At 36.8% G+C, this 71420-nt stretch overlaps 3 protein-coding genes across 5 annotated transcripts; all 3 read left to right on the forward strand.

Moving 5' to 3' along the window:
• Positions 1-4026: 4026 nt before the first annotated feature.
• On the forward strand, positions 4027-30906 carry PGAP1 (post-GPI attachment to proteins inositol deacylase 1). 3 transcript variants are annotated; one of them, XM_029083710.1, is made up of 26 exons: positions 4027-4174; positions 7354-7529; positions 8152-8323; positions 9340-9500; positions 11083-11135; positions 11312-11378; positions 12824-12929; positions 14182-14237; positions 14321-14404; positions 16272-16321; positions 17720-17771; positions 17997-18074; positions 19555-19630; positions 19919-19992; positions 20082-20133; positions 20844-20910; positions 21740-21848; positions 22225-22263; positions 23375-23468; positions 24091-24181; positions 24395-24592; positions 26457-26602; positions 26929-26952; positions 29405-29621; positions 29871-29975; positions 30768-30906. In XM_029083710.1, the coding sequence occupies exons 3-26, from the start codon at positions 8197-8199 to the stop codon at positions 30904-30906; spliced, it is 2265 nt and encodes a 754-aa protein (XP_028939543.1). In that variant the 5' UTR covers positions 4027-4174; positions 7354-7529; positions 8152-8196. The 3 variants fall into 3 exon arrangements, with proteins under 3 accessions (XP_028939543.1, XP_028939547.1, XP_028939539.1); XM_029083714.1 differs by lacking the exon at positions 26929-26952 and adding an exon at positions 28333-28358 and having other exon boundaries at positions 29428-29621; XM_029083706.1 differs by lacking the exon at positions 26929-26952 and adding an exon at positions 27772-27822 and having other exon boundaries at positions 26457-26592; positions 29398-29621.
• An 11019-nt stretch (positions 30907-41925) lies between these two features.
• Positions 41926-43574, forward strand: CUNH2orf66 (chromosome unknown C2orf66 homolog). Its single transcript, XM_010162911.1, has 2 exons — positions 41926-42048; positions 43392-43574. Exons 1-2 carry the CDS (start codon positions 41926-41928, stop codon positions 43572-43574), a joined length of 306 nt encoding a protein of 101 aa, XP_010161213.1.
• A 2135-nt stretch (positions 43575-45709) lies between these two features.
• GTF3C3 (general transcription factor IIIC subunit 3) lies at positions 45710-66030 on the forward strand. The gene is made up of 18 exons (XM_010162922.1): positions 45710-45821; positions 46827-46925; positions 49414-49616; positions 50026-50149; positions 50662-50853; positions 51117-51282; positions 52291-52438; positions 54156-54228; positions 56375-56478; positions 57083-57254; positions 57707-57909; positions 58507-58608; positions 59523-59658; positions 60306-60543; positions 60893-61083; positions 61766-61890; positions 64604-64756; positions 65706-66030. Exons 1-18 carry the CDS (start codon positions 45710-45712, stop codon positions 65826-65828), a joined length of 2664 nt encoding a protein of 887 aa, XP_010161224.1. The 3' UTR covers positions 65829-66030.
• Positions 66031-71420: the final 5390 nt, after the last annotated feature.

Genomic DNA, 71420 nt, shown 5'->3' on the forward strand with positions numbered 1-71420 from the left:
AAACGGCAAACTGGGAATGAGGCAAAAATAGTTTTGGCTTGTTTCAGGGGTCCGTGTGTTTGACAAAACGCGCTGCTTTGGCTGCGTCGTATAACGAGTGGTGCAGCTTGGATAGCTAGGGAGGGGAAAAGCTGTCCCCTGTAAAGTAACGAGGGGTGTCGTGCTGCCCCCCGAACAAAGGAGCACGAGTAGAAGAGCTTCCCGTTTCCTCACCTGTAAATGCCGGTTGTTACCTGCAGTCCTGGTCAAACTGGTCAGCAGCGCACTCGGGCTGTTGGGAAGGAAGAAGCTGGGCCAGGCCCTCTGACAGCACTCAGCACCATCAGTGCCCAGGAGGTTGTCTCTTGCACTTCTTGCCCCTTTATAGAGCATGAAGCAACTAAATTTAGTGTCGAAAAAGTGAGTAACCGAAGTTTAAGTATGAGTGCACTTTTCTAGCTGGGGAACAGTAGTGCAAAGTCTTCTCGGTGGGCACTTTGTAGATGGCACAGCCCCTCAGTCTATGGGAGAACCTGTAAACCTACCTGAAGTCCCTCTCGCTTTGCTAACAAGGCCTTTTAGAAACCTCTTTGAAAACCTTGGATCAGTTTGAGAGAGGACTGCTGATGGAACTGTTGTTTTCCAGACATGTTGTTATGGCTTAATAGCAGGAGGATATAAATATGTGAGTATATGTAGGTTCACTGCTAATATTGCATGTAGTTGTTAGAAAACAATTTCTGGTTTTGATAGTAGTTCTTCCTACAGGATTTTCTGTCCTATTAAAAGCATCCCAAAGCATAATTTGTTGGCTCCTAAACATTCATTTAGCGTTGTCTAGGACATAATCTATGTTGGAAAAAATATGAAGTATTTTAAATAATACTCTGTTTGGAAGTAGGTTGCAAGCTGGCTTGCATAGTAAGGAAGATCTTCAAGCAAAACCTTAGTATCTAAATTGGTAATGAAGCAGCAAGTTAATTTTTGGATCTATTAACCTTCATTTGCTAACCTTGATGTAATTGTATTAACCTACAAAAGAGAACCTTGGTATAGCTATAAGGGTTGTATTGTCAGTGCTGTGGGACAAAATTGTTTAAGCACCTATAAATACTACACAGTAATTTTTCAGATCTTCTAGCAGCCAAAACCTACTTCAGCTCCAATCTGAAACTAACCAACTGAAAGTTACTAGCAAAATCTGTGTGATATTATTGGTGGTTGCCTGAATTTCTCATCTGCCACCAAGCATCTTTTGTATTATGAATAAGTTTGGGTTTGCTAAGGTATTGTACTTTTCAAGTACCTCTTTATTGTTGGGGGGGTTGTTTGTTTAATTTTTAATGTCTTTATAATGCTGGCATTAGTAAGAAACCACAAGGTAGGAATTTCAGGTGCAAGGTACCTGTCCTCCCTTCCAGATTGGGTATCGCATTACAAAACAAATAACTATTTGAGCAGTTAAACATAGTAAGGTTCATTTCTTCTGTGTCTATCAGTGTGGGTTAGCTCACAGTCAAGCTAATAATAAGTAATGGAATATGTTTGGATTTTTTTTTTCTGTTTTGTATTTAATCATTGTTTTTTGCATGAGTTGTAGAATTGCAGTCTTTGAATTTAATCGACCCTTGTCCTGTTACCTAAGTTTGGTAAGAGATTTGAACATTAGGAATGAGGGCTTTTTCACATATGCCTAAATTTTTGGGTGAAAACCAAAAAACCATGGTGAAAAATGTAGCCTACATTGACATTGTAAAAAGTTACTGTAGCTCATTGCAACCAATTATATAACCAGTGTCTTGGGAATTCAGAATTTGAAACCACTGTCATGGAACATGAATGTCTGTTTTCCTTTGGAGTTGTGCATTGCCATTTTGTTGTAATATTTGAGCATTGTGATTTGCTGAAAAACCCCAATATTTTAGTAGTAAAATTCTCACAGATTGTGTAGTTTTGTGTTTTTCACATTGACTCAAAGAAAGGCAGCTTGTTAGCTTTATATTCTGTAAAAGTTTTCAAAAAGATAATGAGCCAGGAAGATGCTGTGAAAGAACAGTTCCATAGGATTATTTGATCTGTCAGGAAGTCATGTAAACATATCTTGATGGCACTTAGTTTAGTAATGGAAACATAATTTAACGTTTTTTCAAGGAATTTTGAAAACCTTTGAAAAAGGAGCAGTAGGAAGGAATGAGAAAGGGTCAGTGAGGTCAGTGAAGATGGCAAGGCAAGATGATGGAGAAAAAGGAAAGAACATTGAAAGGTTGATGTGGAGACATGAGCCCTGAACAAAGCTTAACCTTTTGTGTTCATAGAGAAGGAACTAAACACACTCTGTCTTTCTGGGTATTTTGTTATAATACAATATTATAAAAGTATAATACATATATATTATATATATTATAGTATAATACATATATTTATATATTATAGAATATACATTTATAAAATATATGTAAAACATCATAAGAAGAAGTTGGAAATAACCAATGTGGAAAACAATTTGAAAGCTGAAGGAGGAAGGAAATAGTCTTTAGCTGGGAAGGGACAGAGAAGAAAAGGGGAAGGGAAAGAATATGTGTGGGCAGGGAATTAAAGCTAAATCTCCTTTACTGTAGATGCAGTTAAGAGAACAACTGAAATATCTGAAATAGAGATGCTTTTATTTGAAGAAAGCAGTTAAGACTTTAGAGAAGATTTCTGATACAAAACTTAGTTCAGTTTTGATTTTATTCTGAAATAAAATGTTTCCTTAAAATACAAATTACAGTTTAATAAATTTATTTTTTAATTACCTTATTTGTCTCTGAGTTGTAACATAAGTAATAAAAAGATAGAACTAGGGTATTCACATTCAGAGATGTAAAAAAATCTGTATCTTAGAAATTCAAAATTATACACCAGTCAGTCTTCATACAGGAGTTAATTAAATGTTTCCTTGCTTACTGATTTGGTTTAAAGCAGTGTCATATGGCTCTAAGAGGCATAATTTACTGGTGTAAGACTTAATCATCATCTAGCCCTCAGGTTCAAAGACATTTTGTTCTTTTCTCGTTGGGAATTCGTAATCCCGTGAATAAGTTATGTGGTAGGCTACGTGGTTGGTTGTTTGCTTCTTTGTCATAATACAAGAAATATGGCATTTTTAAGGTGACAATTGACTGTATTAAATTGGATACAGAGTTGTAACAAAGCCAAGTTGTTTGTCACTAGGCCACATAACTGACATAAAGAGCAACCAAAAAAGCGCCCCCAAAGTGTAATGGGTTTATTTTTACTGATGAGGCATATTCAGGTGGTTTCTGCTATTATTTAAATTCCTGTTGCAGGTTACATCTCTGTAAAAATGACCTAAGAGAATTTACACTGCATCTGTAATTTACCCTGACATAACAGTTGTCATCTGACAGCCACCTACATAACCCTGTTCCCCAGATTTAGCTTTGGTATCAGGTGCAGTGGCACATCCTTGTTCTGAGCTGTGTGGTATTGGTGCGGATTCCAAAACCATTCAGGTGCATTAGGAGTCGTTAGGATCTCTCACATGCCTCGCTTTCTGGTCCTGAGTTCTCATGTCCTGGGAGAAGAGGTTGGATTTTGAAGTGCCTTTTCCGCCCCACCCACCCCAGTGGTGTAAAGCTCGGCTTACTTTATAAATGTGCAGTTTTAAAAGAAAGCAACAGTGTAGACAAGGTATTTGGTTTCTTTTAGCCTTAAATTCTACATTCAGAAACAAATGTTACTTAGTTTCCCAGGGCACTGGAATACTTCCAGGCTATGTCTTCTTCATGTTCACAATGAGAACAGTATGCTGTGGCTCCATCTGTAATAGATTTTAAGGAAGATGTACTGATATTCAGAACTACATGAAGTACCTTTCACTTCAGCCTCTAGTAAGGATAGATCCTCCTGCTTTGTTCGGCAAACCCAAGCTGCTTTCTTTGTAGTTGCCTCTTTGCACTTTAAGTCTTGCACCTTGAGTTCTTGGGCCCGAGGGAATGTTATTTTGATTCTGTGCTGCATTTTTAACTTTTGCAACAGAAAATAAAGTTACCCAAGAAAACAGCCAGACGATACCCAGCATATGAGCTCTATCTCTATGGGGAAGGGAACTACGCTGAAGAAAACAAAAATCTCCTATTGACAGGAATTCCAGTTCTCTTTCTTCCTGGGAATGCTGGCAGTTACAAACAAGGTAAGCATTTAGCTAAGTTATAGGTAAGTTACAAAGAGCTCTCATATTTATGCATTAGTTAATGGCAAGAATTTTTCTGTTTGAAATAATATCAACAAGGCCATAATGGTTGATCATATTATGGTGTAGATACCCTTATTAGTTCATGATTAATTTCAGGTGGTCAAAAGACTTCATTTTTTTTTTTTTAATCAGTTGAAAAGTTGAACTATAGCATTTTTCTGGAGTGAGACTTTAACTTTTGAAAGCCAGAAACAGTGCAGTTGATGCTGTACTATGTCATCCTGGCACCCTTGCCATATTTTTGATTGCAAGCATCTAGTTGTTTTTTATTTGAACAGTGTTTGGTGCAGTTATGCCAAATAACACAAGACCTGAGTTTGATTAGAAGAAACCAAACAAGCAACCATCTGTGATGTGAAGTAATTACATGCTATAGAAATAAACATCTTGTGGCTTTCCCTGTAACTTCATTATTACAGCCATCTGTGATGTGAAGTAATTACGTGCTATAGAAATAAACATCATCTTGTGGCTTTCCCTGTAACTTCATTATTTCCTACCTGTTTATGTAGTGGTGTTTTTTCCTTCGTATCATCTTCCCACTTTACACATAGCCTGCTTTTGTTTTCCAGGCTATTCCCTCTTACACTTCTAGGCTCCAAGTGGAAAGAATAGTTTTAAAGCATTTTTGCTTTTCATTGTAAATACCAACCTTAGCAGTCTGATGAACATGAGGAATTCTGTTTAAATGCTTATTCTGGTACCTGGTATTCCTTCTAGGCTGGGTTTGTCAGACTGTTGTTTTTGTTCTCTCAAATGTGCTTTGAAACACTTAGTAACACTCTTGCCATGTCAGCAATACTGATGTGTATGTATGGGGAAAAACACCACAATCTGTGATAATTTTTCCTTATGTTTGCACTGAACTTGATGATTAAATTATCTGATTTCAGAGAACCTTTTCGAAGTTATTTTCTTTGAGAACATACTCACTTAGCTTACAACAAAGTAAAATATTTTACCAGCTAGTAATTTCAGAAAACCCATATAGACTTGCAGGCACAATAGCATCCAAAGCAGATTATGAACATAATGATTGTGAGAGATACCATGTGGACTTTTGTAATTGTGCATAAAGTATTGCAAATCTGAGAATTAATGCTGTCTGTGAAAACACGGCAGTACAGCACTATGCAGGAAAAAAAGAAATATCTGAAGAAAAACTTAAACTAGGTGAGTAGGAGTCTACATGCTGGGGATATAATGTGCTATTTAAGATCAGTAAATATTTAAATACTTATTCTTTGTTTTGAGAAATTGATTTAGGGAGACTGGCAATAAGTCATGTGCATTTTTCAAAATCTTCGTTAAAATAAATTGTTCTGCTTAAATCAGTGGCTCAGAATAGTTTTTGGTTTATTATGGAATTTATGAAAATTCTTATTTCATTCAGAATTGATTGTGGGATAACACACTTTCATTCTCATACTCTGCTCATCTGAGAAGAGAAGGTGTTGCTATTGTTATTTTCATATTTGTTTAAAGTATATTTGCTGAGCAGTGAAGACATAAGTGCTGCTGCTGCTGCCGCCTTTGCTGGACTTGTTATTTTGATATGTTACAGGCACTTTTGAAACGTGTTATTTCACCATCTTTCATGGGCACTAAAATGAACCTTTTAAGATGCACAAAATTCGGACTGAGTGAAAGATGGTGGTCTGGTTTATGGGAATGTTGGGAATGAGTTGGGAACGAACCTGAGACTGGGAGAATTGAGATCCTGAGTTTTATTTAGGAATCTGTCACACGCTTGCTTTGTGATCTTTGGCAGTATTCTTATTTCTTTTGCCCTCACCTCCAAGATATAAAGTTGTGATAAGATACTTGATCTTTTAAATACTTTTTAGGTCTTTTCAAACCATTTTAAAGGTGTTCTTACTGCTTATTAGCTTTAGATAGAATTAGTGAAATGATTGACTACAAATTAGAGTTATGGTTTTCATCGTGCTGATAGTATCTGAGTGTTTGAACATATAAAGTATTCCATAAATATTATTCTCCCATTTCATGAGTTTTGCTGAAATTTGTTTGATATGTTAATTTCTGTGGCACACTTCTCCTAGAAGGAGGATTCTGCAGGCTGCAGATCTCTGTGTAACTGTTGCATTCTAGAAGAATCTTGCTTCTGTGTGTTGGATTTGTGCAGACCTTTCTGGCAGTGATTAGTAGTGGGACTTTCTCTTTTGTTTTCTTCATTCCCTACCATGATTTTTTCTTTGCAGCTGTTACTGTTCCCATCCTGCCATGTCTCCATGGAAACTCAGGGACAATTTGCTCTCAGAAGGCTGCATTAAATAGCAGCCAGGGTTAGATGGAGAAGACAGGTCAGAAGCAAGACCTTGTAAACAGAACATTTTCTCCCTCAAGTTTTTAGGTGGAAAAGTGTCCTTTGGGGTTCGGTTTTCCGATTGCCCATACATAGCTTGGTGGTATTTGGGAATATTGTCCTAGAGCTGATGGTCTTCAAAGGAATTTTAGGAAAGTCTAGCAGTAGCAGCGCCTCTAGAGTTGAAGTCAAGACTGCTTGTTTTGCCTTCTTGTCCTGGCGGCTGTCAGAAGGTGCAAATGAGATAAGAAAAGCAGCCCTAAGGTGGAGGAACATAATTCTTAAACTTGTATAAATTTGTTTTTGACATAAAATATCTCTGTAGTCAGTGGTAAGCTAGGTCGCATGGTTAACTGACATAAGCATAGTATCCAGCTCTTGGTAAATCATTACAAATTTCCTTTTCATCTCATCAGGTTTGTTCTTTTCCACATTCTTCTGTAAGCTCTTGTTATGGTATTTTTACTATTATTTTTTTACCAGTGGGATTCTTACAAAAATAGGTAATAATTATTTATTTTATCTTTTTACAATTTGGTTCCGACAGTGACTGGCTGATACTTGCGCTCTGATTATCTTTTTGTAAAATAAGTGTGATTGCATGTTAGAAAATATATTATCTGCTTTTGGATGTCTTTTTCATCCTTTTTTTTACTTTTATAAATGACTTGAGATGGACTTAAGATAATATTGGTTTCTTAATAGATTATATATTATGTGTTTGTCTGCTAATGACGGTGCTAGGCAGTGACCATTAGACTGTTCTAATTGATGTGATTTCTTTTCCTAGTACGTTCTCTTGGCTCCATTGCACTTAGAAAAGCAGAAGACATTGACTTCAAGTATCACTTTAATTTCTTCAGTGTCAACTTTAATGAGGAGTTGGTTGCATTGTACGGTGGGAGTCTGCAACGACAGACCAAGTTTGTGCATGAATGCATAAAAGTCATTCTTAAGTTGTACAGGGTAAGTAGTGACATATGCTGGGTAATGTACTTGCATTTTGGAATGGCATTCAGGGCTGCCTTTTCTGCCAGAAAACTGAAGAATGATGAATAAGGTATAATGTGTGTAGACAATTGAATGTGATAACAGTGCAATAGAGATGTGCTGCTCTTTAATAGATTTTTAATGCTTGTGACAATCCTAGAGCCTTGGTTAGGTTCTATATTGTGTTTCTAAATAAATACTTCCATGCATAATGTGTGGGGTTTTTTGTAGTAGAGAGATAAACTTTCCCTAGCTTATTAAAATATTAATATAGCATCACCTGACATCCAGTTTTCTCTAGGAAAGTTATTTAAGAGCCTGTGTCCCCAGGGTTCTTAGAAGCTAAAATAAGGTGAAGTTTCTTATGCTTACCCAGGCTATATAGTATTTGTTTTTGAGCTGCAAACTTCACATTAAGCACATTTTTTGAGATAGCAACTGAATTTGTATTCATTTCGTAAACTTGTCAAGTTGATACTAGTTAATACTATCCTTGAGAGGATGCAAGTTAATTTTCGGGGAAAAAAAAATGTACAACTGATAACCATAGTTCCATGTCAAATCTATTTTTGATGTGTTTAATTGCTCTTTGCTTAAGGATCGAGAATTTGCACCGACCAGTGTAGCCATCGTAGGTCATTCCATGGGTGGTCTTGTTGCAAGAGCATTGCTTACTCTGAAGAATTTTAAGCCTGAACTTATAAACCTCCTCATTACTCAAGCCACACCTCATGTTGCACCTGTAATGCCTTTAGACAAATACCTTACCGGTAAGTATTGCAGGTTATCTAATGACATTGTATTTCTTTTGTTGATCCTCTCAAACATTGATAGAAATGAACAGCAAAATGTGCTATTTTGTTTACTGCAGTTAATTCCTTTGCTACTCAGATGGTTATGTGAGAGCACTAGGGTACTGAGAGGATGTGAGATGTCATATAAAATGGGTTATGTGGACTTGAGCTTCTGTCAAGGCCAGGAGCTCTCAATAATTTGTAATTTTAGTAAGTTGCAGAGCGTGTTGCTAAATTTGTAAGCTCTCCAGTGAATGAGTTTTTCTTTTTTGTAAAACTTAACCTCTGTAATGGCTTTCTTTATCAAATGAATTGCCTAAATAGAGTTGCTAAATTTAGTGGTTGTCATGTCCAAACGTTGAGGGGGTGGCAATATTGAATATATATATAATTATATATTTTATATATATTTACATAAAAGATCAGGTTTTCTGCTGACTTAAATAACTGACATTAAAAAATGAAGTATAATCATTATGCATGTACTATACACTTCTTGAAAAGCTAGATTTACCTAAACTATACTGATGAAATACTCAGTGATAATTGTGCTGCTGCATGTAGATATTGACAAAATTGGTGAAGGAAAGGGAATAGACATATATTTTCATTCTGTGGCACCCAAGAGGAATGGATTATCTTTAGCTGATGAAATTGATTTGTTGTGCTTGTATTAATTCTCCCTCCTACAACTGATTGCAATGCAATGTTTCTTCCTTGCTGGCTGGTTCTGGACTCTCGCTGTCCTTAAAATAAATCTGTGGTTTGCTACTTATGTGCTCAGCTGGTATAGAAAGTGTAAGTGTATCTGTCTTTCCCAACTGCTACCTCCTTGAGGTTAAAACAAGAATTTTCCTTCCTTATATGAATCAAAAGTGATAATGAGAGCTTGGAGGGGGCTTACAGAAACTTAGTCAAATGTTTCTATAGCTTTTTTTGTATATCAAATAGACTTGTGGGGAAATTGTGATTGATTTTAATATATTTTATAGATTTTTATACAGCTATAAACAATCATTGGATTCTAAAGGCCCAAGATTTAAGAAATTTAACTACCCTTTCTGTGGCGGGAGGATTCAGAGATTACCAAGTTCGTTCAGGACTGGCTTTTCTACCAAGATTGAGACAACATGACAGTGCCTTATCTGTTGTGGTAAAAAAGCAAACTATTTTTTTGGCTTTGCATGGAGCTATGTTAGATAGCTATCTATATAGTGCATGTATTGCTGTCTATTATAGTCTATATGTGCCACATAGTATAACTAAATATGAAAATACTACATGTGAAAACACAAAGTAGATAGCGTATGGTTATAAAACCATAAGTAGTCAATGTAGTATAAATGAGTGTCCACTGGAAGAGGATGTATTAGGGTGGATTGAATCATCTGCCACTTGGTACTGTTTCTTCTCACCACCTTCTTGCACCTTTTTAGTTTCAGAACTCAGGTTTTACTTTCCTGTGTTTTTACAAGAGGTGTGTATGTGGAGACCGACAGATCTGCATTATAGGAGGAGACTGCTGGTTTGATTATAAAGAGAGCTTTGGCTTTGAGCCTTCTTTTTGTATTTATGGTTTTTCAAAGAACTTAAGAATAGGAAAGACCTACAGGATCATCATGTCCAGTCTTCTGCTTTTGCAGGCATCTATCTCCTTCCAAAACTTATCAAGCAACATCATAGAACCAGTTAGGTTTGTCGTTCCATCCCCCTGAAATCAACCTGTTCACAACATGGAAGGAGCTGGAAAACACTCCTCAGTAGGAACAAAATTTGTAATTTCCAGCTTCCATTTACTGTGTAAGCCAACTTTTAAATGTGTTTGTTTTGACATCAACTTGAAATGTTATCTGAAGTAGTTGTCATTCTGTTGGTGTTTACCTGCCCGTCCATTGTACAGAAAGCTGTCTATAAATAGGCTCAGCTCTGATTCTGCTGGGCTAAGAAGATTAACTCTGCGTTCCTTTTGTCCTAGTAACCGTTCTCTGCATCTGCTCTACTTTCATTTTTCTTGAGTGTTGGTGACCAGAATTTTGCATTAAATCCCATGTGTACAAGTTCTTTCTCAGGTTTTTTTGGTTTGTGGGTTTGGGGTTTGTTTTGGTTTGGTTTTGGGGGTGCTTGTGTTGTTGTTATTTGGTTTGGTTTTTCTTCCCAGCTGTAATGTATTGGCTCATAGGTTATTCTATCAAGTTGTACAACTAGGTGATGAGCTCTGTTTTGATGCTATTAGTCCCTAAAACGCAATACATGCAATATTTACACAAATTAATAACTTCAGACTGTCTGGTTCTTTCTGCATATTCTGATGCTCCTTTCTGTTGAGGATGCCCTTGTTTTTTCAGCAGCAGCTTTCATTGGCATGCTTGTATTCTTGTGTGCCAGGATCACTTGTTAAAATAGTAAGATTAGTCATAGAAGCAGTCTTTGAAGAAATTTTTGGTAAGTTTCCTTCATACCATTATTTACCCTTTCACCACTAGTCTCTGCTGCCTAGCATGTATAACTTAGTAATTTTGTTTTACAAGTCCTGTTTTACAAGTGCTTTAGCACTTGTAAGATTTTTTGATTGAAGAGGTCATTCTGTTGTACCCAAGTCCCTGAAACTCTTAAGATAAACACTATTATTTTTAAGATTTGTGGAAATATGTTTAGATAAGTAGAGGAAAGGCTTGCTTAGAATTTTAAAATGTTGAATACTAACAAAATCTTATTTTTTTTCCTTCCCCAAACAGAGTTCAGCTGTGCCTAGAGCTTGGGCCTCAACAGACCATCTCTCCATAGTGTGGTAAGCTAATTGAACAATGGTTAATTAACTGACCATACATCCCTCTGTTCTCTCTGCATAATATCACATTATGCAATAATATAACTTCAGCATAATATTATGATGTCTCTTCTGACCACATTTATTTTTCTGGATATTGGCTTTATAGATTTAATTTTACTTATTCTGTCTTCTAGGTGCAAAGAATTGATCCTGGCTACTATTAGAGCTTTATTTGATCTCATAGATGAAAATACAAGGCAGGTTTGTATATGTGATCTCCTGTGCATTTTCCTATCACACTTCCTTATTCCATCTCAGAGTGCTTTATTAGGACAAGTATCACCCTATTATACAGAAAACTCCTTTTTTGATTATTCTAAGTGCCGCTAAGAAAATTCTTGCTGTTTTGTACCAGTCACTGAAAAATCCCATGGCTTTGTATTGTTTAACCAATGTGTCAGAAATAATTGTTAACTCAGTTTTATTATTGATTGCTCGATGCTTTATAGCTGGGGTGTTAACTGAACTCTTCTTCCATAATGCAGCAGGTTCAGTTGACCTTGCACCAGGATAAACAAATTTTGCTAGTTGCATAGCTTTGAATGTGATCTCTCAATGTGTTTGAGTCACGTTCTCTGACTAGTATACAAAAGGTGAAAACCTGTGATAGTTTTACTCAGATGTAATACTTCCTGAACTTCCCCATGTGTTGTCATCACAGTGACCGGCACCTGTTTGTGGGGTTCTTTTACAAATAGCAATTACAGAAACAGAATGCAAGTAAAATACTAGCATAGTTGTATTTTACCTCCAGCTACCATTATTGATTACTTTTCTAAATAAATATCCTGCATCTTACTTTGTGAAAGCTGTTGGAGAAATCTCCCATTGTACTCTGTTCTCTTTCTGAAATGTTATGCAGCAATAAATATGAATTGTAATTAATGTCCAAGAGGTTGGAAATATGTAAGAGCAGAACCCCAGACATAGAAGAGGAAGGTTTCCAGGTGTTCCTTTTGAGACTGTTTAGGGCAGACTTCTCTAGTTTCTTAGATGTACTCCCTTGGACATGTGATTTAGAGAGACCAAAAGGGAGTACAGCTGTTCTGGAGTTAGCTAGCAGTGTGCTGGAGAGTAAAACTTTTCAGAAATCAGTTGTAATGGCCACAGTTTTGAAAAGCTAAATAGACAAAAATTAGTCCTGGAAATCTGATTTTGAAAAAAAACTCAAAAACCCCCAAACCAACACAAAACAAAAGCAAATCCCAGTGTAGCTCTACAGCTGTTTGGATGCTTGAAATACTAAGATGAGATGTACTAAGCTGGATTTGTGAACTCAGATTAGTAAATATAAACATGAGAATTTTTCCTAAAGTCGGGCATAAGTGTGTCATTTCAGGAAGAATGTGTGTGTGTCTATAAAGAAAGCTCAATAGAATGGTTTCCTTATGTTAAGAGTAAGGCAAGGATATAAAAATAAAAGTTTCAGCCATGCTTTATTACATGTGTAGATGTTCTGTATTGCAGTGATTTACTATTGATGGCACTTTATTTGTTCAGATTATTGAATTATAGCATAGAATCAGTGTACCATGTCTTCTAACAATCACTCCTGCCTCTCATCCCCAAAACTAGCTATGATCATGTCATGATTGTAGATCACACAAATTGGTAAATTAAAATTTGACAATGTGCTCTTTTTTTAGATAACTGAGGATCCAAAGAAGAGAATGTCTGTATTGAATCACCACTTTGTGAGACACCCTGCAAAGATATTTGAGGAAAATCCTGAGGTTTTTACAGAATTCACAGGTGTGCAGTTTTCTTTTGAACAGGATTCATTGATACTCCTTGGTTAATAGTTAATCTTCTCAGTTACAAACTTCTGGAATACATTTTGTCCTTCAGACATTGCTAAAATTATGTATGGGTTATAGACATAAACTATCAGTTTTCCTGTGATTTTAGCACTAAATAGATTAAAAGCAGTAGGGGCAAAAATCTGTCACTTTTATATGGCTTAGGTTCTGGGGGACGAGCAGGAGTCATATTTAACCAAGGTGTCCAGGAGACAATCTCAGAAACAGGGAATAGCTGAATGAGGACCACCAAGATGATTAGCTCCTGGGGCACAGGACATGGGGGAGAGAGGCTGAGTGAACTAAAGAGAGTACTAAGGGGGATCCTGTTGCTGTCTTCAACTACCTAATGAAATATTGGAGAGAAGATGAAGGTGCACAGTGATAACACAGTAGGCAGTAGAGTCCAGTTACAACAAAAGAAATTCCAATTAGATACCAAGAAAAAATAATTCACCAGGAGAGTGGTCAGATTCTGGAACAGGTGCCCAAAGAGGAGGTGGAACTGATTTTTTTGCCGTTTGTTTACTTTTTTTGGTCAGATTTTAGCAATAAGAAGGATTATGTTTAAATAGGTTTTCATATTTGCATCTTCCTATTTCTGGTGACCTCTTGACACGTAGCTAAATTTCTATGATGTACTTGTTACTCTAGTTACATAGAAGATGGATATTAACCTTCTTGCATGATGATTTGCATCGTTTGTGTCTCCGATCTCTTAATTATTCTCTTATTCTTTTTCTCCAGACATATCTTTAAACTGCTACTGTTTTCTTGTATGTGTTATTTGCTCTGTTACTGACTTTGTTCTAAACATGTTTCTCTGTTAGTTTTCTTAAAAGGCTTCTAGGAACAAAGATTTGGGCTGTTTCTGATGTTGCCTCAGCTTTAATCAGTCACACTGTAATATGCTGGTGTTGTTCTGTTTCCGATTTGTTTTGTTGCCTTGTGAGCTTTGTTTCAAGATTCATCACAGTTAATATGTAGTAATTGGATCCTAGGGTTTTGCTGTTTCCCGTGTAACTGATGATAACTGTTGCAAGTAATTCTAAGGCATAGCAATCCTGAGTGTTCATTAAAGCTTATAAAGTTTATGGCCATTTACAGGTAAGAGATAAGACCTTGGCGATGAGTAAAAGATAAGATTTTGGAGATAAGGATAATAGTTCCCACAGTGTGACATATAGAAACATGTTTATTTTTAGGAGCTTTCATGTGGATTGTGGTCAAAGCCTCAAAATGGACTTACTCAGTTTACAATGTAAGTAGCATTTTTTCCTCATTGTGTTTTTATGTTTATTTTTTTTTTTTACTCATGAGCAGGTTTTTTTGTTTTCTTTTAAGGATTCTGATGGAAAATATTTCACATTTCCTCTTGCAAGCCACAGAAAATCATATAGTCATGTTTACTGTGAAAACAGCATGTTGGTAAGAAAATACTTCTTTAATATCTGGAGTTTGCTGATAAAGCTGTATTATTTTAATTTTGATTTGCTGCAGTTTTAAGACAGTTTAATGAAAACTTGTTGAAATTACTGAAATCCATTTACATTTGCAGCCTAATACATTGTGTTAGACTTATTTCCTGTTTTAGCATGTTACTCTTCATGTTCAGAATCTGAAACCTTCAATGCCACTTGAACCTCAACTGTTTTATTTTTGACTCTCTTATGGTTAGCCCCAGATTACTTTCTCCTTTAATTTAATGCAAATGTATATTGATGATTTTCAAGGAGGAAGTTATTTTTAGTGCTGCCAGGATTCAGCCATACTTCTAATTTGGGAAAGCTGTTAGGTTTACTTTCCCATAATAAAATTTAAGTGAGCTTGAAAGGTTGCAGAGGTATTCCACTAAGCCATGGAAGTGAATGGAAGCCAGATGAGAAAAGCAGCACATTCTCAGTTGTCTCCTCTATTGGAGAGGAGAAGTGATAACGTGCATTTCTTACATTTTTAGCTCAAGACATATAAATTCAGCCAAAATGTTTTTGAAATATTTTTTAAAATATTTTTGAAAGGATTAATATAATCTCTTGGCAAACTGGAGATGGATAAATATGCTTTTCAGATTTACGTATTTTAGATTAGTGGCAAGAAAACTGAGATGCTTTCCCATTTTATCCTGCCTGTCCCTGTTGCCACTCCTCCCCTTACCAAAGAAGAGGTTCATACCACCATTGTTGAATATATCCTCAGTGCTTTCCTAATTGTCCATCCCAGTCACAACTTCAAAATTTACACATTTTTTGTGAGATTAGTTGCACTTTAGTAAGGTAACTTTGCCTTTGTTATAGTATCTTAAAAACAGGACTAGTACTGCTTGAAGAGGATGTACAGAACAATGTCTGAGATACTTGCATCATGGTGCTATCACTTCAGAACACTTAAGGGCTCGAGGAGAGGAGCAGTAGAACATTAAAGATCTAAAGTATTCCTTGACTACTTAGGATGTTTCTTGAGATGTTTCTTTTAGTCAGAAAAGATTAAACTCTAGTAAAATTGAATTTTGCATTATATGTACAGCAGATTTTTTTTTAAGAGAAATGATGAAAGTTTGTTTGCTTAACCTTGTATTTGTTTTTAGAAAATGTATTGATTCATAACTAGAAAAGGTGTCAAATGAAAGTTATTTAAAATGGTTCCTAGAAACCACCACTTTTCACTCTTACGCTTCATCTTTCCATTCTTGTAATCATAATTCAAAGATTGTGATTCCAGAGTTTTAATGGAGGATATCACCTGCTGTTAACATAGAAGTCTGACTTCATTGTGAAATGAAGAAAGAAAGTGGATATCTTTCATTATAAGCAATTGAGGAAATCTGATAGAGACAGTTTTAATCATCATCTTTGCTTTTACACTTCAGCATTTGACATCCTTATGAGAGTTTGGTCACTATAATGATAGCTGCTGCAGACACAATAGAAAAGGAGTGAGATTTAAGATGGAAGTTTGTTCCTCTTTAAAAGACAGGCAGATGAGGTTGCTCAGAGATGGTTTAGCAGTGGACAGTTATGGCTGGACTCGATGATCTCAAAGGTCTTTTCCAACCAAACAATTCTATGACTCTATGACTCTTCTTAGTGATTTAATTCCACCAAGGCTCTGCTATCAGAGGATTTTTAGAACAGTTGCTGACATCTGGTGTACTGAAACAGTTAGCATATAGAAATTTTGGGGAAAATTATCAGCATTAACTACTGCATTGTTTGGAGTAAAGAGTTGCCATTTTAAATATAGTTATACGTACAGTCCCACATAGGTAATGTACTATTTTATGGTATTGACTTTACAGGACACAAGTAGTTGGATTTATGGCTGTATGAACAGTAATTCATCAATGTGGTGAGTATAAACAGTTCCTGTTCTTTATTCAAATGGATTTTGTGAGACTACATTTGATTTTAAGGCATATAAAATATCTCCCTCCTTAGGAAGGAAGAGATTGGGAAAAAATGTAAAATTCTTACTGTGAATAATTCATACTCTTTGTATCATCAAGAAAGCAGGAAAGAATAGGTTTACTCAAATTTACTGCATGAATGCAGAACAAAATAGGTGAACTTTTTCTTCTTTATGTCATATTTTTGACCTTCATAGCAGTGAAAAGTTGCTCCTGTTGCTCTCTTGTGGACACCACATGCTGTGCTGGATTCCTAAATTGTGTTTTGTAGCATCTCTTTGGAATGCTATGACAGAAGGCATCACATGTCACTCAGAGCCTTCAGAAGAGAGGATTGCAGCATCTCTCTTATTTTTTTTCTTTTTCCAGAATTGCTATTGTCATATTAATTTTTTTTAGAAATGTGGGTGATTTAGTGATTATTTGAATCAAGTCATTACAGTCATTACAAAATGGATTTAAAACACTGTTTTAGCTTACATTTGCAAAGTAAGCTCAAAATAAATTAAATCTTCCCTTCAGATTAGGGAAAGCTTCCAGGTGGGATTGAGGTAGCATAGTATTTATCTGTTCTGGGATCTGTGGTGAGGTGTAACCATGGAGTCTTGCCTCCATCTGATAGCCAGATGTCATAATTACTTTTTCCTGATCCAAGGAGAAGTTGGCTGTTACTCTTTTGTATAACCTTTGATCAGCATCAAGTGCAAGTTAGTCTATGTCAGGCTAGTTTAGTTAGCCTAAAACCTCATGTAATAGTAGTGTTTTTGCTGTGGACGGTCCTAAGGTCGTGTAACACTATTCAGAGAAACAGAAGCATCCTGGTGTTCTAAAAATCATAACTTAAAATGAGTGAATGAATATGTTGCAGTTCGGTGAGTTAATGTAAGTACACACCATTTTAGACCTGCTGCAAGATCTGCAACAGCTAACAAATTTTTTGTTTTATATGGTATGTTTTACATGTTCCCATAGGAAAAATCGGTACTTTTGATGTTTCAAAGATGCTAATAAAACTGTGTATGAATTCAATGCCAGTGCTGTTTTAGCTCATTAAGTTTTCATTATGTGTCTGAAGTTACATGGCTAATAACTGTTGAATGTTCTGTGTATGACAACATTAGAGCTTTGCTTAATTTATTTTTGCAAGATTTCCAGTATCTGAACTGCTTATAGTTTGATGAATTACTATGGTAGCTAACTGCAGTAGACCCAGACTTGTTCTCAGTTTAAAGTCATGGGACTCATAAATATAGTGAGAAGCTGATATGTTAATCCACTGTCCTAACGTAGTGCCCACATAGTGAATATGCTCATCCTTTAATGTGCATTCATTTTTGCAGCCTGGAAGCTATGGATTTATCCTGGAGAGCTGAATTACTTCCAACCACCAAGGTAAGTATTTTACATAACTTGTAGGAGGGAGAGGTGCTTTGTGGGGTAGTTGCATGTCATGGGAGAAGGATCTGTTCTGTTTACAGCACTGGAACATGCAGTCGTATTCTAGAGGAAGGGGTATAAAGGGTGGACATCTGGGAACTGGCAGGGGGCAAGCTAAGGGGTACGTTCAGTAATGGCTTTTCTTTTTCTTTCTCCTTTTTTCCTTTTTTTTTTTTTTAGGTTGTAATACTGAAACTTAAGGACTATCCTTCTTTGTCCCACATTGTCATTCAGGTGCCACCCACAGTTGGCAATAAGGTAAAAAAAAATGAAATGCAGAAATTGCTTGCTTACTTTGTTCATAGCTTTCAGGTGTTATGACAGAAGGGAGATGAAGTATATTAAATATAAGTTACTTTGAGAAACCGTTGACCTACACTCCAGGGTAGTTTGAAGGTAACTTTGTTATCTTTTGTAAGCTCAGAAACATTTTCATTTGCTAAAATACCAAATACAAGGCATGAATAGTACTTGAAACATAAAAAGCAACAGGACTCAAAACAGTTCTTAAGAGTTCTTTTTGGAGATTCTAATTTTGTTCTTCCTTGTTTTCCTTAATATTCTGATTGCATTCCTGAATATTTATCTTTTTGAACAGTCAGTTCTTTTATTCAAGGTAGCGGAGAATGATGTAGATAATTGAAGACACCACATAAGGATTCTGAGGAGTGTGATACGGATACCTCTACAAGCTCTGAGAATACAAATGATGTGGTAGACTGAGTTGTGCAGAGTTTAATAGTGCTGAATCTCACAGATTAATTGGGTGTCTTTGCTTCAAGGCCTCTCAGGATCCCAATAAGAGGAACACTTGCAGTGAATCTAATGAGATATTTGGTGTTACCCAACTGGATCTGGCAGACCTTTCTAGTTAGTCCTGAAAGTGGCAGAACACTGAACTTGAATTTAAAGTCTAAGTAGATTTAACATTCCTTTCTGCAACACAAATACAGTCTCTGCATCTGTGGTATAATAATCCCTGATCCAAGAAATTATTCATAGCTAAAGTGATTATAATGCTCATCTATGAGCGTATCTTCAGATAGTGCGACAGAGACATCTTGCAGTTCAATTAGTCATATACAATGTTCTGGATAAGCAAAGACAGAAGAGAGATCACTTGTGAAATCTAACCTGCTAAGTTGCAGTCCAGTGTAAAATCTTGGAAACTGCTTGTAAAAAAGTAAACAAATGCTGGATTTGCAAATGGAAAATAGTTTTCAAGTGAGTTAAATGCTTATTAGAGATGGTACAGCTCATACCTTCTGGGTACTTTGCTTTTGCATGATTAAACTTCAGGAGAAAAAACAAAGGTTCTTTTTGCTTAGGAAATTGTATCTAGAGTTTGGACAAGTCACTTTCCTTTGCAACAGCCCCACCCTCCCCCTGACCCCTCCAAAAAAAAACCCACAAAAAAAACCAAAAAGGATGTATCCGAGAAGGAGGGATGTGAACTCGATTCTAGTCGTTCTCAGCTATTTGAATAGCCTTTTGAAGGCTGTTGCAAATGAGTGAGCATCAGAGTAACCTGAAAGTTGTGCTTAAGCTACCCAAACTTGTGCTGCTGTGTACAGGAACAAACTACCTGCCAGTTCCTATCAGTGGATTGTGGAGAGGTAGCTTTTCAGTATTTGTGTCCTGTATTCTGCCTAAGCCTGTGAATTAAATTTGTCAAGTGACAAGGCTTTTTATAGTCTTGTGCTCGGTTTAGATCTGTATTTAATATCCTGAATTGCAGTATACTTTGGACTGTGAATTCTTCAAAGATGATTCCAGAACAGTACAACTTCCTGTAACACATCTTTTTTCTTTTGGTAAGTATAGCATATTACTTTTGGAAAAAAATGGAAAACTAATATTACTAATATTTGCATAATAAATTTACCTAAAAAATTACAGTGGTCTGGGTGGTTTTTGGGGGTTTGTTTTTACTGAAGTTAATACTGCTGTAGTTAGTAACAGACAAAGAACTAAGAAATGTGGGGTTTTTGACTTAACAGATATAGGAGCATATAAGTCTCCTGGAAAAAAAAAATATCTGAAGATGTAGTGAGTTCTCAAATAATTTTATCTAATATGTGAAAATAATACATCCTTTACAGGGCTTTCTTCAAGCAAAATTCTATTAAATTCTACTGGCTTACTTTACAATGTGCAGCTCCAGCACTTTAACCAAGTAAGAATGCTACTTAAGTTTTTTGAGCTAACGTAACCACTGCTTGAAGAATGTGATTTGGTTTTTTTTCTTTTTTTTTAATGTTCTAGATATATCAAGCTTTCAAAATTTATATAGAGAGCCACTGCCAGTCACTCAAAGGTAAATATGTATTCTCAAGTATGAATTTATAAAACAAAGCTTGTTGAAAATTCTCAAGACTGAAGCTGGTGGGAACAAAAGTCCTCTCATGCAGTAGGGTTTAGGCAGTACTGTTAGTCTGCCCAAATCCCTCACTTTCCACTTTTTGTTAAGAAGGATAGTTCAAAGAAAATGTGGAATTAGCCCTCATGTTTCTTTTTCTTAGTGAAGGGATGTTGAACTTTCAAGAGGATTCTGCATTATGTTGGGAGTGTTTCTCAAGAATAGCACATTTGGCTAGCATTTTCATTTGCTGATTATGAGACTTAAATTTGAATGTTGAGCTGCATGAGCTTAAAGAGAATAGGATGCTGAAGGACTTTGTTTCAAAAAAAAAACCAAAACAACAAACCAAACAAAAAGTGATGGCTTTGTTAGCTTGCGATAACAACTTTGTATTGAAAACTAGAAGTTTTCTTATAACAATCTTGCCTTTTAACTTTGTCTCACTGTCTTGTTTTTAACAGCATGAGTTAAAAACTGTCATTTTTGTACAATGCTGATGGCACTGATCTTCCTTGCAATGTCAGTTGCAATGTAACTGCAAGCCCAGTGATTCTATGTAGTCACCTACATGCCACCTTTGTTTTACTTGCCTGTTAGTTTTTGGAGACAGTTGCCACATCTTGTTCTTAATTAATTTTATACTTTTTAATTGTCTTCCATTTCAGAAAGAAAACCTAGTGTTTACAGACTTCATATACCCTGGTCACATGAAGACTCAATAATTGTAGCGAAGTAAGGACTTTAACAATTATAACTTCTTGATATGTTTTTGAAGAATGTTTGCATCTTGTTGTGGTAATATTTCTGATATGAGACAACTTCTCCAGTCTTAAGTGTTTGGCTTCCGTATCTTTTCCTCATTTACCTTTCTGCCCTTGTTGACAAAATGGTTTTGACTTTTCTTCAGAATAAGAATATCTACTAATTGTTTAATAGCTCTGACTGATTTTCTCAAAAAGGAAGTCAGATTTGCTGGTCTGAAATTCTCAGCATAATCTTTGACCACCTCATGAGTGGGGAATAGAGGCTGCTCTGGATGTTGGCTTCTTCCTGTAACCTGGGGTTTGGATCACACAGCAGCCCTAAGTTGCTTCAGCAACATAGTCCTGACAAAATCAAATTATATGGCTTGAAATATGTGTCACTCGTGAATCGCAGTTGAACAACCTGACTTTATTTTAGATGGTGGGAAAACTGTCTTAAGGATACCTCCCTATTTTTTCCCCCTGTATTTTCTACCAATGTAATACCTGTGGAAACAGAATTGTATTCTTGAGCATCTCTCCTTCCCGTTCTTGTCACTCAGCTTATTTACATGTTCTGTGAGCAGTGTGTACACTAATGCTAAAGTTGTCTGTTTTCATTTGTACCGTGGTTCAGAGGACAGTGAATTGAGGATGTTATGTAGTTCTTTGTGATAGGATAAGCAGGTTCATTACACCATTTTGCTCATAGCTGGTGGTGTATTAGACCTACTTTGCATGCACTTGTTGAAGACTAAGGCATGTTTGGCTTTTTTTGATTATAAGGGCAGCAATTACCAATTAAGTTGCTCTTTCAGAGTTCCGTCTTTTACTGAGATTTCTGCAAAACTGCATATTGCTCAACCTCAAAATGACAGCAGGGTTCCAGAGCTGAATATTTACTCTTCCTCAGACTGTCAGTATGAAGTGAGTACTACAACTTTATTTTATAGCTAGTTTGCATTGCTGCATAATTTTTACATAATTTAGTCTTTTAAAACATGTAGCTAATTAATAAAAATAAATATTATGCCAATCTAAAGGTGGGCTGTTTGGCGTTTTTGTAAATGTAGTGCATGTTACGAGTATTTTGCAACAGCTGGAGTAATGTTGAAAGTTGGGCTCTCATTTCTAAGAAAAACTTTAAATCATTGCTTTTAAAAAGTCAGTAGTAATCTGTTGTACATTTTAGTTATGGGGTTGCTATATTCTGATACTTAAGTTGGCTTCTTAAAAGTAAAAGTATTTTGTGCTTATGCTTACCATTGTATAAAATAATAAAATATTTGGGTTTTTTATGAAGGTAATTCTGAAGACGTCACTTGTACAGATTCTTGGACAAGTAAGAAAACCTTCTATTACTAGATTGTTTTTTATGTCAGTAGGGTCTGTAGAAGTTTTCCCTTCCTCCCTTCCCTACTACAGCACTTCAAATTCCTTCTTGGTGCCAAGAGGAACTCTGTTAAACGATCATTTAAATCCTTGTCACTTGGCAAGGCATCCCATCAGGATAAATGTCAGGCCTCCGTTTTCAGAGGAATAGGAAAGCAATGTAGCTGTGAAGAGCTATTGTAAATGTTGAGCATTTGGCTTGGTGACTAGCTGAATATCTGTAAAGGGATGACACTGTAGGTCACTTTCACTTTCTGACCTGATGAGTCAGTAGTGTTAAAACTTTAAAATACATTTGGCATCAACTTAAACTTAGGAAGAAAAGTCTAAATCCATATGCTTCTTTTCAAGAAACTCTCTTTGTTTATCAATGAAGAATACATTTTGACATTGGTATCAGTAAAAATAGACTATCCATCTGCAGTTTTCTGATTCTTAAAAACTAATTAATTTGCAAGCACCTAAGTGTAGTGCTAGAATATTACTGACAAGTTTCTCTATTTGAATGTATGCATTTGTATAAAGGATTTTTCATTTCGTTATAATTTTAGAAGAATTTTTGTGATATTTGTATATTAATCAGATATCCCTTCATGACTTGGGGCAGTGGAAGCCACTTAACACATACATGAAATTTCTTCCAAAAATTCTTTTCCCAAAAGCATATATAACTATATGCAGGTTTTGCTTGGAAAGTGTGTTTTTACTTTTATTTTTTTAATTTATTTTACTGAAACACCACTAACATGCGACTGTGTTCTTTTCATATTTGTCTTGACTGAGAAAAAAAGCATTCATTTATAATATGGTCATTTATCAAAACACATTTGGTTATCCATTTATGAGAAATCTGAGTATTTTCCATATATAACATTAAGTGCTACTGGTGGTTATCAAATACTTATACATCAAAATGAGGAACTATTTGAATCTTTTAAGAAAGATTTTCCAGTCACATTATCATACTGTCTTCATGATAATATTTGTGTGTGTGTATTTTTTTTTTTAATATATATTTACATATATAACTTCAAAGTTATCCTCATATCCTTGTCTTTCAGATAATAAGGTTCCATGCTGGTGCTCTTCCTGTTTATGTTGTATCTAATATTCTTCTTACTTATGGAGGACAACTGAGCACATTGATATCAACAGGTAGCTTTCTAGATTTTCTTTTTCCTGTCACAAGTGTTTGTAAAGAAATTACTTATCCAATGTACTATTGAAATACTAGCTAGTTGTGAAATTTTTAAGCTAAGTATCATTGACGTGTGCATGTACTTGGATCTGTGCTTGTCAGTTTCCATTTCTCTTTGTTAGTAGTTCTCCAGGGTTGTGTTGTAGCAGATTATTTCCTCATTATTTTATTCTGCAGTCCCTTCTTTGTGAATGATTGGTGTTGCACAATATTTTAGAATCAATAGAAGTCTACTCAAAAATGTATGTAAAAAACATATTTAAGTTATATTGTTAATATGCACAAACCACTCTATTTCTTTCATGAAGATGAAATTTGCAGACTAACTTTTAGACGTGTCTTCAGACAAAATGCATTTTTATTTAAATTGAAGTGGTTGTAACAAACTGTAATCTCTCTGGAAGCTCTTGTGTCATATTAGCTGAGTCTGGGTGATCCATCTGATAAGGGCCCTGATGATGAAGTATGCTGACTTACAGTTCCATCGTAAGATGTAGTTAGACAAAGTTCTTCTATTATAAGACAAAGTTCATGACAAAATAATAACTGTAGATGCATGCTTTCTGTTCTTGATTCTAGGCCAGTGTTCAGACTTTTCCCTTGAACTAGTTAGGACAGCTAAACCCTACAAAGTAGAACCTCTCATAAGCATTGTTGTGTTTCTGCAAGGGTGAGTTTATATAACTTATTTACTTACTTAAAGCAGTTTCCAAAACAAGTTTCAGAAAAACTGTTGGTGGGGGGGGAATATTATTTTATCTGTAATCATTGTGAACACTTGACTGTGACTTTGAAAGGCTGTAGTAGGAGGAATAGTTGATACATATCTTACTGTAATGGCAATTGGAAGTGATAAGTAATACTGCTTTCATGTTTTTGGCAGGTTTCACTGGTTTAGAGGGATATGGGAATCACTGTCACTACCAGAGGTGGATGCTCCAATACTGAGTAGTCAGGATGCGTGGTTCCCCCTTGTGTCCCTGATTCTATTTCTTTTTGGGACTGGCATTGCCTACTGGAGTGGAGTATTTTTCTCTGTATCTCTGAGACTCTTCTCTTCGTTATGGGTGACTCTGATTAGGTAAAACAACATTATGCTGTATAACTATGCTCTTTTAGATAACTGTGACCCTGTCAATTTTTTCTGTTTGCTTCAGTGTGAATGTGTGGGCAGATTGAATTCTGCAATATAGTTCATGCATAATTTTAGCCATCTGGGTTTGTCAGTGTTAAGTACTAATGAAGTATGAGGATTGCCTCATATTCCTTATTCCACATCTCCAAAGGGAACGTAAATGGCTTTCTTGTTTCCGTCACCAGCTGTTATACAGGTTTTCAGTTTGTTTTTGAGGAAAGCTTGTTGGGGAAAAGAAAGCAAATGAACTATTCCCTTTTCAGCAGCTCAAGAAATAAATGTATATATTTAGGAAAGGGACTATAAGTGTTGCAATCCATTCCTCATTGTTCATTTTGGATAAACTGCACTGAAGAATGCAAACAGGTTTGTAAAACAAAAACTTGTTGGACATTAATTTCACTCTACAGGACTGATGAATTTTATAGATCATGTCTAAGAACACTGAAATGTTTTTGCTTGTAAAGATGAGGATTCAGATATGAAAGTGGATTTAAAAAAAGCAAGGAAGATAGAGATTTTTGAAAGAGTAAATTAGTAAAGTGGATAATATGCTTAGTTTTTTTAATTATTTGACTGTTCTGAGACTGATAACAGTCCTCAGCTAGATTTGAGCCAACTCTGTCTCCAGAAAGTTGGTTGAGATTCTCTTTACTTAGAAAATATCCACTAAATGAACTCCTCCTTTTTTCATCACTAATATTTCTGGTCTTATTTTACCAAATAATAGATGTGGTGTCAGCTATTTCTTCTCAGCCATCTTGTTTATACAGTCAGTATTAGTTTTAAGTGAAGAAGCGATAAACTTCTAAGTTTTGAAACTGTTCTTACTAAATTTTTAAGGAGTTTTAGCTCAATTTGTACTCTTTTATTTAAAGCTTTTGATTTCCTGCAAACCCTGAGAATCTCTTGGGCAGAGGCAAGAAAATAAGATTTTGTGTGCCTGCCTGCAAGTCAGCTGATTCATTTTGAAATTCTAGTGTCTTACACAGCTTTAGTACCTTACACAATTTTTTTTTTATCTACTCCTGAATTTCTTGAAAAAAAACCCTTCCATTTATTTTCTATAATTCTCTCCAAAGTACATAGTATTCACTTAAATTTTGCTCAGTGTTCCGAAATGATCTGATATGGCCAGCAGCAAAGAATTTTTCACTAGCTGTCTTCTGCAGAATTCTTTGTTCTTGTTGAGTAGCCTTCTTTTTGTGGTTATTTTAAGTATTCTTTGCAAAGGCTTTAAAAACTGTGTTTTCCAAATAATGCTTTTTCTGTTTTCAGTGTCTATTTTAATACTGGAATAGACCATGATATCGAAGAAATACAGACTTTTTCTTAGTTCTGTTGCACTTCCTCCCCCTCCCTGTTCCCCTTGCTGTCACACCTCAGCTCATCTTTGTCATTTCAGATTCATACTTGTCTCTTGGTTCTATCCGCTGGAATACAGAAACTTAAAATAAGCTTTTCTGTGTCTCTCAGGCTGTGAGCAAGTAGAAACTCGTGTCTGGGAAGAATGTTTGTCACAGAATTAATCTCTTGGAGACTTATTGTTGCATACTGCTATGCTATCATTGAACACTGCAGTGCATTAACATTTGTAGTAGGAGTCACTTTCATGATGCAGCTGTGCAGTGATAATATGATGATACCTGTTCTCTTGGGCTGAACAGAAGATCTTATTGACTGATTAGTCTTTAATCAATATTCAGTGCCAAATTATTCTTTTCAATCATTCAAAAAACAAAATTATTTTTTGATCTTTGTAATTTTGATCTTGTTACAGGAGTATAACAGCAGTTTTGTTGTCTTTTAGACCTACTGTACTTCAAAAAGATAACAAGTTGATTACACCCAGAAGACTCTGCGTGGTGTTGTCTCTTGCTTTGGTTAGCTGGACCACTTGCGGTGCATTTGCTGTATTCATTATTTATCTTCAATACTTGTTTAAGGTACTGAAAGGCTAAACACTTTAAATTTATAACTGAATTCAAAATTTTATATGCTTTGAATTAACCTCATTGGAAAAGCAAAAATACAGATTACCATTTTTCATACTTAAAATAAATGTCATTATTTGCATACTCGAAATAGGTCTTTTTTGAATTTAAGACTCTCCCAATCTTGTAATCTTTAGAATTATTTTGTTCTTTTGATAATGCTTTTTCCAAAGAAATGTACAGTCCCATATGCCCACTACAATAATACATATAATTTTGATTTTTAACTTATGGATAGGTAATTTTATAAAATCAAAGATTAGTAACTCCTTTGAAGAGAAACTTTAGTGAAGGGAGGACTTGAAATGTTCTGTCGAATACTTTTTATCTTTAAAGACTTTTCACAAATCTTTATGGAGTAAAGGGAAGGAGAATGGATATATTGTAGAATTAGGATAGTCTTACTGTACATCTAATCTGATCCCTTGGCCAGTGCCCCAAGGATCCATATTTAGTCCCTGCCATTCAGTTTCCATGGTCCTCCTTGCATCAGAGCATCAAAGTTACCTGATTCACCCTACGGTTATATAGCTGCTAAATCAGCTACTATACTTAGCTACTAAGGAAGCCCTGGAGCATGCGTCTGGCAGTGAAGGTGCAAAGCAGAGCAGCTTACAGGTGGTCTGAAGTAGGTAGGTGGCAGGTGAAAGCACAACCTGAGGAACAGGTCTGTCTCTAATTGAACTCCCTGTGACATGAGATTACCCTGTGAAGGGCATTCCCATGCTGACATTACTCCCCCTTCTGCAGTAAATCTCTGACATGGGACTTTTCCTATGTGGCCTGTTTATGGGTTTCTGCAGAAAGTGAAGTAGAACTGAATTAGCAGGAGGAAGTGAGGAGTATGCAGATTTTCCACTATGTATTCTCTTAAGTGCAGTGGAAGGGGAGAAAGCAGAGCAGTATTAAGTTTTCTCTCTGTGCTTGGAAAACCTTCTTTATGGGAGCACTTTGGATGCTGTTGATTAAAAAAGGCAGAGGGAGTTCTTGCCTTGCAGCTCTTTTAGGGCCCTAGAATCATCTAACTATAAAAATGGTCAAAAAATAATTAGCCCAATTTTTTTTTTTCTTGTGTGCTACAGATTGGTGTGAAGAAACGTTACTAAAAAAGCTGAACTGTCTGTCTTACAGGTTATAAAACTACATGTGACTGTAAGAGCAGAACAAAACATGCTTAATGGGGTAAGTCTGTTTCTCACTTCTATTCAAAATTGTTACCAAAAATTGTTTGGCAAACCTGTGCATTAGGAATTGTTATCATCTTGCCTTGGTAGTATTAGCTTGTGCTGTGATGACTTGATGGCTGTAGTTTGTTTACTGTGTGTGTGATGTGAAAGAAGAGCCAGGACATGAGTGGTTTGTTCCATCACATATGACTATTGCATTCACTGTAGAAGATCACTGCAGTGTGAACTTGTCTGAAGTTCATTATTGTTCTAGATGTATTCAGAGACTAGATTTTGTCTAAATTTTGGTATTTGGTTATGCATGCCTTAATTAAAGAAATAAATTTAACTTCTAGATAATAATCTATACTACAGGCAAATATCTCTGGGGACAAACTTTTTAGCAGGGCCTCTTGTGATAGACAAAGGGTAATGATTTTAAACTAAAAGAGGGGAGATTTAGACTAGATATAAGGAAAAAATTTTTTACAATGAGGGTGCTGAAACACTGGCAGAGGGATGGTAGATACCCCGTCCCTAGAAACATTCAAGGTCAGATTGGACAGGGCTCTGAGCAACCTGATGTAGTTGAAGGTGTCCCTGCTCACTGCCAGGGGGTTGTGACTAGGTGACCTTTAAAGGTCTCTTCCAACCCAAACCATTCTGTGATTTAATGATTTTTTTTTTTTTCCAGATAGGTAGTTTGTGGAGTTTAGGGTTCTTCTTTTTAATCAAGAGCTGAAAATATGATTTATTAGATGGACATGGACTGAGATGGCAGTGAATTGTGAGCTGTTTAAAAAGGAGTGAAGAAGCATTGGGTTTCATACGTTGTGAACTTTGTTTTTTCAGTTACTTTAAGGCATAGGATTGAAGATGTAAGCATGTGTTGGACGCATGCAGATAATAACTACCTGTTCTTTTTTGCATAGTTTAAAAAAGCAATCTGTCAGAAAAAGTTGTTGACAGTTTTCTTTGTGTTTCTTTGAGTAGTTTTTGTATGTTTGGTTTAGAATCTCCTCTTTTCATCTCCGTTTTTTTTGTTGTTGTTTCATTTGTAGGGATTGTGTTTGGTTTAGAATCTTCTCCTCTTTTCATCTCCGTTTTTTTTTGTTGTTGTTTCATTTGTAGGGATTTTTTTTCTGCCATTGGGAGTTAGCATCTGCCAACTCATTAGGTTATCTTTCTTACTTATTCCTACAGCTAATGTTTTACTCCCAGCTGCATTACTTCCTGTATCTTTTTCCATGAATGATCATCTGTGATTTTCACCTACATGCTTTATCACTCCTTTTATTCTGTTCTTCCTCCTTCCAGGAACTCAATTTCTTATCACTGCATTTGTGTCAGGGCATCTCCACTCCCCATTCTTTTCTTCCAAAGAGGTTAAAAGAAATTTCTGGATAAATCTAGAAGCTTTAAAATTGAACTAACTTTGCTTTTGATGGCTTTTTGAGAGATAAATTGCAAATTTTCTTCTGAAATCGACACGGGTGTGATAACTGTTATGATAGTTTTTCCCTCCTCCTCCCCCAGCATGGGTTCTTACAAGCCTGTGCATGTTTTTATGACTTTTGCCTTCTATTTTCAGGATTCAGACCGCTCAAAAGAAACTACACAGAACTCCAGTATACACACAGTCAAAAAACAGAGTTCAACGGACAGTGCCTCAAAAGCAACACAGTCTCTTTCCAACAGTACAACAATTGCTGAAGCCATTAACAGTCTTAAGATGCATGTTACAATTCTCAATTTATTCACGTGGATTGTGCTGCTCAACTTGCCATCTTTAATTTATTGGTTAAAAAATCTCAGGTAATTTCTTAAATTGCCAGTAAGGTGGAAGAAAAGAATATAAACCTTTGAAGATAGTAAAAATAGCAAATGTTCGACTTTTTATATCATTAGCTACCTTATAGTAGCATTTGTTTTTTTCTATGCAATCTGGTTTATGTTATGGTGTAGGTAGGTGTTAAATGAATCAGTCAGATGGTGAAGGAAGTAATGATTCAGAAAGGATTTAAAATCAGGCTGTGAACATACTTTTTAAACCTTTTTTTGCAGGTACAATGTTAGACTTGATCCTGATCCATGGAGATCTACAGCTGTTATCCTTGTATGCATTTTAGAAATTCTCATGAACTCAAGTACTTCTGAATTGAAATCAAGGTACTGTAGCCTAGTCTGCAGTTTCCGTTTTCCTGCTTCTTTCTTACTACTTCCATTTGTGTGGTAAAACTTAATTCATGCTGCACAGATGTAAAATTGTTCAGCCTCCATAGAGATTCATGAACTCATGGACTTAAATGAAGCATTTGCTATCTAAACAATTGGTTGCATAAAGACTTCTTTAACTGTGATTTTCATTCACAATCCATTGAATCCTTACAAATGTTACAGAGTCCTAATACATTTAGCAATTATTTTCAGAAAGTTACAAGGAAAAGTGAATTGTAAACCACTATAGTTATGTTCTTATAATTCCCCCTTATGGGCACGCTTGGGGACATGTAACTTGCTTCCTACCAAGAAGTTTAAGCACTTGGTTAAGAAGTTTTGAGCACTTGGTTTTGCTGATGGGTAGAGCATTTCTTGTTCAGATATAAAATGAGTCAATGCCTCATGAAAGGCAATGCATAATAACCAATGTAGTTTATCCTCTTGAGGGGTACCTGTTAACTCAAGTGATCTAAAGCATCAAATCTTTCTTTGTTACAGAGAACTTCTTTCTAAATTAATGTAAGAATATTTTAAACTGACATTTTATTAGCCTTTTTGAATAATTGCTCTTGTTTATGCCTCAGTTTTTATTGCCCACTACACCTATTTATTCTGTTTTAAAAGTGAACAAATCATTGAAATATATAAATTATTTTTCAAAAGAAAGTGAAATATGGTATTTGTGTACCTTCTGCATGTATGGCTACAAAAATGGCATTTTTTTTCTTTATATTCTTACAGTAAACTCTTGAAGATCGCAACCAAAGTTCCACTCCCTTTGTCTGTTGCAATGTTGGCCTTTGGACGAATGCATTTATACAAAGTACCACACTTTGTAACCTTTTCTCTTCTTCTACATGTGCTGTGTTGTATTGTGTAACGTTTGTTATACATAGGAAAAACAGTGCAGCCTAGAAACTTAACACTGGAGAAGGGGCACATTTCGACAAAGAAATGCCTAGATTAGTATCATCAGTAGTTTACATGATGTGGGAAAGAGGACAGAACTGTGAATACTTTATGAAAAGTTTGTGGTTCTGTTCATGTTGCTTAGAAAGCTTTTCATGGTGTCTGTTTCCTGGCTGTGAAAATTAAATGAATTTAACTGTGTGTGTAGGCACATAAATCATATTAGTGTAATGTCTCAATACTCTGCACTTTGATATTTCACTAAACTTCTTTGTTGAAACAGACTGTTTTTTTACTCACTATGCCATACAGTGCGTATGTTCTGAACTTGCATTTCTTGCCGGCCTAAATTATGCTGGCCAAAACTCAATACATTTCAAGCACACTGTGACTATCACAAAAACTACACAGCCAAGTATACTTATAATCCTTTTATGCTACATTTAAAAGTTGCCACAGTTGTGTCTAGACAAACTAGAATGCTCTGCTTCTATAGAAATGTTATTTCTATTGTCATTTGTTCAATCAGTGTGAGTTGAACATTTGTGAGATTATTGAAAGTCTTATATATTTTACTTTTTGTGAGAGTAAGAAAACAATATTCTGTGTAGCTTTCTATTCAGGAAGATTATCAGCAGATTCATAAACAATTTGCTGTAATGTTTTTTAAAAACATTGCCAGTTTTTGCTGGAATTTTGTCAGTTCTGAAATTACTTCTTGGACCGTGTCCATATGCTGAAGCTAGCAAACATTGAGGTATGGTTGAGTTTAAAGTGCAGTTGCTGTACTGCACTGTTTCCAAGTAGACAAGGCAGGTTTTTTTTCCTCTTGTAAATGGAGAATCAACTGTCTCATAATAAATGTCCATACATGAAATTACTGTGGAATAGTTACAACACTGTAAATTCATGCCCTGCCATACAGTGCTAACTTCTTCATGTGGACAAGCTCTTAGTAATAGTGAGAAATACTGACCATAATTATTAGCTCTGTATAAAGTATTCTCTTAGTGCCTAGATGCTACAGAGACTGCCATTTATAACAAAGCCTAACATAGCTACACATAAGGACTTCTGTCCCCTGAGTATGTGTTTTGCCAACAGAAGAAATCTCAGTAGCCATTAGGTTAAAATGCTATATTGATTCTTTGTAGAGATGAGCCTATACTTGCTTCTGTGTTATGTGTCTCCACTCTGTCCGAGATACCTGTTATCTTCACATGGAAATACCAGAGCAGTTCAGTTATTGTGTAAGAATAATAAGAGGAAATCTACTACCCACAGTCAATCAAGTATATTCTTGATATAGCAGTGCAGCCAGCCTGACCCATTAATTTTATATCTTGTTAATCTTGCCTAAAGTGCCTCAGTTAGTTCTAGTGTGTTTTTAGGGTCAATTCACTTGAGCTGGCTGGAAAGACAATTCACAGAGTGACTTCCAAAATGAAGGACAAATGTGAAGTAAGCGCGTGTTTTGTCCACTTATATCCAAGTCAGCAGTTCAAGTCATCAGTAAGTCATTAAAACTGCTTTAACCGAGTAAGACTATTGTAGTTAACCAAACCACATTCATTGTTATCAGTAATCTATGTGCTGGTATTCTAGTCTTAACTCTTTTTAAAAAAGGTTAGATTATACATAGTGTTTGTAAATCAGAAAAGTTATTTGAATAGATTATATCTTGATACTTTCTAATCAAATATATGCTACAGTATATGTATATAAGATAATTTGTGGTGGCAGAACTGCACTGGGGCTGGTAAAAGGCTGTCTGTGAAATGTGCAGGTTCTGGTTTCTGTGGAAGATAATTTTCCGTGGCTTTCATGGTCCTTTTGGTTTACTACTGTATTTTACTTCTGATTTTGTTTTGCCATCTTAATGGGCTCTTTATGGATGAATGCATTTGTTGGAGCTGTTGGTGGAATAAAATAATAATCAGAATAAGGAGAGCAAACAGTCTCTGTATGTGGTAGCTTTGATACCTTCCAAAATCTGCCACAGTGTGAAATTTACTGAATTACAGCAGTATAGAATAACACCAAATTTTTCATTTAATTATATTTTTAAAGCTGGGAATTGTACTCATGGTTGTTATCACTCTCCATGAAATGGGTTACAGAATCTTGCATAGATTCCTACCTGATTTTCAAGTTGGAGGTAGGAATAGATGTAATCCTGAGTCTGAGATCCTAGATGACAGAATTTATCACATCTCCCCCAATGCTCCCTTTCTTCAGAGATGGTTTACCATCACTGGGGGAAGGAGGGGAAGTCTTTCTGCTACTTTGGATTTATATGCATTCTGTGTCATTTGCTAGATGAAAACTGTTCTCAGAGATTTGTGTCTGGATTTTGCAGTGATTGTGGACTAGGTAACTTCAGCTGTTTGAGAGATTAAGCATCTAATCCCAACTAGATTTCCTATATAATCAGTGGAGGGGGATAAGATTAGAACAAATCCAGAGAAGAGAACAATTCATCCCACTCTAAGGGAGGATGAATTATCCTACTTGCCATTCTGAAAAGGACGAGGTTTTATAACAGTCTAAAATTGTTTTTCAGGTAAAATACAGTGATTGTTTGTTGTTACTTTTGGAGAAGAGGCTTCTGTTATGTGAATCTCTAGTTCTGCCACTATTCACAGTTATAATCTCAGCATAAACGTAGGCTAAACCAATAGAAATACTTTTAATTACGTGTATGAGGAAGTGTAAATATTACTGAAATATCTTTTATTAGTAGTAGGCTGCATTTATAAAACAGCTTTTAGCAAATATATTGTAATGTCTTTTAGTACCTTTAACTAATTTAAAATTTCAGTTTATTCTTCAAATTTTAGATTATCTAGACTGTGTGGGAGAAGATCAAGGCAAAAATTAATTTATAATGGATTTGACCTCTGCTCTCTATTTCTATTAACATGCAGACCCAAATTCTGTTCTCTCCTTTTTCAGAAGTTGAGGTAATAATTTTGCAAAACTACTGGTCTTCATCCATGTGGAAGTTCACCACATTTAGTTGGAGATTATGTCACATAATCAAGTATTTAGGTTGAGATTAAGCCACCTTTTTTTGGCTTGTACCTCAGGATGCATTCAAAATAAGAACTATTTGTGTGGCTCTTTTCTAGTATTTTTTTTATAAGCTACCAGAAACGGAATTAAAAAAAAAACAGGGTAAAAACCTAGAGTATCAAATGTCACTAATTAATTATAGGTACAGCATATATGTACACCAGAATCTTTCTTTGGCAGGGGAAGGGGCAGATTTAATGAGAAGCTTTTAGTGACATCTCCATACTCTGAATTGCTCTTGAAGTCTACAATCTTTTCTGTTTTATATGATCAAACATATGTTCCTCATAGTGTTATCATGCTGCAATCATAGTAGCTACACCTGTAGCTAACAGTTCTTAAAAGGTCTATATTTGTCTGGTAAGGAAAAGCTGTTACCTGGAATTACCAAATGTACCTTAAAACTGAATGAATGAATGTTGTCAAAAGGTGGTATTTTCAGTTTTGACTTAAAAGTTGGTTGTGCTATGTCGTGTTTCAGCATCCTCTTAAAAGGGGGATTGCTTTTTTGAGTTTTGTCTAGGGTTTTTTTGTTGTTGTTGTTATTTGTTTTTGTTTCAGAAAAAATAGCAGTAACTGGGATTTAAGTTAATATTATTTCTAATATTCAGAGTTCTGCTCTGATTTTGGGTTTGAGTGAGGTGACACATGTAGCAATTCATTCTGAAATATTAATTTGCTAAGTTTTAAAACAAACAAACAAAGAACACAACAAAACCCGAAACAGTGTAGTAGTGATACGTTGCAGAAGACAGAGAATGTCTAAGTGAACTATTCAGTTATAACCTAATTGAGCTACCTTTAAAGTCAGTGTTTATAAAAATAAAATAAAATGTACTGATACTTAAAAAAACAAAAAGCATTGTTGTGTATGTCGGTATTTGATACCAAGTCCAACTTTCCATGTGTTTGCCAGTAACAAGGTTATGAACTTGTTAATTGACTTTTTTCTGAAATCTGATGCATCTGCTTCTAAGCTTTGACAGGACAGAATGAAGTTGATTATGTCCCTGTGAATAAATGTAAACATTTGAGAAGCTTTCATTTCATCAAGTTTATTTCAGTACAGCGATGAGTGTTTAGACTTTTGTCTTATTTTTTACTGAGAAAAATACCCAGCCATTTACAGACCTTCAATACTCTGAGTAACTGAAAATGTTTTTCAGAGCAGTTATAATGTCTGTACAATAATTGTGCTGCTGTTTTAAGTCACTAAGCTACCGGAAAATTGTTAGCTATAACACAGACTAAATTCTTATTGCTTATTTTCCATCTCATGGTGAATGTTAGTCACTTAATTTACAGCTTTGACTTTTTACATCTCTTTTTTTTTTTTAATGGGAGCTAATCAAGAGTAGCTTTTATAAGCACTTAGCACTGTACTGTAAAAGGTTTTAAAACTTTCATCACCATTCCTTCAAGGGAGACATACTTTTGTCACCAAAGCTATGATGCTGCTCTTGCATGCCTCTGGAAATGTGTGCCAGTGAGTGACAATTGAAAACAGATTCATTTTTATGTTAAAGTAAAATAGTTTTTCTACCTTTTTGTAAAGCCAAAACTTTAAGCTAATATTCATAATAGAATCCTTAAAATCTCAAAAAGATTTTTTGAAAATATTTTACAAATACTATATTTTCTGGTGCATATTCGTATTTGTGGAAGAATATATTCAAAGCTTTTAATCAGATCATTTATCTTAAAGCTTAAATAAAATCTATAAATTTCATCTTGTTACTAAACATTACTGCTTTTAAAAATAAATTTTAGGCATTTAAGGGGAAAATTCTGTAGCTCTTACTTAAGCAAATCTGCCCAGCACCTGAATTTTTCAGGTATCTTAAGTACGTAACTTCCTCAAATATGTGCTTATTGCCTTGTAGCATGAAAACCTGTCTCAAAGCTGTGATGTTTTGACTTTAATTTTGCTTAAGATTTAGGGTCTCATTGTGCATTCTTAAATGCAGACAGATTGTGCTACTCATGCTGTCATAAACAAATTTTGTAAGCATGGCCTCTCTACAGCTACTGGCAGGCTGAGATCTAGGTTCTGTAGGAATCTGTGTGATATCTAATTTTGTGTCTATAAAAGGCAGGAATGGCACATACAAACTTGTTATTTTGCGGCACATCGTTCCAGTTCCTCTTTCCATAGGCAGTTATCCTTGGTTTGCAGTATCCTTCCACTGTAGTACAAAACATAATGTTCACAGTAATAGTAGGCACCATGAAAGACCTAGTGAAGATACACAGCAGCTGTCCTGTAGACTGTTGTTCTATTGAAGTTTTGCAGGTTTCTTGAAATACTAGCAAAGACTTTTTTCCCCTCCAGCTGAAATAATTTCAGGGTATATGTATTAAGTATCAAATGTGCAAGTGTGTTGATGTTTAGTTTTATAAGATGGTAAGTGCACTATTTTGGGATCAATTCAGGCTTCAGTATTTTCCACTTACGCCACTTTGAGTGTGAAAACAGTATTTGAGACTGCAGCACCTGACAACTGAAATACTTCACAGAAGTCTACAAGTAGTAGATGAAACATATATAATTAGAGTGCCAGACCAAAACTGAAATGTGGAATTCCTCACTGTGACTTTAAACTTGTAGCTTTGTGGAACAAAAAAATATACTGTGCCTTAAACCAGTAAATGAGTACACTCTAACTGTAGCCTTTGGACTTCTGTAGCCTTATATTTTATTTCTTTAAGTTGACCAAAAATATTTGTGTGGATCATACTGAAACTTGCTTTGGGGAAAATAATTTTTAAAAAATTATTTGGACGCCTTTTTACTACATTTAGAGAAATGAAGATTTATGATAAGTACAGTATATTTGTGGTTTGGAATCACACCAGCTGAAGTCAGAAGGATTTAGCTGACCGTAATTCCTCAAGTCTTTCGATTGTGACAAAAAGAAAAAAAGGAAGGAAAACTAGCCTCAGATATCTGTCTCAACTTCGAAGTCTGTGTGTCAAATTCTTTTTAAAAATTTTATTCTTTAGTTTCTGAAAAAAACAAAAAAGTTCCTTTAGTTGTAGTTTAAGCAAAATATTGTATTTAAGCCATTGTGTATCAGTATCTATGCCAGTGTGAGAAAAAAACTAGAAGGTGGTTTCTTGGGGCAGGGTGGGGTGGAGTTAATTGGTTATTTTAAAGCTCCAGAAGTTTGAAGAGCAAATTTCACTTCTTAAGGAAAATATGCATATATAAAGCTCTGGAAAGTTTGGTGAGGGGCAGGTTTATACAGTCTGTTCTTCTAAATTCATTAAAGAAAACCGGAAATAGTCAAGATCTTAAAATCTTCCTCTGATATAGTAAAAGGTTTTCTTATGTATATTTTTAATATGAAGAGCTCAGGAAAAGCTACTACTGGCTTTCCTTATGTCTTACAGGATTCTTTGTATGTTTTGAACAAAACTCCCCAAATTCTGACATTTTTTTTCCCCCCAGTATTAGTACTCTGTAACACCAGATCTTGAATAAAGATGCCGTATCTCAAAGCTTATCATTGGACAGTGGATATTTAGATATGCACACAAAATAACTGCATGTCAGCTGATGACAGTAATTGTTTGAAGCAATATAAATCAAAGTTATTAACCTTATTTATTGAGAACTAACTTGTACCTGGCTGCCATGATGCTGATGGTGCTGTGGCACAATGGATAACTTGCAATTTTTGTGTCTTCCCTACTACTTCCTATGTTAGTTTAGGATTTTTAAAACACTCGTTCCAGTCACCTAACTTTCTTTTCTTTCTTTTGTGATGATGTTATTTTAGTAATCCTAGCCATTGTTGATTTCCTAGCTACAGGAATATTCTCGTATTAAAATCATTGAGAGGGCAGAACTACCTTAAGGCCTTTATATATGATGATTAGTCTAGAAAAATTGTGTAGACCTACTGACTTGATTCCTTATTTACCTTTTAATTGTTTTTTCCAAGCACAAAAACAGAATAATGTTGACCAAAATACCTATTTTGGGTAATTGAGGGGGAGCATGGGGGGTGTGTGCTGTTTGTTTGTTTTTGTTAAGAGGACTTAAAACTTTGAAGAACATATATGTCATCTTTGGAAAAATCTGTTGCTTCACAAGCAACCTGTCTTAGTCTTACATGTTTTTAACTCTTCCTCTCTTGTGAGTTCTTATATAGCTAATGTAAACCTGTGGTTTAGATGGAGCTAACTCTTAATAGTTACAAGTTTCTAGAGATGTTGATGGAGTCTTATCTATAAATGTTTGAATAATGCTATAATAACTTATTGTGCTTATTAAAATGTTTATAACTGAATTCTCAGATACAGTTCATGAAATAGATGATAAGCTTTGTTAAAGGCCTTGTCATGTGAGATGCTGAGAAAACCTTGGAGAATAGGTATCTTCACCTACTGTTGAAATTGCTGAAAGCTGAACTCTCAGAATCTTTAAAAACTGCTTTTTAGATACTGGTACTTTTTTGTTAAAGTTGAGGGCAGCTTGAATGGGAGCTATGCTGGGGTGTTTGTATTTTGTTTGATTGTTTCCTGGTCTGCAGTGTAAACTTCACTTTTTTTTTATTTCTTTTTTTTTTTTTTTTTACCTAAGTGTACATGACTTAGAGTACACTGTATAGCATATGCTCTGCTAAATAAATGCTTCTGTATATTGTTGTATAGTGTTCTAACACAGCTGCATTACTACAAATGTTGTAATTCACAAAAAGTGCCACCTACCAGTCATACTCTGTAGAGTGTTCTGAATGTTACCTGTACTTCTGTTGTTCAAACACACTAATGAGTGTTGTGATGAGCATTTGCCTTTAGTCTTTGCTCAGGTACTCATGTGGAGCAGTTTGGTGCTTTTCCTTCTAACGTGTCCTACTTGGGATTCTAAGCAGAAAATAAAAACAGTGAACAAAAGCATTGTGATTAGAGGCAGTACTTTACATAACAGACACTTCACATCTTGAGTAGAATTCAATAAAGATCACACCTGATGAAGCTTGTCTCTATCTTCATTGCTATCATGAATGGAAAATGCAATAAAAGGGAAAAAGTTTGGTGAATGATATAGTTTATATAGATCATCATATGTATGAAACTTGGTCTACAGCTAAACTAATTAGTTTTAAATTTGCTTCTTTTTCTAGAACAAGATTTTTACCTTTTTGAAGTAACTTGCATAAAACTGAACAAAGCTAGCATTTTCAGCTTCAGTGCAATTCAGTTCAAGTATACATGAATATTACTGTACCAATAAGGGCTATATAATTAGTACAGACACTTTCAAAATATTCAGTTTACTGAAGATGAATGTCTTTATACATAATTTGTCAAGAAAAACCTAGTGCTTAAATTTGACTGCATTCAAAAGGCAGCACACTGTCATCTGGCTTGGAAAGTATTTATTAGACTGGTTCCTGTTCTCAAAGGAGAATGCAGTTTTGTGTAATCAGTGCAACTATACTCATAGTATTTTAATATGAATGTGTTCCACTTATATTTGACTTTCATTGAAGGAAAGAGCTATAATGAAATTATTTTTAAAAAACCAACCAACCAACACAACAAAAAAACCCCACAAAACTTTTTTTTAAAGAAAAAAAAACCCAAACAACCCATATGAAAATGAACACTAAAATGAGACTTCTAGATCAAACAGTTTCTCAGACACTTTTAGCTTAGGAAGCAACAATACAGGTTTGTAGGTTTGTGGTTGGTTGGTTGGGGTTTTTGGGGTGGTTTTTTTGTGGTGTTGGTTTTGTTTTGTTTGTTTTGGTTTGGTTTTGTTGTTTTTTTTAGAACAGCTCACAGAAAATATTGAATATCTTATATATCTGCATACTTAATCAATCAAACATGCTGCCTAAATTCTGTTAGGGTGTAACATAGTAGTCCTACAGTAATAAAACTTGTTTCAAATTTAGAGATTACTTTGGTATGTTTCACTAGCTGAATATGCTGCATATCCCCCAGGTTTCTCTTTCTGAATAAATCAAATGAATAAAAGAATTGAGGGGAGGAAAAAAAAAAAGGATGGAAGAAAACTGCCTGTTCTGGCTATTTTTATTTTTCCTCTAGAGGAATGTATTATTTCTTCTGGCTGATTTAGAAGGTAAATTATCCACAAAATTAAACTAGAAATAAGTAACTACCTAGAATATAAAGTAAGTTCCCTTACCTTGAGGCGTGCCTTTTTACAAGTTCTTCTGTCGCTATGGCTGTTCTGGTTCTTGATGAGTCTACTATCTGGAACTTCTCTATTATGAAAAGTAATTGAGGGGTTTTGATAGATTTTTTTTTTTTAATGATTTTTTTTTTTTTTTTTAATTCCAAGTCTGTAGAATAATATGTAAGCTGGATATGTTGACTTTTATTTGTATTTGTTACTGCAGTCATGAAAGTAACACTGCTAGGATTTTGTTAACTGTGTTACTACTGGTGTTTGGATGTCCACAACTTAGTCTGCCTGAAAGGGTGGTGTCAGGTTTTTGTTTTGCTTTCAAAATTTAAACCAAAGAAAGATGTAAAGTTTCTACTCAGAGACAGACCTCTATAATCTGGAGTAAGATAATGACCAAAAATCTTTAGTTTTAATATGTCTATTTAGAGAGAGATTTTACGTGATACTAACTAAAGTATCATCTAAATAGTGGAGAGAATAGTATAATGAAATTATAAGCAAAACAATTCAAGCAGCTTTGAGATGAAGGATGCTATGAAATAAGGCCAAAGTAAATTAGCATAGTCCTCCTTGCAGTCTTTGTCTTAGTTTCTAGTCTGACAGGAGGATATTGACTGCTGATAAAATCAGGGTAGGAAAGCAATGCCTTAATTAAAATAATACGATTTTGGATCTTGAGACACACCTTACTTTTCTCTCTCTCTCCAGCATCAAGAAAATGATCCATATCTCATCTTGCTTGAAAACCATTCAACCAGCTGTAATTATCTGTTAGTCACCATTCTAGAGATATGGCTAATTACTTTTAATTAAAAGTAATATTTATACAGCTCTGCTATCTCTGCTGGGAATTGTTTTAAATTTATTATATGCTTATGACCAGTTTTCTGCAATACAGCTTAGGGAGGAGGAATTTGCACTGCACTGTTCAATAGCAACAGGTCTTAAGAGTATTAAGGATGAAATTCTCAAGGGTCTTTATGTCATGGATGGAAATGGAATCATTACTGTATTTTTGAACTCCTACTAACGTCATTGACACCCACCTACAGTCCACTAGAAATATAAGTGCAGAGATCAGTTCGTTCACAGATTACAAGGAGACTAACCAAGAAGGGGCAAGCCAGAGCCAAATTCACTGGTAAGCTTTATTTTAAAGAACATGAAGGAGAGAATGATTTTTTTTTTCTTTTTCTTCCCCTTGAATCAAGTTGTGAAATGTGTCTCTAGTATATTATACCAGGCTGTATTATTATTGCACTTATGAATATATGTAATACACTTTCATTTCATATAATTTTAAAAATTGAGCTGTTTGTATCTCAGGCCATATTTTTGCATTCTCCACGGAGCACATAAAGATCAGATCTGATGCTGTAACTAATCAGCTGATTAAAATGGCTGTATGTGATAACAAATGTAAATTTACAAATGTAAACATTTTGTGTTAAATGTCATACTACTCCATTTTGAAAAGAGAATCCAGTGTCTAGAAATAACTTTGGTATGGGAAATACTTCTTTAGAATAATTTGTTCTTCCTAGTACATCAGTATAAAACCAAAAAGTCCATAGCACACAGATGTAATCTGTAGTAGGCAGGGTTTCCTTGCCATGGATAAATTATTATTATTTTCAGCACTTCACTGGATTGTCATGCTTGCTCTGTTTGTTACCAGTGATGGCTCTGTAGGACTTAAGGAGTCTGGTTCGTTGTTCTTCTTACAGATAGGCTCTTCATCTCTTCGACATGTGGAAAGTGGTGTTCCTGGGTCTATATACAGTATTGGCTGTGAGAGGATTGGCAAAGGGTGCTCCTTTCCAACCAGAAGAAAAATGGAAACCTCTAGATAACCCTAGAAACAGAGATTTGGTAAGGAAATACTGCCAGAAAAATAGCCTAAGTTTTGTGTAGGTTTTGTGTTTTCCATTGTGATAATTTTTGTCTTCTACATTTAAAGCTGAGGGGCCCATTAAATGTAGTTTTAGTAACTGTGCACTTTGTGCAGTCAATAACCACAACTGGATGAACATTCTTCAGTCAAGATGTACTCCTTAACTGAAGAGACATTCTCGGTGTGCAGTAGTACTTAAAACTTCCTTTTCTCCATTCAGCAGCTTTAGTGTTTAAAAATGTATTTTGTTTATACAACCACTCATTTTATGAAACAGAAGAAGAATGATTATGATGTTTCCCTCAAACATGTGCTCTTGTTAATTGCATGAATTGCATGTTGTCTCATCTTCTGGAAGTACAAATAGTTTTGCATCTGGCACACTGTGAGTAGTGGCTAAAGATCTGAAAGTTAATTACAGCTAAGAAAATATGAAGGGAACATTTGCAAGATCTTATAAGGAGTTTGTGAAGGAAAAAATTAGTTTCCCACAATTTTTCCTCACTGTTTTAAGAAGCATTAATTTCTACTTTTAAGCAATGGAAGGGGCCCATTCAAATCAATTGCTCTCTGTTGTTAACTCCTGGAGAACATTTCTCTTAGAGGAATGTGTAACAGAACTGTACTGTCTGCCCTCAGCAAGGATTTTGCTGTGCCTCTTTTATACCTGGCCCCTTCCCAGATAACCATCCCGGAGGAGCAACAATCTGGAATCAGAACCACAATCCTGGAAGAGCGAGAGCCTGAGCGAAAGCCAGAGAGAGCAAAAGAGGAAGAGACCCTCATTAATATACTGGACATGACGGGATATGATATGGAACATCCCATTGGCATACCCAAACACCAGTTAACTTATTAATTTAAATATTCTTCACCCCCTTAGATCTTGCGCTTGTAGACTAACAGAACACGAAGTCCTTCACTTCCAGCGACAAAAATGCAAACACTGGTGTGTTATCAGTGTCTCTCTCATAACAAGTCCCAGGCTGAAAGCAAAACACAGCACTATTCTAGCCACTAAAAAGAAACCCAGCTGTTCCAGCTAAAAACCAGGACACAGGGATACAGTTTGAATCCTCTGTGGTTTAGTGGGGAGCGTAGATTGTCAGTAAACAGTTGGTGGCCTTTGGACACCACATAAGATGTACAAGCTATGCATGGAATGGACATGTCTGAATCATAATGCCTGTGTGGTTCCAGTTTATGATCAAAATAGAGGATTTCATCCCACATAGGAACAAATATTACATTTACTTTGTGTCAGTAGCAATAATTAATCTTTGTTGGGCATGCTCTATTTTCACATATGAAATACGTTCAGTTTTTCAGAACGCTCCAGGCTTACTTTTCGGGCAGAGGTCTTGATCTCAGAAAGTTCCCAGCTACTTTCACTATGAACAATGAAGGACCAAGGCCTGTCATGTTCTACTCAGATCCTATTGCTTCTGCATTCGCAGATTATGAAGAAAGGAGAAATTCTTTTCCAAATTATTTCAAAGGCTGAAAGATGCAGCTGACCAAGGTAAAAGAGGATGCCTTTTCCTTTGATGTTGTTACATGTAACCAAGTGAAAGATGTGGATTTGAGTGATTCTTATTTCTGTCTGAAGTATACAAGCGTCTACTTTTTTAGAGGACATGGAAAATGTAGCACCTTAACACTTGCCTGAGGTTAATTTAAAATTGTTGAGGTAGAGATTTGTGAGGTATTTACTAGTTTGGTAAAATAACACGTGCTTGTGCAGACCTATACAGACCATGCTTTTTGTTTTTTCTTCTTCCTTTTTTTCATGTGGAGAAGAATTCTGAAAATGTACATAATAGAGAATGCAGGTTTTATTTAAGTAATTGATATCAGTAAAATTATAAATTGAGACTAATAGTTTCCTGTGATGTATGTATACTAAGAAAGCTAATGTAGACATAAGATATTGCACTAACAAAGCATACATTATCATTTACATCTTTGCCTATTCATACTGTTTTCCTTATTTTTACGACTAAAATTGAAGGTTAAATAAAATGATGGCAAGCTCATTCACTCACATCTCTCCATAAATATGAAATAAAATTGAAGTGGGTCAAGCTTGCATTATTAATAAATCCAGCCTCAATTTATAGCAGGTGCTTCTCAGCTATTTATGCATAAGCATACTCTGTAACAAATAAAGCCTTTCATGCCTCATTTTGAGAGTCAGTGAATACTGGCAGTTCTGAGGAAAGGTAGATAATTGTTTTCTCCCATTTTACAAATAGGTGAAGGTTTCAGTAAGATTTGAATCTAAGCATTTTGGTGATTTACCCAGTGTCTTAGAGATTCATTTGTGATCAATATTCAGCTTAGGATTTTTAGCTCTGTCCTGCTCTCTGCCTGCTTAAGCATATATCTCTCTGTAATCAAAACCACAGATCCACTATTTTTATTATAATGAATAATAATGAAGAATGCACTCAAATTTTAGTACGAAGTTCTCCTTTTGCCAAGTTTTTGTGTCAGGAAAAAAAAAAAAAAAAAGCACCACACAGAATATGGTTCATGAGAAATAAATGGAAAGGGACTTTAGAGGGGATGCTATAGCTCTACTGTAAGTTACAGGAACGGTGAGTAATTAGTCCTACATCATTCAGGATGATTACATTAGTTCTCCTCAGCGTTCAAAGCTGTTTTCTGAAACAGAGGTCTGCTGGAGTATTTCAGCCAGTGTTACCAGGTCTTGGTTTGGATCATACCCTGGTTGCATACAAATATTTCTGTACTTATCTCACATCCCTTTTTTTTTTTTTTTCCTTTTTTCTCTCTTTCCTAGGCATTAACTTTTGAACTTCATGTGAAGTGGTAACTTTCACAGCAAAAATATTACTGCTTTGACTTTTTAATTGTTACCTGCCAATTTAAAATTTTCCTCACTATCACAGTTTTTACCTGTGGAGTCTGATGTCATGCTGTGTAATTAGCACATTTGCTGTCTATTGACAAGTGTGTGCTGTTTGGCTGCTACGACCTGTCTCTCAGGATTGTGTTCGTTTAAACATGAATAATAAACGAGGAGTGCAATGTTATGCTTTCAACTACTGCTAGTGTCTTTCTTTGAAACTGGTAAATAAATGTTGCCTTTTGATTTATGGGAGCTAGGCGTCATAGACTGTTTTGCAGGGATTTTTATTCAGGTACCTCTGGTTTCTTAAGAGACTGAAGGGAAGGGGCAGAGACCCCTGCCCCCCTCACACCCGTTTCTGGCCGTGCCCCGGGCAGGAGGGCATCTGCACGGTCACTGTGTGCGGGAATGAAGTTAAGGGACCTTTCTCGGGTAACGATAACGCCTCTTTGAGGATATAAAAGATGATCTGACATCTTACAGTCAGGTCAGTAACAGAAGAGCTTCCCTCGCCCCCTTCGGCCACTGGCCCCTCCGAGGCAGCGAGCTCCAGCCCAAACCGCGCCCGCTGCCCGCTCCCGAGGGCTGATGCTTCCCCCGGCCCCAGGGCAGCAGCGCCGGACGGGGCCCTTGTTGGGGCGGAACTCGTGCGTGAGGGCGCGGGGCGGGACGGGCGCCATAACGGGACGGACCCGCGTCCTTCCCTGAACAAGGTTCCCCTGCACGGGCTGCGGCTGCTCACGCTCCCGGTTGGTGCCGGTGCCATGTCGGGCTTCAGCCCGGAGCTGATTGATTACCTGGAGGGCAAGATCTCCTTCGAGGAGTTCGAGCGGCGGCGAGAGGAGCGCAAGAGCCGCGAGAAGGTGAGTCTGCGCCGCCTGACACCCGCAGCGCCCGGCCCGGCCCGCTCCCGCCATGACAGCAGCGCTGGGAGCGCCTCAGCAGCAGCGGGGCTGCCTCTCGCCTCTGCCTCTCGCCTCTGCCTGCCTGGGGGCTTGCGCTAAGTGCTGCTGCCCTCGGCTGTTGATTACCGTATCGGGAATTGTTAATTTCTGTGCAAAAACTGTAAGAAATTACTTTGTAAGGGTCCGTAGGTGCTGGTAGAGCGAGTTGCTCAGGGGCGCAGAGGGCAGCGCTTTGCTCCGTGCCGCTGTGCCCTGCGTCCCTGGGCCCGGCAGAAGCCAGTGGCACCGTAATTAACTTCTTCTTTAGGCTGGAGCTTGACTCCTGCTCATAATCCTTGTGGCTTCTTGGCTGCAGTAAATCCAGGGAGACACAGCTTTCTGTCTAATAGTGAGGACATGGAGGTATTTTGAGGAATTCGATATGCTTGGTTCGAATGTTGTAGTTCACTTCAACTTCTCCATCTTTTATGTCAAAATGCAACTGAATTTCTGTATTACCTGGTCTCCAGAGAGCAAATTCAGCGGAACTCAGCAGTCACAGGAGGACAAGAGACATTCTAGTACAGCCTTCTTACTGGATTAACAAGCACTATTTTGATATTTCATTCTGTATTTAAAAAGGCAAGCTTCTAAAAGGATTTGTCACACATTTGTAACTTTTTAAAATAAGGTCAAGCATGTCATCTTACCTCACCGTAGTGCCAAATAAACATTGGACTAGTCTCTTCAGTCAAAAGTAATATGAACAATCACCATCTGAGTCACCTCAGATCAATAAGAATATAAATGTCTTGAAAGCAAGTAATGCTGGGTTTTGTTCGTTTAAAAATACAATGCTTATTCCACCTGCTTCACTAGCAGTGCAAAAACTGGAAACCCGTAAAAGTCTAAATGCTAATTGTAAATACTGGGGGAAATAGGAATGAGTCATGTTATAGAGCTGATCACTAATATTGTTGGTGTGCGTAGGATGGAGAAAATGCGTCTGCTGAGGAGAATGCCGATGAAGATGTAGAGGCTCCATCTTCATCCAGAAAAGCATCTGGAAAATCCCAAAGTCAGGATGAAACTGATGGTAAACATTAACATAATTATTTCAGTGAAATATGTATTTAAAAGGTCATTGAAAGCATTTGCTCTTTGGTAGCTGACATTTTAGAAATACCTGGATACTTCTTTTGAACCTGGGGGTGTTGAAGCACATTCATAGAATGTTTATGTTTGTAGGATGTTCTGAATCATAGCCAGGGCTTTAACTTTGTTCATTGTTTTTAGGGGGCTGTATCTGGCCAACTGGTCATCTTTTTATGGGAAGCCCTCCGTTTTTCCCCTCCTGGCTTCTTAACCACATAGTCTCAATTATTTACTCTCTCTAAAGTTAAAAATAATTTCAAGTTTTTAACTTGACTCAGAAAGTCTTCTGTTTTGTATTTTTTTCTTGTTTATCTCTTTGCTAATCTTTTGCTAAGACTTGAGTGTTTCAGAGTATTTGATTCTACTGTTTGAGTGTTGCCACCTTCCGTTGTTATCCAAAGTGACATAAAATACCTAAAAAGTGGAGTTTATTTTTTTTCCTCTTTCTTTTTGGGTTTTTGTGTGTTTTTTTTGTCGTTTTCTGGGGTTTTTTACCTATTCAGTTATCCTTAGGGTTGTTTAGAGTGCCTATGTTTATTTCTCTTCTTATTTTCTGCTGGATATTCCTAGCTACAGATTCCCTGGCTGGCTTTCTTTGTGCTGTTACTGGGATGGTAATATCTCCTTAGATGCCTTAGCAAAATAAACTTAACTTCCTTGGGGTTCCTACATAGTGAAAGGACTTGCAGGAAGTGGTAGGAGCAGCACTTCTCTCTTTAGTTTGTGTCAGTGCTTGTTGATCCCATGCCTTAGGTTCTGGATTTGAGCTTGGGACTGAGAGTGCTGTGATGTGTTTCAGACACCTTCTCTTCAGCTGTACTCCATGCACCCATCAGGACATATTTTTGTGGGATTGCCAATGCTGTGAGATAGCAAAGTGCAATTTTTTATCTCTTTGTGTTGGTTCTTTTGTTCTGAGGTTTGTTCTTTTTTTTTAGTCTTCTCTTAAATTTCAGGAATAGGTCTTAAATTAAATTGTTTTGCCTAAAACGTGTGTCAGTGATGCCTCGATTTTGAAAGTATGGCCAGACATCATCCTAGAGGGACAGAAAATGAACACTGGAAGTGTGACTGGAGCCAGATATCTGTGATTCCTTATTGACTCCTCCTTTTTAAATACTTCCAAGCTGTTCTTCAGTGCTCTGTATTCCATTCAGTCTGTTCCATGTTTTTCCATGCATGTCATCTTGTATCTAAGAAAAAACATATCCTTATAGATTTGTGTGATAGTGCTACTTCTGCTCTTCCTCCAGAGAACACAGAAGTCTCAAGAGCACTCAGAAATCAAAGAAGCATTGATAATATTTTTCACTGTTTAAAGAGTTGCTATTAGGTTCAGACATAGGATATTCAGAAGTAAAATATTAGAAAAGGTCATTGTTAACATCATTTTTGATACATGAATCTTCAGATGATTCCTGCAGCCAAGGAGACTGAAATAAGAGAAATTAAATTAAGAATTTTATATGGGTTTTTTGGATGGAGGAAAGAAAAGTCTTCATTTTTAGATGCTTAATATCAAAGTCAGAAAAAAAGTAACCAAAAACCCCTATAAACTCAGGTGTAGTACTCAGTTCCTTTTTGTAGATAGGCAATACATGACAGATTTATTTTTTCAATCCCAGCTTGATACTGTGGTTATTCTTTTATCAAACCTTTAGATGCTCAGTCCCCCAGCTGAAACCTTTCAATACTCCCTATTATGATATTTTGCATAGATACAGACTTATGGGTGGTCATAACCTTGGATTAATTTAGTAATGAAAAGTTGTAATTAAAAAATTTGAAAATATTTTAAATTATATGCTTTAAGCGTATTTATTTTTTATATATAGCATCATATTCTTATTTGTTTTAATGAATTTTTGTTATTTCTTCTTCTGGAGAAATTTGAATAATCTGGATTTTGCATTTATACACATTAAAAGGTACTTTTTGTCGTGGATAGAATGGTTACATGATCTTGTTTTAAATTACTTCTTAAAATTAGTTGCTGCATTATTGTTGAGCATAATTGTCTGCTCATTTAGCCTCTTCAGCTGAAAAGCTTTATTCCATCCAACCAGGTCAGTGCTCGAAAATTGCTTAATATACTTCTCTTCTCTCTTGTGGGTGGAGAGAGATGGATTGAGAAAAATGTTGAATAAACTGTTGCTTTTTTCTGTGTTTTCCTTCATGCATTCATTTCAAATATCCAAAAAATGTTAGAGGCTGGGGTATGCTAAGTATTAGTGGTGAATAATGCAGAGTTTTAAAACCAAAGAGGTTGTTAATAGTTTTCCTGCATTTTTGCAGGCCTTTTTATTACAGAATAGATGTTTAAAGTGGGCTACTAATTACCAAGAATTCTGTTTTCTCTGCACTTGTCCTGATAAGCAGCGTGTACTCTCAATTATATCATAAACCTTTTTTGCTTCTTTCTTAACCAGGAGAAACTTCAGATGGCGTCAGTAAATCTGTTCATAGGGTCTTTGCATCCATGCTTGGGGAAAATGAAGAGGAGGAGGAGGAGGAGGAGGAAGAAGAGGACGAGGAAGAAGAAGAGGAAGAAGAAACTACTGAACAACCCACAGCTGGAGATGTTTTTGTGTTGGAGATGGTACTGAATCGAGAGACCAAGAAAATGATGAAAGCAAGTATTTAAACTTCCTTGCAACTTCCCTGTATCTCCTGAAGCATAGTGCATAAATGCCAATTTGTGTGTTTTTAACTACTTGTTGAGAAACTTGTCTGAAAGGAATTCTGTGTAGGGTACTTCTGCTTATGCTGGCGTGGCCTGTCTTTGTTTTTTAGAAAATTACTCTTTGAAAACTTTCAAAAATAATGAAGTGAGTTTTTCCAGCGTGCGGATTGTGTTTGTGTTAGATATCAGAGTTACTCTGTCAGTTACGAAAATGATCAAATTACTTGGTCAGTCATTTAAATATCACTAGTACTTAAATAACTTGTTATTAGGTTGTGTTAAGCATAAGTGTGACTGATGTCTCCTGAATTTGGGCACAGCTGCATCCTCAGTAGAAACAATATCCCTTTCTATTTAGGAGAAGAGACCTCGCAGCAAGCTTCCTCGTGCCTTGAGGGGTCTGATGGGAGAGGCCAATATCAGGTTTGCTCGAGGAGAACGTGAGGAGGCTATTCTAATGTGCATGGAAATCATTCGACAAGGTATGTTAGAGTGGCAAAACTTTTTGGCTTTAAGGAAGGGATGAAATTGCCATGAGCATCAGGAAAATTCAGTGTGGCTTCACTGATGATGAAAGTACTCAGTACAAGGAAAGGCACTGTATAAATAGTGTAGAATTAAGAACGTATAGTGCATTTCCTTTATTATTTTGCTTATAAAAAGAAACAGGCACCCTGATTCTGCAGAGGCCTGGGCCTTTGCTTAGCTTTACGCAGTTTGTTTTTATTGTCTTTGTAGAACCGAGTTATAAACATCAGCATGATTTCCAGTGTAGAATAATGCTATAAATGGTTGTCATTAGGTTCAGCCAGGCTGTTTAATAATTTGTGAAAAGGTATTGGAAGCTCGTCTGCAACTTTTTTCTGTATTTAAACAGAGCAGTGTTGATTTTTCATATACTTCTGATACCTGTTGTTTGCGGAACAGCAAGTTACTTGATTTCAAGGTGATTTTAAAACAATAGTTCTTAATCATTCTTTTTGTCTTTACACAGCTCCTCTTGCTCATGAGCCTTTTTCCACTCTTGCCATGATCTATGAAGACCAGGGTGATATGGAGAAGTCGTTACAGTTTGAACTGATTGCAGCTCACTTAAATCCTAGTGATACTGAGGAATGGGTTAGACTAGCAGAAATGTCACTGGAACAGGACAATATTAAACAGGCTGTTTTTTGCTACACAAAAGGTAGTGTAACCATCATTTTAATATTTAAAAATAAATGAAAGGTGCTAATGGTAATAATTTTGTTTTCTTCTGCTTTCTAATTCAGTTTGTTGCAGTTTGCTAAGATTCTGGTACGTCTGTCCAGACTTTGGTGAAAGAGTCAGGAATCTTTAATATAGGATGTGCTTTTCTTACAAAAAGCTTGTGCATGTCCATTCAAATTCATCTAGTCCATTGTTACCTTTTCCTGAACTAGGCTACTAATAGGCTTTTTCTTCTTGTAGCTCTGAAATACGACCCAACCAACGTGCGTTATCTATGGGAAAGATCAAGCCTGTATGAACAGCTGGGGGAACATAAGATGGCTATGGATGGCTACAGGCGTATTTTGAATCTCCTGTCTCCCTCTGATGGAGAGCGCTTCATGCAGTTGGCTAGAGACATGGCAAAGTAAGTTGGACTTAAAAACAGTGTGATTTGGTTTTCCAGAGTTTCTCAAACATTAGTCTTAATAAGCTTTGCAGCTGATTCAAGCTGGGCATGTAGCTGAAATCAAGGAATGTTGGGGGTGACCCACACACAAGCGTGCACCCCCCCAACTATTGTGATGTTTCTGAAGCCTGAGGTGTGGAAATTCTCCTGTGTAGGATCAATAAATCATCTTAGAAGTGTTGTGTTCTCTTAGGTAAGAGAATAAAATGCACGTACTAATTACTGAAAAAATGCCAATGGCATACAAATGCAATACGTTTTTCATCTGTGTAATATCACTAGAGACCTGGGAACTTATCGCCAGCAAATCTGCATGAAACAAACTATTCAATCTGAAACACAAACCATCTGCAACAGAATGTAGTTCTTAAGTAATTTGTGATTCATTTCTGGAGCAAGTAAAAGTCTGCCTCCTCCCCTTTTCTGCTACTGAGAGCAGATCAAGTCATAGAACCTTGCCTGAGACAGAGGAGGCTTGTGGTGTAGCTCTCTTATCATAGTTTTTAGTAAGTTGTTTAACTACTTTATGTCTCAGCTTTCTCATGCATATCTTGCAGAAAGCTGTCACTGGCCTGTTTCAAAGCAGTTTAAGTCTTTTGAACTTCATGGTTGTGAAAAGCACCAAAAAAGTGCAAGGAAGTGTATTGTAACAATATTATTATTGAAGACTTTTCTGAAACCAGCTTAATGCAGTACATCGATACCTGGCTTGAGGTGGGGGATATTGTAATGAAAATTCCAGTAATGTCCTAACATACAAGGCAGAAAATAATCGTAATTATTTGAAATACATAAGAATTGTCAACAGCTGTAAGAAAAGAAAAATACTCTCTTTCTCACTGTCTTTTGTAACAAAAATATTTGGAAATAGACAAAAATAAAAGATGAAAATCATTTTGCTAATGTTCAAAGTACATACTGTCATTTATCTTAAATACTTAAGTCTATCATGTCTGTGTTTTATAGGAGTTATTATGAAGCCAATGATGTGACCTCTGCTATTGAGATAATAGAAGAAGCCTTAACTAAACACCAGAGCCTTGTCTCCATGGAAGACGTTAATATCGCAGCTGAACTATATATTTCTTCCAAGCAGTATGACAAAGCGTTGGCGGTATGGAGAATCAAATGCATTTCTGTGTTGTGTTCAACACCTCTTTTCCAGTCGGAGGGACAGTTTATATATGGTCATGCTTCTATAGTGATAGAGCTGATCAGATACAGATTGCTTTCTATTAGTTCTGAAGTAATTAGCATTGAAGTTAACAGCTTGATTTAATAGGTTAGGAGCTGTTAGACTCATATGCTGTTCCAGGTTTAAAATTTTGGCATCCTTCCTCTCCTTCTCTACAGTTGCCATAACCTTAGTAGCCAGAGAAGACCTACGAGCTGGTTTTGTGAGTGCTACCAGCAAAGGCCATTCTCTAAGTTGAAGTTTGAAAGGGGGATGTGGAATGGTCTAGTGGTTCCAATATTGTGCTTTATCTGGCATACTTACCTTGTGGCTAATAATTGATGCATTCGACATCAAACACGTATTCCAGAAAGACAATACGTCTTGACTCTAAGGCATCGGGAATTGGAGAAGATAGTTTACCTGTTCATTCCAAATTTGTTCTAGTGACTTTTAACCCTCACCTTTGAGGCGTGTTTCCCAGTTGATTTGGTCTGGCTTTGAGAGGAAAGTCTTTAGGATCTGGCCATTGTTATGTTTTCCCAGGTGGACTGAAGAGACACTAACAGTTGGGACTTTCTTCTTGTGAACGTTCTTATTTGCTAATATTAATTACCTCTTTTTATTTTCTCCTTAAGATTTTATTTAGGTATCTCTCCATCCATGTAAGGTGTCACTAGCCTGCAAACAATTTCTCTGACCCTTCTCTGTACTTCTTCCCATTTTAAAAATCAGACAATATTATGTACACAGTATTCATCTGCCAGATTTATTAATACAGTACTCAGTCATAGAACTGTTCCCCTGTTTGTTCTTGATGGTTCTCCTCAGGTCTGTTCCTGTGATTCTTCTTCCTAGATAGCTGAATCTCTATTTGAGCTGGTAAATTGAACCCTTAACAAATAATTACCTTAATACAATCATCTGGTATGTTCCTCTAAGGGCCATGTACTCTGTGTTTATCCCTCTTGTTTTGGCAACAGTAATGACTTAAATATTTACTTTACAATTAATGAACAAAAATACCGAACTGTATTGGGTCTTAGACCAACAGTCCTTTACACTTGTGCATTTCCCCCCTCGCAGCTCCCCATTGGCAAGTGAATTGTCTTTGATTTTTATTTTTTTAATTAGTTGTTCTGTTGAATTACACTAGTTTTAATGAGGTCATGACATGTCTGACCAGGACTGTTGTAAAATGTCCATATGTAGCTGTGAATTTATTTATTTATTTATTTTTTTTTTTTAACGGAGACAAACCGTACAGTTTCCTGGCAGTGCATTAGGCTGAGGAATCCTTAGAGCACTTTGGAAAGATCTGTGGAGAGCTTAGCTGTTTACCTGGTGCTTTGCTTTCTTTTTCTGTCTTCCAAAAAGCATTAAAAGAAGCTCTAAAGGTTAAAAACTTTTATGATTGTGATGAAAATAACTGTTGTATTTGCTGAAGAGATGCTGTCTGGATCACCTAAGTAGCCCAAAAACAGTGGGCAAGGACATAAGATGATCAAACTCAATACTAGTTAATTCACCTCCTATGAAATGAATGCAGCTTTTCTTCTCATAAGTTTTGTGATGTCTAAAACAACTGCCATGTAGACTGATTATTCCATATATCCTTTAAATCTTTAAAATGATCCAAGTTACTCGTCTGTTTTAGGTTATTACAGATTTTACAGGAATTGTACTTGAAAAGAAAGTATCAGAAAAATGTCCAACTGAGGAGAAAAAAGGTAAGTAGCTAACAAGCGGTTGGTATGACCCTGTTGTTCATCTTTCTTTCCGTTACCTTTTTGGCTCATGGGTATATTTTGGTGTCTTGACAGGCTTTTCTCTTTTGAAACTTTTCAATGTTTTTAATGAGTTCCATGGCATGACCTCAGCTTTCTATAAGGAGTTACTCTGATGTCCAATTAGCCCTGCTGACTCATTAAGGACAAGGACTGCTCTCCAGGCAACTGGAGGCCTTTTAAGGTTCTAAACATTCCTCTGAGTGTTCACATCAGACTAGTTATTTCTGCCAGCTAAATAGCTTCTGAAAAAAAAAATTAGATAAGCTCAGTGGCATCTCTGCTCAAGAATATCAACCTTTGACCTGAGACTAATATTCTTCATAGATCCTACTCCTGTTACTAAACATTTAAATGTTTTGGTATATACAAATCTAGGGGTGTTAGCCTGCAACTGAAAAAAATAGGTTGTCTTTGAGAAACCTGCTTTGAGAAAGCTGTTGCTTAAGTCTGAAAATGTTTGTTTGGACTGTAGACTGATTACAGTGTACCAACTCCATAAGCAGGCAGTCTGTTCTATGATTAAACTGGTTGGTGGTGTCAGCAATCTGGTACAAACCGAGAGTAGGTATAAGGTACTTCTGTTGGCTTTTTGCTTTAATGGACCAGGTAAAAATACAGTTGATCAATGAACAATTGTCCTGATAGTGACTTTTAACATATAAGTTGTAAGAAGCAAAGCTATAATGAGTCTAGGAATTATAACAGCGTTGCCAAGTTACTTGGGGTGTGTAATTTCTTAAGAGAAAGCTTCTGAACTACCCAAGAGCTTGGTTCTCTGCCCTCTGTTGATTTATAACCTTTTTCCAATGCTTCCTGCTCCACTTTTCAGAGTAAGCTACTAATCGATTATAGATTCAAAAGCAATTAACTTTTGGTTTAGCTGGTGCTACTAATGTAATCTGTTAATCTCTTTAAAAAGATACAGGGACGGTGGAAACTCAGGAAAGCCAGGAGGCAACGACTGATGACCAAAGCCATGCAGCGGCTGAATCCAGTGCTGCAGGTAAGTACTTTTTATTTTTTTTTTAATTTTGTACAAGTCTATGAACTGGTCATAAGCTCAGGAACCAGAAATGCAGTCATTAAAATTGGAAAAGATTTCTAACAGGAGAGAAATAAGGCTCCATCCAGAAAAGGTTTCTTGACTACTGTCTTCCTTGCTCAGAACTTACTTCTAACCCAGCCAGCCACCAACGCCAAAAGCATTCTCCCAGGGCTTACCCACTTTGAAAATAAAATTTTTGATTTTGTAGGAATTTATCATCAGGTGAATAGTGACTCTTATGCTGGGTGTTAAGATGTTCAAAGAATGATGAATTAATCTAACATGTTGTGATTGGCAGTAAGTTGGATGTGGATGTAGAAGGTAATAGGGAAGCCTTATGTTGGAAATCACAGTTTCTCAGGTTATAGAATTCACCCATTAAATGTCTGGTGTAAAAATGTAAGTTGAAGGAGAACTTAAACAGTGTGGTTAAGGAGGTGTCATGACTGCGTGGGAAGGAAATATAATAACGGAGTTTTACTGTGTGACTTTAGATTTGCTAGCATTGCCATGGGTAACTGCTTCGTCTCCTATTTGCACTCTCATCAGATTGCATTTGGTCTCTGTGTTGTGTAAGTTCTCCCTGCAGTTTAGCAATGTATACAGCCACATTCCTGGTACACAGGACTTCACTTCTTAAGAACCAATACTGTAATAGAGGGTATTTCCTTCAGAAAGCAAGGAGAAGAGGGTACAGGTGGATAAATGGGTAAAGGAAAGCTTTATGAAGCAAGCACATCTTGGGAGGGTGAAGGCTCTACGCACATCCTGTGGGATCCTGCTGTTGAACTTGATGCAGACTGACAGCAGTTGATACTTCAGGTGAAGTTATTAGGATCAGAGACAGTAGGAAGAAGTTGTTCCATCTATCAGGAAAGATCTAAAAGAAGGGGAGAGGCCAGGCCTGCACCAACATTTGCTAGAGTCAATGAGAATACACTTTCTTCGGTGGAGCTGAAGGTGGCCTGGAGGGGATGTGGAGCTTGTGAAGTGCTTGTTAAAGCCTGTGGGTTCAGAAAGAAATTATTTATCTTCTCACAGCTGTGCAGAAGGTCAGCTGTTGCATACCCGAGGGCGTTCCCATAGACATCACGGTCAAGCTGATGGTGTGCTTGGTTCACTTGAACATCCTAGAGCCACTCAATGTAAGTACAAACCAACTCAGAAGTTAGAGAATGTTCTAATAAATTACCAAAGCAAGTAATTTTTCCTGTCTTCATATGACTGTGGTTGTTGAGAGAGAGCTGTGGAGATTCTTTTTGCTTCCCTCCCACACCAAGAGAGAAACCTAGCAAACCTGCAATAGCAGAGATACTATTTTTGTCCTTATAAATTATGCCTCCAGTGGAAGTATCACTTAAGCACAATATATCACAGCCTGTGCGCTGTGACAGGCCCAGGACCACATTGCGAAGTTATTGGATGCTAAGGAGCACATCTTCGCTTTCATTTTAAAGCCCTACTAAATCTGAAGGCTGTTCTTTCATAAAGAGCACTCCTCACTGATGGCACTTTCAGCCATTGGATGTGAAATGTCTAGAATAGAAATGTGTGGCTTTTTCCAGAGTTCTGAAATTCAGATCTTTATTTTTTAACTTTTAAACTAACATTTAAATAAAGGAAGTGCAGTTCAGAATGCAAATGGAATAGAAATCATAGCATAAAAATGTAAGCTTCCAATAACCATACCTTAAAGAAATGTTCTCATTGGTTATTTGTGCTTTTAGAGTTTTGTGTGTTTTTTTAAAGACTCTCTTGACCACTCTGGTGGAACAAAATCCAGAAGAAATGGGTGACTTGTATTTGGATGTTGCAGAGGCATTTCTGGATGTTGGAGAATACAACTCAGCACTGCCTCTCTTGAGTTCCCTTGTCTGTTCAGAACGATACAACTTGGCTGTTGTCTGGCTTCGGCATGCGGGTGAGAATAAGCAGGACTGCTGAAATGTGGTACTGAGAGATGATAATACAGTGCTGAGTATTTCCAGAGACCTTTATCTAAGATCATGGGAATTTTAGATTCACATATGGAATGATAATTGGTATTTGCAAAACTACAGTTGGAGTTTATTATGAGAACCCTGTCATGGAGCATTTTCTTGTTCTTCATATAGGCTGAATTTGGCTAAAAATACTTAATTTTTGTGTAAGTGAAACAGCATCTATTCTGCATTCCATCCTGTGTCAACTGATGATATTTTAAAGGAAACTGTGTGTGCATCAGTACCTATTTCTGAATATTTTCACTTTAATAATACATGTTTGATGGTTTTATCTGAAAAAGTATCTGAAAAATATGTTAATGATTTTGCAAGCTTTGAAACCTTCTTTTTCTGCCATTTAAGTGTATTGTGTTGTTTATGGTATTTGTAGAGTGCTTGAAGGCTTTGGGACACATGGAACGTGCTGCTGAGAGCTATGCCAAAGTTGTTGATCTTGCTCCATTACATCTGGATGCAAGAATCTCACTTTCAACGCTTCAGCAGCAGCTGGGCCGACCTGAAAAAGCTCTGGAGGCTCTGGAACCGATGTATGATCCAGATACACTGGCTCAGGATGCTAACGCTGCCCAGCAGGTGGGTGTAGTGTTCTGTGCTTCCAGTGTAGGCTATATTAGTCTGTTAAACTATGGTAGGCTTGAAGTATGTCAACTATATAGGACCAGGGATTGAGACTTACTTATCTAGAGCATGATGAGCCTTCAGAGCACGGAGTACCAGGGGTGAGTTCTCGTGGCTTTTTCTCCCTGACCATTTTATCAGTATTTCCCCTGTCCCACCTGTTTGTTTTTGTGTGAGGTACAACCTCTTGGCCACTGAGAGCCAGTCTTGACGTCAGTCACTTTGCATCAAGTTGATCAGCAGTTGCTACGTACAAGCTACATGGTTTGGCCTCTGCTGATTGTAACTGATGGTGTAGCAAAGGCTCTGCATTCCCTCTGCAGCAGCACTTCACTGTAGTAAGAGTTGTGCCAAATATCTCTGAAATTTGAGAATTTGAAACAGTAATTACTGCAGGGCAGTTTAGGGAGATCTTACCTACTGCTGCTAAGATTCTTACAGCTTTCTAGGAGCTTTTACAATCCTATTAGTACTGTATTGAGTCAAAATTGTTTGTTTTATAAACTCACTCTCTGTGCAAGAGGTTGAATAATAATGTTCATTATTATCTAGGAATTAAAGCTGCTCCTCCATCGTTCGACACTGTTGTATTCCCAAGGGAAAATGTACGGTTACATCGACACTTTACTTACAATGCTGGCCATGCTGTTGAAGGTAAGCCAGTCTTACAGCTACACTTTAAGACACTGGACAGCTGTGAGTTGGGTTAAGACAAGTGACAAACAAACTCGGGAGGAAAGCTAGTGGTTTTTTATATGTGCAAATAGTTTCATAATTTTGTTAGATAATAACCTTGCAGGGAGTCTCTATCCTGTGTATAGTGTTCAGAATAGAGGACTGCTTGTGTGTATAGTTCTTAGTACAGTGACTTCCAGTCCCTGTTTCTCAGTGTTCACAGAACACACTGAATACTAAAGTGGCTTCCTACCTTTTCAGCAGTCAGTTTAGTGCTTTCTTGAAATGTTGATACTGGCTTCTATGTCAACAATTTTCTTTTGAATTTCTTAATTTAAAAAAAAAATATATATTTTCTTGTGATAAAATGAGCAAAGAAGAATTTGTTTAACCAGTATATACAATGGTGGTGGGTTTTGTGTTAATTTTTGTTTGTTTCTTTTTAAATAGGGAGTGAGGAAGGGGAATATTTAGACCTCAATTTTATCCGTCTGGTCAGAGCCATTACTATTGTATTTCACTGGTTGCATAGCTGACTATTCATGTATTTCTGAAACTGCTACAGAAAGGCATTGTTCTTGTTATGCCTCTGTGCAAAGAGTTTTGATTTCAGCATGCACAGGAATGCTCCAATCCCAGGAAAAGTCTTTTAAGTCATTTAAAGAGTTTGTGTCTTTCTTTTGCATAGCCCAGTTTGCACTGGAGCATGAGACAATGCAGAGATAATGCTTCTCTTGGGAATGTTCTGTCTCATGATCTTGCTCTGTTGTTGCATTTCTAAGCTGCAGACTGTTTTGGCATGCAATGTGAGCAAGATGGATTGGCCACAGAGCTGCCTTTGTCATAGGATGTATGAATGTAATCTGAAATGCTTCCCTTAAATTTGTTTCTAGGTAGCAATGAGCAGAGCTCAGGTGTGTTTGATATCTAGTTCCAAGTCTGGAGAGAGACACCTCTATCTTATTAAGGTGTCAAGGGATAAAATTTCTGACAATGACGACCAAGAGACAGCAAATTGTGATGCGAAAGGTAACAAATATTTATTAAAAACAAAGCAACAAGATGAACTCCTTAGTTGTGAACAATGAAGTAAACGTAACTATTGTGCATGCTGAATCTGTGCAGTTCATGTTAACGTTGCTTTATTTCTAGGACAAAGAAGGCATCAAAAATCAAGGTAACATAACTTAAGGGAACAATCCCCATTCAGAGTAAAATAGTAAGATGACAGAATAATTTAGATTGAGAAGGACCTCTAGAGATCATGTGATCCAACATTCTCCTCAGTGCAAATATAATACACACAAATCTAGAACATAACAGAAACACATTTTTTAAGTGGTGTGATTTTTTTTTAAACTGTCCCAGACTTAGTTGAGCCAGACTACAGATTCTTAAACACCATTAGGTAGATTAGGAAGAGTAACCATAATGCATTCATGTAGTATGTTTACAACTTGAACTGTGTGTATTTCTTGCCATTTGTTCCAAGTTTTGACTGGTTTTTTTGCTGGTATTTTACAAACTACACTTAAACTGAAAAAAGTAAATATTTTACATTTTACCTGAGAGTTATTGCTGAGAGTTTTTGAAAAGATCAGTTTGACGTATGTACCTTTTAAAAGTTCAGCTCTCTCCTTTTAATTTTCTCAACTTACTGACTTCAATATTTTTAGCAATTTTTGCTGTTCTCACGAGCGTTCTGACAAAAGATGACTGGTGGAACCTCCTCCTGAAGGCTATATATTCCTTGTGTGACCTCTCCCGGTACAAGGAGGCAGAGCTACTAGTGGATTCCTCATTGGAATATTATTCATTTTACGATGATAGACAAAAGCGCAAGGAGCTGGAATACTTTGGGCTCTCTGCTGCCATTCTGGACAAGAACTTCAGAAAAGCGTACAACTACATCAGGTGGGGTACTGAGAAGGCAGAGCAATCTCTTCGGTAGTTGCTTCCGCTGAGGCTGTAGTCATGCTGCTGAAAATGTTGCTAAAGGAGGCAGGCTGATGCTTTCCTAAATCAGATAAGGCTGTTGAAGCTAAAGGAGCTTTCTGATAGCCTTTGATTCCAAAACATGCAGAATGCAGTAGGTTGGCTGATTTGGCAAGAACCACTGGTTCTGTCTTTCACTCTCAACTTTGCCTCACCTGCCCCTCAAGTGTCTCTTCTTTGTTATCCTCCCTGGGCTGTTGAGGTTCTATTACAGATACAGTATTTGTTGTTGTGTTTACTAATTTCTTGTATACTTTTCATTCTGTAGAATCATGGTAATGGAAAATGTCAATAAACCTCAGCTATGGAACATATTCAATCAAGTTACTATGCAATCTCAGGATGTCCGTCACCATCGCTTTTGTCTCCGCTTAATGCTGAAAAATCCTGATAATCACGCATTGTGTGTCCTAAACGGGCATAATGCGTTTGTGTCTGGCAGTTTCAAGCATGCTCTTGGTAATTTCATTAATGTTCTAAATATTAAAAAAAAAAAAAAATAAATGGTTTTGGTTTTTTTTTTTTTTTTTTCAGAGAAAGATTTATTACTTTATTTTTCATACATCAGAAATTACAGGTGGCTTCACAGTGTTAGGTCTGGTGCTTTAATTAATTTGTACACAAATTAAAGCATTGCTAAAGAGTTTTGCTGATAAAAATTAAGCTGGTATGTTTCAAGTTTAGCACACATTGCAAATATAACCAACTTGCAAAGATAATTGAAGGGTCAGGATAATAAAGAAAAAGAAGGACAGAAACAGACCGATTTAAACAGCAAATAAAATTGTTTTGACATTTTAAGCAGGCCTTTGACGTAAACCTTCTGCTTTCAGTCAAGCCCTCCAAATGTCACACTTAAGATGTATGGCCTCCAGGATATAAATCCCAGCAAGGACCTTGTTTGTCTTCTGCGTCTGATTCTCTTTGGACATCACAGTTTGCATTTTTCCTTCAGAAGCCAAGGAGTGCTTAAAATACAAATTTTTCTTTCATGTTTTTTTCCTGTGTATTTTGATGTAGGAATATTAAACTGTTTTTTTTCTTAGTTCACACTTCTAATTTGAAGGTTTTCTTTTTTGCTCTTAAATTCTTCAGGAATGCTTTTCACAACAAACATCCTGATTCAATAATTTGCTTTTAGGACAGTACGTGCAAGCCTTTCGTGCAAACCCAGCTGAACCTCTGTACAGTCTTTGTATTGGCTTGACTTTCATCCACATGGCTTCTCAGAAATACGTGTTGAAAAGGCATGCTCTTCTAGTACAGGTGAGAGAGTGGGATTATTTTTACTGGTAGTGTTTCCTAGCTTGGTATCTTGCAGTTATGGCTACAACATCCACTGTTTAAATCACTTTTCATAATTAATAAAAAGGAGGGAAGTGGCAAAACACGAGCACAGATGAGTATGCTATTGAACTATGATTACACCCATCTGAATCTCCTCTCCTTCCAGTTAAATGTAGCTTGTTCTGCTCTGTGTATACGATCATTACTCACATAGATGTTAGCAGCTGCCAGCTGCTTGTGAAAATATTGCTAATTTCAGTCTTGATGGCTGTGTTCTGGATTTTCTTCCAGATTTTTCTTCTTGCCCTGCCTTGCTCTGAGTAAGTGCTGTAAAGTCTGTGCCATCTGCCCTTCACAGAGATGTCTTATTAAGTGCGTGGTTGGAGCAAACTTTACAGACTTAGGAAGTGGTTTGTTTTTTTTTTTCCCCTGTCTTCCATTTCTCTTGCCTCTTTTGGGTGCCTGTTGTAGCTCTCTTTGTGAAGACCTTGTGAACTCCAGTTTAGCCTACTCTCAATTTTTCACCTTCCTTATGCCCATTTTTCTTTCACCTGCCAATCCAGTTATAAACACCAGGCTGATTATTCCCAAACAGAATCTTGAAAGTAATTTATTCTTCTCTCCACCAAGTATTCTAATTAACTTGAAATACCTTTTAATTCCTGTGGCCGCCAAGCTCAGAGTTAGCAGAATATGGTGAGGATCCTGAGCTCTGATGACTTCTGAAATTGCTGAAAAGCTGTAGCTTGCACTGCTTTGTACAAAAGCTGCAGGTCCTCAGCTGCTCTAAACAAGACCCGTTATGTCAGTAACCAACTTAAGACATTCTGAACTTGCAAACTTTGGCCTAATTCTAGTATTTTTATCCACTTCTTTCTGTAATCAGCCTGTCTTTCTTGTATGAGCTGCTACATTCTCCTTTTGTAACATACTTGAACAGTGTCCTGTTTATGTTACCCTCTGGTGATACAGTTCCCCACTTTCTCTCTTCTCATTTCTTGCTTGCTGTACCTGGTATTTTTACATCCTCTCTTGCTCCTGTGGTAGTTGATTAATGATTCAGACACAGTGACATACTGACGACCTAAATTATGATCATTAGCTGCTTGTGTCTGAACTGATTCCTTATGTTGAAGGAGCTATCTTCTCTGATTACCATCATGGTCCCTAGAAAGTCAGTCCTCTGTCTACAACAGAATAATCGCATTCCAAAGTGGTAACAAAATGAAATGTGTGGGAAGAGGATGAAAAAGCCATGTGCTTGATTTCTCACCTCTTCTGTCTGTCCCCCCTAAGTTTCCCCCAGGGCTCCGTCAGTGTCCAATGAAACATTGCATTTTAATGTAAGATCACACTGTATGCCTCTTGGTCTTTCCTTTTGTTCTGTATGGGAAGTAGCTCTGGTCTAATGCCCTTCATCTTGCAGCAGCATAGAAACCTGAAGCCATGAAGAGTATAACATACGCAGCTGGTAGGCAGTGACATCCTTCAGATGAGAAAAAAATCACTTCTCTCACTTTACAGCATGTCAGTGTGTAAATGAGACTGATTTGTTCCTCTGGTGCCTGGGCACTGTCACTTTATGCATTGCCCTGTTCTACGTCTTCTGGGACATCAGCACCCAGATAGTCCCTGTTGGGAACTGCTCCTCTGTCTGATCCACAACATGCCACACAGGAGGAGTGGGTATTCTGACTAAGACTGGCAACAAATTATGTATGCCTGACATTCTGCTAGTCATGTAGTTTAAATATATAAGCATATATTCTCATTATAAACTAAAAGCAAAAGAAGAAAGTATAACACTTGTGGAGTGCTTTGACTTTAAATTTGTTAAGGCACAGCACTGCAATTGCTGGGTACGAGTTTCCTTTCACATTCTGCTGGAGACTTGGCAGTGAAACATTTACTGGCTTCGAGAAGGGCCATGAACTCTTGCCTACTGCTTAGGATATATGAATTTTTCGTGCCCTTATTCAGTGATGTTTATTTTTGGCCACTTTATAAAATGATCTACTGGTAATTTCCCTGATAACTGGTTTTGCAGTAAATATTTATGTGGAGCACAAGATCGAGAAAATAATACGCTTGCATTCCAGAAATAATACTTTGATAGGTACTTCATGATGGAGTTCAGAATTTTGTATAATTCTGAAAGGCTGTAGAATTAAACCATTTCTTGCTGCTATCCAAGGCAAAGAGTCAAGGAAAAGGAATGAATATTTGGGATTTTTGTGTTCTTTTGTGGTTTTTTTTTAAAGTGGGGAGGGTTATCTTTTAATTTTTTATTTATTTTTTTTAGGTAAGGTCTTGCTCTAGCCTGTCCTTTGGCTGCATGTTTTTTTAAGGTAGTCAGCTCTTCTGAACATGAACCAGTCTGATGTGTGTATATTACATAAACACACACATACATACTTATATATTTAGTAAGTTAGTGCCGTAAGTCAGTCTACTGAATAACTGTGTGTTCAATTTATTAAAAAGATCCACCTGTTGTTAGCAATGGCAGTGAGACTGACAGAGCACTTTTTTACAGTCTCAACAATCAAATGTGACTTGCTTTTGCCTTCAACTTGCATATGGCTTTGTGGATCAAAAGTTAAAATAGATCCATTTAAACACCTGCTCTCCAGCACTTGTACTGCCATCTTCTTAAAGGGAACATTCACAAGTGTGCGTAATATCTGTACAGGGATTCTCCTTCCTGCACCGGTACTTGGACCTGCGCGGACCTTGTCAAGAGTCTTTCTACAACCTTGGCCGTGGCCTTCACCAGCTGGGATTACTGCACCTGGCAATCCACTATTACCAAAAAGTACTTGACCTCCCTCCTCTCACCTTAGAGGTACTGTATCTTTGTAAGTTAAGTGCAGAGAATAAAGTCAGGTCAATATTAATAATTTCTCAGCCATAGTTAAAATAGGTACATAACATCTGTGTAGTTGAGTTTCCTTTAATTTGTATTGTAACTCTCTGTCGTTGGAAGCTCGAATCTGATGGTCACCTGCTAATGCACTTATGTGTATGTTAACCTCACAGGTTTGGGATTTTTGAAGCATTTACTAATAGGTGAAGTAGTAGCAAAAAGGGCTGCTAAACAACTTTACCTGAATAAGCAGCTGAACTTTATATATATTACATGCACTAAATTATAATGGGAACTTCTGCATACTCTGTATAGTTTATATACTATAAACCAGCATGCTGGGGCAATATGAACCAGTATCAAGAATGCTCAAGTGCAGCTCAGCCATGGTTTTGCTCTGATGGATCTATATTAGATCATCCTAATTGTTGTGTCATACATTTAAAAGTCTGGTTTGAGAGAGTTTTTGCCCAGCTTTGGCATGGCTGGGTAGAAAACTTACAAGTGTATTTAGAAAACAGGAGGGGCTGGTAAGTAGGAACCATGGGTGTTAGTCAGCGCTGGGAGTTCAAAGCAGCAGCAGCCTATTGACCGTGTGGAAGATACAGGCAGCATTTGCATTCTGATTACAGAAACAAATACTTTGCATACAAAGACAAATTAAGATACTACTTTCCTGTTTTATGAGTTGGCTATCTAATTTACAGCTAATGTTTTGAGTATGCAGTTATGTAACACTGGTGATTAACACCACTTGGAAACTCATTAGAGAGGCAGGCCACAAGGAATACTTATTTTGTTTCTGTACAGCTGAAAGCCTACATAAACCATGAATATGTGATTTGATTCCACTGTAATTGCTACTCATGTTTCAAGTTTTATACTATTTTTGCATGTAGATAACTTTTGTAAATCATTATTTTTACAGGGAATAGAAACTGATCAGACAGACTTGAGAAGAGATACTGCCTTTAACTTGTCACTTATTTATCAGAGCAGTGGAAATCTGAGACTGGCTCAAAAGATGTTGTATACCTACGCAGTTGTATGATGAGGTTTGTGGCAGGTGCAGTTGATACACTTTGTGTTAACCTTTGCATTGTGCAGTGCTGGAGAAGCTGGTTTATGTACAGCTGTTTCTGTAGAGGGCCAGAGACGTGGCTTGTACTGTGTTTATTGACTTTTTCTGCTTCTGACACTTGAACTGTATCACATATGGATGGAAACTGCCTGTTCCGAGTACAACGCTGACATGCTCAGCTGTGTCTGTTATTCGCTCTTCTCCTTGGATGCATTCCTCTCCAATCCTACAGTCAGTCTTGTACATAGAATCAACCACTGAAAACCGAGGCCCAGTGCGATTTGTGGGGGTTTTTAGGGAAAATTTACCATGTGCAACACTACAGCTGCTTACCAGTGAGGCTGTTCAAGGAGCCATATTCACTGGTGATGAGGATTTTTTTAATGTACAGTATTAAATTACTATAGTGTAGCAGAACTGGGCTCATACTAATCTCTAGAGGATGGAGTACTCAGTATTTCAAGATCTTTAAAGTATTCAGAATTTTCTAGGAGTTCATATTCCTACCAGCTGTTCTAGTTGAAGGAGATTGATTTCTGTTTTACTGAAATCAGTGTGACCTTTGTTCTTCTTCTGAACTTGTTAATAAAATCTCTGATGTTAATGTTTACTCATTCTAAGCAAACATAGATCCTATTGAATAGCTTATAGCAAAAATGAATATAATAACATTGTACAGCCTGTTATTTGACATACATTGCAAATGGTCTGTTTTTAATTATTTCGGACAGTTGAACAGTAGCATTTGACGGTGGAAGCATGCTGCTTCTAACCCAGCAAGAGAAGCAAGATGCAATGCTTTATCATAAATAAAAAATAGTATATAGTTATATGTATATATAGAAATTGATATATGTTATGCACTACAGCAAAATAAGGCTGAAAAATATTTTTCATCAAGGTAGTTTGCTGAATAGAAAACAAACCATGCTGTTGCCTCCCAAGTACTCTTGTTACTTAGGGTATCGCAGCTAACTCCTGCTATTTGCTTTCAGCCCACTTTGATATGTATTTGCATTCTGTAATCACTTTGCACAATTGCAATCATGATTAAGAAACAAGTCTCATGGAGTTGCCTAGGCTAATTTTAAAGGTAAGGCAATTTTATCTCAAATCAAACATTAAATCCAATATGTTGCGTGTCTGCTTCACTAGAGAGACGCTGGGCCATGGCAAGAATTACAAAGGTAAGGGACAGATACCAAGAACGTCTCACTAACTTGCACAAGGACAGCATGTTTTCCTTGGCAATAGTACTAATATAAGTCCCGTGCCATGTCTGCAGAACTCTAAATTAAATAACTGCTTTAGTTATGTTAGCCTGGAGTATTTGTAAGCTGCAGAAGAAGGGAGAAATTACTCCCTTACCTCCATTTTGTTTCTCATTCTTTGTGATACCTCATCACTGTTTTTGACCTGACAGCCAACTGTTTGCAGTGTGAACTGGAGCTGAACCAGTGTACGTACAAGCACTGTACTGCTGCATCATCTTGGGGTAAAAAGTCTTCTGTTGAAGCTTCCCTCTTCACATCTTGTAACCCCATCATTTTTTTTTCTTCTTGGAGCAAATGACTCCTGTCCCTTCATACAAAAAAAGTTCATAATGTCCCAGGAAATACAGCCCTCAGCACTGAACACTTAGAAAATAGAAGCTAGAAATCCAGTACCCAGATTCCCTTTGCATTATTCTTTTCCAAAACTGAGTCAGAATCCCAGTGTTTGTACATATTTTAAATAGACTTGACAGAAGGTGGCTGTGGGGTTTTCTTAAGAAATGTCTTAAAAATTGACCAATATCAAGACATTACTATTAATTGCTTCATTTCTGATCCCTACTGCTTCTAAAATTCTGAAGTAGTTTAGTTTTTAAACCTAGGACGTACAAATCTTTAGCATGCATACAAATAAAAAGGAATAATACAGCCTGAATGCTGATGACTTTTAAACTGCTATCTAAATTGTTTTCTAGCACCAAATAACAAAAACTTGCATTTAATTAAACCTAGTCAGTATTGATTGGAAAACTCATACTGCTAGCAAATTTTGAGCATCTGGAAGGAAGAGATATTGCTTGTCTCAAGGCAAATTAAGTAAAGCTTGTGGAAAAAACCCAACTATATATGAAGACAGAACTTTTACTTTTTTTTCTTAGATCCAACTTGCATTTATGATTATGAGATAAAGTCTTTTAATTAGATTTCACTTTTACACAATATTACAATTATAATTATGTTATATTGTCATTGCACAGCAGTTAACAGATTAGACTAGACAAGACTTCAGACAAAGCAAGAGACAAAACAGAAGCTGTAGGAATGTGAGCTCCCCAATAAAAAGTTTAAGCAGGCTCAGCCCGTGTGAACTGACCTGCTTAAGGAAAAGCAGAGCACAGAACATGAGATGCATATAGAAAATACATATGCTAATCTGGGCTTCAGGTATACGGCCACAGCTGTACTGCCCTGGACAGAATCAGGTAAGTTTTAAACAAACCACGTTTCACTTGCACTACTGCTAATAAAGTTATCCATACCTTTACTTTGGAATTCTTTTTCAAATAATGAAGTTGTGGTCATGTACTGCACCTTCATCTTTGTACTTTATGGAAGGGATGGAGGATACATGGGGGGATTGTGAGCTTGAAACACAAATATTTCTTGGGGTCTGAGCGTCTGTATGGGATGCATTCTGGCATGCAGTAGTCACATTTTGGCTTCCCTGGCCGTAGCTTGTTTTAAGGATACTTGCAAGAATGTAACACTGGGGAAGATGAACCCAGCACCCTTCCCAATTCTCCGTCACGCTATGGACTGTTTTACTGAAATGTAAAATGTTGTGTGGGAACAAACAGCAAGGAAGGAAAAGCTTGAAATCCAGCCACTACAATTTTGGGAAAGCTTTCATAAATCACTGAGAACAAGAGACTGAGAGGGAAAGAATACTTAAATCAATGCCAGCCCCATCTGTCAACATGTTAGGAATATTCCTCAAGCCTCACTAAGAATAAGTTTTATTCAAACACACTACATACATTGCTCATCTGTCAACACGTTGGGAATATTCCTCAAGCCTCACTAAGTTTTATTCAAACACACTACATACATTGCAAGCTACTTGGTTTAACCATGGTAAATTGTGTTAGCTGTTTATTGCTGAAGAGCTCTTTTATATAAAACACTAACTCAAGGCACACTTAAAAGACTGCCCGCAGAGGCATCTACTGATTTTTTTAAAAACTGAATCATACCTTTTAATTTGTGCTTACCTGATAGCAGTGCTGACAAGTGTAGAAAGTGGTTTGCCATCCACATTCACTGAAGGCCACAGATTGATGGGGAAAAAAAACCCAAAACAAACCAACCAACCTTTTTGGTGCTTAGAAAACTCATTTTTAAATACTGCAAATACTGCTGCAACTGAGAGGCTTAGCAGCTACCAAGCCTGGGGAAGGGCTAGCAATGTAGACCTGAATTATTGGTCCGGCAGATGGCAGCCGTGTTAGATTACTACAACTTCATGGAAATTGCTGTTTAAAGAAAACAACAAGTTCTTGTTTATTGTGTACTTCTGATGTTTCCAGTGGGTGAGCTGCCACTCACCATGCTTTGGTTCACATTGCAGAGCAGGCTTTGAGCAGACGAACTGGTTTCCTTTCAAATGAAAGCAAGTTAGAAGATGGCTTCCAGAAGTGCTCTAGTTGCTAGTGAGCATTCCGTCAACAGGATCAGACTTGAGCAAATCTGAAGTAAAAACCAATTCAATACACATCCTGGACATCTGTACCAGCTCTTCCATTCTGTGTGTGACCCACTGAGCTGCATCGCTCCCTAAAGCGGGCAGAGCCAAAACTTAAGGTAATGCTAAAGTTAAAAGATCCTAGGATACAGTAATCCTTCACAATTACACTGGATCTTGCTGCTTTCCACCCTAAACCCCAAACAGGTTTAGAAGAAGCAACAGGATGTGTTGAACCTGGCACAGACTGTCACTATGCAAATGTAAGCGCCAATTTTAATGGCCACAGCCATATAATCAGCCTGCATTTCAGTATACAAGTGACTGCAGATGCACGGCCTTAGAGACAGCAGGGATTGGGGAACAAGGAAGGGGTGAAGAACCCTTGAGGCACACCGTTATGTTGGTACAAAACTGCCTCAGAGGGAAAACAGAGGGGTGGTTGGTGCTGTTACCCTGCCCAACACACATTTCATGCAAACACAGCTGCCGTTTGCTTTGTCCTTGTGCAGAGGTAAAGGTCACAATCATTTGTCCCTTGTTAGGCAACCTACTGAAGCATTCAGTCGCTGTAAACACAAGTGCTGTTTGAGAAGACTGTTTTTCAGCTGTGATTACTCCACCGTCTGAGTTCACAGCAAGCAGAACTAGATTGCAGTTTTGACTGCTGTCTGCCTGAGGGCACTGTGGAGGCAGAGGCACGGCTTATGCTAAGCCACCTAAACAGCTTTGCAGAGCAGGTGTGGCACATGTGCCAGTTGATTTCTGAAGGAACCAGCTTGACTGGGACAAACCTAAAGCCACATTGCACAGGCCTGCTTTTAAGCAGCACAATTTAATGAAGCTCAGGTGTGCGTTAGCTTTAATAGTGTGCTCAGCCACCCCTTACTCCTTAGAACAGCCATTTATTTCACAGAGGAGAGGCTCAGGTGACCATGAATTAGTCTGGAGTCCAATCACTTAAGTTACAGTTTAGGACCAAATTTCTGGAGGAGCAGACTGAGCTAATTCCAGTGGTTCTTGGGCTCCTCCTAGGCTCCAGAGGTACACAAGGCTTCCCTCCCCACTAAGCAAGTCTTACAAATAACATGTATAGCTCTCACAGAAATAAGTAGTACCACTGATCACAGAGGAGTTTGCAATCAGCTCTGTTGAAGCTGGTCAAGAGCGCTAAAGCTACGTTGTATTGAAACCACATGGAAGAGCAAGCCATGACAAATATGAACTGATCCCTAGTCAAACAAGCATGAAAACTCCGTGTTATAATCATCTTCTACAGAGTATGACTTAAGTCATCTGCTTCAACTACTCTTCTCCCAGTGTGTTGTTCCCCAGTAGTATAGGTTGAACAAATTCCACTAATTCTTATGAAGGTAAGATGATGTGTGATGCAACATCACACACCTAATGAATTCCTTATATGCTCCTAAAATAGCCTGAGGCTTATGTTCTCTCATAATCCAGATATCATCTACCATTAGACACAGCCAGTCCTGCCAGTTCCTCCCTGTCCCAGTCACGTCAGCACTCAGCCACAGACACATGACTCTGTCTTCAATAATTCACCTGAACCCTCTGCAAACCACTGAGATTTGTTTTGATAGCACCTGCCAGGCCTTAGTTTAAAGCTGGTAAAAGCAAAGTGATGAAAGCAAAGATGTAGCACATCAACAGCATATATTTACAGTAATGATAAAGAAAGAATAATTGTTTTGCTATAAATAGTAGTTTTGTTAATACCAGCCTTACAATGCAAAGCACCTGAGTGAAAAGACAAGGTGAGAAGTAGGAGTTAATTCAAACCAGAGTTTATGATTTAAACAAGCA

This window comes from Antrostomus carolinensis, unplaced genomic scaffold (assembly GCF_000700745.2).
Source record: "Antrostomus carolinensis isolate BGI_N321 unplaced genomic scaffold, ASM70074v2 scaffold600, whole genome shotgun sequence".
NCBI classification, from domain to species: domain Eukaryota; kingdom Metazoa; phylum Chordata; class Aves; order Caprimulgiformes; family Caprimulgidae; genus Antrostomus; species Antrostomus carolinensis.

Coding starts and splice junctions, on each gene's coding strand:
- CUNH2orf66 (XM_010162911.1), top strand. CDS start 41,926: ATGTGGAAAGTGGTGTTCCTGGGTCTATATACAGTATTGGCTGTGAGA. Junction 42,049..43,391: donor ACCCTAGAAACAGAGATTTG/GTAAGGAAATAC, acceptor AAATACGTTCAG/TTTTTCAGAACGCTCCAGGC.
- PGAP1 (XM_029083706.1), top strand. CDS start 8,197: ATGGGTGGTCTTGTTGCAAGAGCATTGCTTACTCTGAAGAATTTTAAG. Junction 11,136..11,311: donor GACCATCTCTCCATAGTGTG/GTAAGCTAATTG, acceptor TCTGTCTTCTAG/GTGCAAAGAATTGATCCTGG. Junction 29,976..30,767: donor ACTTCTGAATTGAAATCAAG/GTACTGTAGCCT, acceptor ATATTCTTACAG/TAAACTCTTGAAGATCGCAA.
- GTF3C3 (XM_010162922.1), top strand. CDS start 45,710: ATGTCGGGCTTCAGCCCGGAGCTGATTGATTACCTGGAGGGCAAGATC. Junction 58,609..59,522: donor TGCTGGCCATGCTGTTGAAG/GTAAGCCAGTCT, acceptor ATTTGTTTCTAG/GTAGCAATGAGCAGAGCTCA. Junction 60,544..60,892: donor AAAGCGTACAACTACATCAG/GTGGGGTACTGA, acceptor TTCATTCTGTAG/AATCATGGTAATGGAAAATG.